The sequence below is a fragment of the Camelus bactrianus genome, chromosome 13 (genome assembly GCF_048773025.1).
Source record: "Camelus bactrianus isolate YW-2024 breed Bactrian camel chromosome 13, ASM4877302v1, whole genome shotgun sequence".
Lineage (NCBI taxonomy): Eukaryota > Metazoa > Chordata > Mammalia > Artiodactyla > Camelidae > Camelus > Camelus bactrianus.
In genome coordinates, this window is record NC_133551.1 from 57,176,512 (window position 1) to 57,248,600 (window position 72,089).

The 72,089-nt window shown below is 42.4% G+C and overlaps 1 protein-coding gene and 1 long non-coding RNA gene across 3 annotated transcripts in view; one reads left to right on the top strand and one right to left on the bottom strand.

The window, feature by feature from the left end:
* Positions 1 to 6,457: 6,457 nt before the first annotated feature.
* Positions 6,458 to 39,630, bottom strand: KHDRBS1 (KH RNA binding domain containing, signal transduction associated 1). 2 transcript variants are annotated; one of them, XR_012511356.1, is made up of 11 exons: positions 38,962 to 39,630; positions 28,430 to 28,554; positions 27,491 to 27,607; positions 26,114 to 26,260; positions 23,329 to 23,462; positions 22,630 to 22,831; positions 22,043 to 22,110; positions 21,203 to 21,261; positions 18,613 to 18,805; positions 15,946 to 16,005; positions 6,458 to 7,141 (listed from the first exon to the last, which is right to left on the bottom strand). XR_012511356.1 is itself a non-coding variant. In XM_074376953.1 (9 exons), exons 1-9 carry the CDS (start codon positions 39,341 to 39,343, stop codon positions 18,708 to 18,710), a joined length of 1,332 nt encoding a protein of 443 aa, XP_074233054.1. In that variant the 5' UTR covers positions 39,344 to 39,630; the 3' UTR covers positions 17,459 to 18,707. The 2 variants fall into 2 exon arrangements, 1 of the variants encoding a protein (XP_074233054.1); XM_074376953.1 differs by lacking the exons at positions 6,458 to 7,141; positions 15,946 to 16,005 and having other exon boundaries at positions 17,459 to 18,805.
* Positions 39,631 to 68,637: 29,007 nt separating this feature from the next.
* Positions 68,638 to 72,089, top strand: part of LOC141579713 (uncharacterized) — a 6,574-nt gene continuing 3,122 nt past the window's right edge. Inside the window, exon 1 of the long non-coding RNA XR_012511562.1 lies at positions 68,638 to 69,966. This is a non-coding gene — a long non-coding RNA (uncharacterized LOC141579713). The remainder of the gene's footprint in view (positions 69,967 to 72,089) is intronic.

The following is a 72,089-nucleotide window of genomic DNA, read 5'->3' on the forward strand; positions in this document are numbered from 1 at the left end:
TCTGAATGAGATGGGGAGCTACTGGAAGGTTTTGAACTTCCATTTTTTACAGAATCACTTTAGCTGTCCCGTGAGAATAGACTGTGGGGGTACAAGGGTGGAATCAGGGAGACCAGGGTGCTATGGCAATGATCTTTGCAAGAGATGTTAATGCTTTGTACCAGACTGGGTGAGGTGATGAGACACAGTTGGATTCTGGATTGGAAGGTAAAGTCAACAAGATTTGTTGACAGATTGGGTAGGTGTATGCAAGAAAGAGAAGATCAGAATTACTCCCAGATTTTTAGCCCAGGCAAATGGAAATACGGAGTTTAATTCAACACATATATATCTATTAATATATAGATTTTACACCAAGTCAGGCCTTCTCTTCTTGGGAAAAAAGAGGCCCAGGGAGGGAGAATGCCCAGGTCACAAAACAGAATAGAAACCAGGGCTGAGATTTCTTTTTCAGGCCAAAGAAACTCTGGTTAGAAGAGCTGGTTCTGAACTCTTTAAGAGTATCGAATTTGAAGTGTATCTTTTTAATTATTGGATCCCCAAAGCCTAACACTACCTGGCACATGATAGGCATTCAGTTAGGATTAGTTCAGTTCAACTGAAGTAGTGGCAAAGTGGCTCTTGAAAAGGCGGCCAGTTGGGAAGGGAAACTAAAAGGTTTCAGGAATATTCCATCGAAGACTGAAGCTTGGTCATTCCTGGGAACTCACTGTAACTCAGGTCAACAAACACTTCTGAGCCTCTATTACATCTTAGGCACTGGGGATACAGAGGTGCCACTCATTACTGGGGGAGTAAGAGAAAAGACTCAACAAATTATGGCACAGTGTGATAAAAGTAGCAGTCTGTACCAAGTTCTGGGTTGGATGGAAGGTGACTAATCCTGACAGGGGAGTTAGTCAAGAGAAGGCTTCATGGAAGAAGCTGGTTTCTGAGATGAAAAGGAGTTTGGTTGTTGCACTCCTAGAGGAGGAAGCGGTAGCTTAAGCCTGGTAATTGCCTCACGGGGGCTGGTGGCCGGGGAATGTCTTGCTGTGCATTTATCATGCAGGAGGTACTGGATCTTGTACTTGGCAAATATTCAGGAAGTGTTTGCTGAATTGATTTGAGAGCATTTGTACAACCCAGGGTAAGAGGGTAAGGCCACCGAAATGGACCACTATGCATGTAACCCATTACCTGTGGCTCCTGCCCACCTTGTACAGGTTGACTACTGGCAGCATTCATTCTTCTTTCTTCTGGGAAGAACACTGATTTTCCCTCGGGGACCTACCCTTCCTCCCACTCTCTCAGTCCACATGGTTTAGTGGGGCTGTCTTACTCTGCAGTTCCAGTGTGTGCAGATGACCCTGGCTTGACGAATTAAAGCATTCCATCCCTGCCACTTCAGGCTACTGTGACTGGTTGGGGTGGGGGTGGGGCTGTGTTAGTGACCCAAGTCAAACCAAATGAGATACAATCCTAGGATCTTTGCTAGAACTATCGGGAAATAGCCCCCTCCCCTCCTGGCACACACCGGGATGGCTAAGGAAATAAAATACAAACTTGAAGTTCTTCGTGGCCATCTTGCCACCTTTGGGGGAGAACTTAGCTGACAATGAAAGAGACACAGAAAAGTCGAGAAATCAGGAGATACTTTCTCAATGGTATCATTTGATCCACTTATACCTGAAGCCTTTATGGACTTTTCTGTCATAAAAAGCCAGTTTGTGTTTAGTGTCTGACAATTGCTACTAAAAGTATCTAGAACAATACAGCAGTATCTACCAGAAACATCTAGGGCCTTAGTCCTTTTACATCTGCCTCCTACAGTCTCCCTGCGGAAAAGAATCGTAAGATGGCAGGATGTTGGTTAGGTTCTTGTCCTCCAGATCTGTGGCCACACATCTCAGCTGTTTTGTGACCTTGAAGCCCTCACTTCCCGCCTATGCGTCTTCATTTCCTGATAAATTTGTTCTGTATTGGCTCTTCCAGGAGTCTTGAATTTTGAGGAAATGCCACTGGCTCCAGGCCAGTCCTGTGTCATTGGGTGTCAGGAGTTGGGATCTCTTCCTTGGTCCTGTTATTCTGAGGCCACAGCTGGCAAGTCTGTCCTCTGATCAGTAGTTTCTAGCCTGGATTATGCAGATTTCTGGTGGTACACAGCTGGGGTCCTGAAACCATAGGAAAAAAACACAATACTGCTTCCTAGAGTGTCAGTTTTATTCATGAAAGTGTTTTCAAGATTGAAGTGTAGTTATTCAGAGCACCTTCTCTGAGCCAGACTTACATGGAATCAAATCCCAGTTCCACCACTTACTAGCTACATGACCTTAAGAAATTACTTAACTCTGTGTGCCTCAGTTTCCTCAGTGTAAAGTGAGGGTAGTAAAACTCACAGATATAGAGAACAAACTAGTGGTAACCAGTGGGGAGAGGGAAGAGGAGAGAAGTGAGATGGGGTAGGGGATTAAGAGGTACAAACTACTATGTATAAAATAAATAAACTACAACGATGTATTATACAGAACAGGGATTATAGACAATATCTTATACCTTTAAATGGAGTATTATATATAAAAATTTTGAACCACCATGCTGAATACCTGAAACTAATATAGTATTAAAAACCAACTATACCTCAATTGAAAAAAAATAGTGAGGGTAGAATTAGTGCCTCTTATGAGATTATGGTGAAGTTTAAGTTAGTCTGTGTAAAGTACTTAGAACATACCTGGTGCATGTTGTACTATTTATTACCTATTGTTATTATTTTTACTTGACTCTAAACATTTTATTTATTTTTAGGTTTCTCTTTAAATTCTTTTTTTGTGTATATATATTTATTGAAGTATATAGTCAGTTTACAATGTTGTGTCAACTTCTGGTGTACAGCACAATGCTTCAGTCATACATGAACATATATATATTTGTTTTCATATTCTTTTTCACCATGTTACTACAAGATATCGAATACAGTTCCCTGCGCTATACAGATGAACTTATCTATTCTATTTAGATATATGTATCAGTTAGTGTCCGCAAATCTCCAACTCTCAATTTGCTCCCTCTCACCTCCCCCTACCATAACCACAAGTTTGTTCTCTATGTCTGAGAGGCTGTTTTTGTTTTGCAAATAAGTTTGTTTGTATTATTAAAACTTGGATATATTATGAAGTGCAAAGAAAACTAATGTGAATTTAAGATCAAAGACTTTGAAGAAATGTCACCTAAAGCTCTATCTCAGCTTCCCAGAGATTTGCTTTCTTCTGCCACTAAGAATACTTACATCTTTTTTTTTTTAACTACAAGAACCTGTAAGAGAATCCAGATGTTGCGTTCTTCTAATTTTCTGGGCCATTTTCACTTCCAGGTATGTTAGTCTCCCCATCCAACCTTCCACATTTCAGGGACACCCACCTACCTGTTCTCATTTAGACATTTGTCTTCCCATGTTTTATAAAATTTGATTATTACAAAGATAATATATGCAAGCTTGAAAAAATACTGTATTTCTTTAGTTTTTCAAACTTGGATAGGATTTTGGCAGGTAAGGTACTTGGGGTGGGCGGGGTGGGGGGAAGAACAAAGATAGAGAAAACAGTATGAGCAAAGGTCTAGATGCAAGCTGTGTTCCAGAAGAGCAAATTATTTTGGCTTGAGAGTAACCGATTATGAGGCTGGAAAAACAGGTTAAGTTCTTATCACTTGAGGGTCTTAAATGCTACATACAACATACAGTGAAGTCTAGATTTGATTTCATCTAACCATGTTTCATCTGTAAAACTAGGGTAATTATGTCAATGAATTCTAAGGATTAATGACAGAGATGCAAACATATGGGAGTTATCCTGTATAGGAAATGGAATGACTGTCATTAGTTGAGATCAAGGATTCTTCTTGGTATAGCGCAAACCATCCCACCCTTTCAGGGTGGCCTGCAATTTGGTCTCTTTTGGTATCTTACCTCCCTGCAATGCACATCTCAACCACCAGAGGGAGCTTGACACAAAGGAACCAGACCTCCAGCTCCACAGGAAAACTGGTGGGCAGGGCTGGGCAGGGGATGTAGAATTCTGGATACAGATGCAGAGGTTCACAATAGTAGGGGTTGGGCATAGATCCACGTGCCCCCTCTCTGGCCCTCTTGTTTCTTAGACCCATTCCAAGGAGAGGGGTGGGGCATGTTGCCAGAAGGTAGAGCTTAGCAGCTAGCCAGATTTAAGATCTCTAGGATGAGGGGTAGAGCGAGGGCCAGATCCAGTTTGGGGGCCCAAGTTTCTGTATCTCAAGCAAAAAGGCTTTCATTAGCTCTGCTCATAAAGGCCAAATTCCTTCTCAGAATACCCCATGCCAGGCCAGGAGTCTAGCTAGGCCTGGGAACCTTGGAAAAGGAGCTGAGGCTATGAGCATGAGGAATGGGGAAGGAGAATGGGAGGCAGTGCCATACCCGACAACTGGCCTTTAGAGCAGCATCCACATTGCCCTGAGACCCCAGCCTGTAGGTCTATCAGAAAGGACTAGGGAGTCAAGCTTCTCCAATCATGGCTTACAAACCAACCTAGGGTTTCCTAAAATTTCTACAAAACCTTTACCTTTTCTTCTCCACTTACTCACACTAAGGAGCTTTTCCATTACAAATATTAAAATGAAGGCCCAGAGATATTTAGCAATTTACCCAAGATCAAGTAGCACTCAAGAGGCTGGGGCTGGAAGCAGCAAGAACAGCTCGTAGGGGCCCAGGAAAGGGAAGGCAGGCAGACAGAGCAACAATCCTCAGAACTGCTGCAAGCACTGGCTCTTGGCCAGGCTTCACACCCGCCCCTCCAGGGCCAGCTCTGCTGCTAGGCCTCAGGTTGCTGAACCCCGCCTGCACACTCCCACTCCGGTCCCCTGAGAGTCCATCACCCTGGCAACAGCCAGAGAAAGGCCCAGCTAAAATATTTATGGCTCAAAACAGTCCAGAGGCTTCCCATAGGGGGAGGAGGGGAAAAGCTGATGTCATCCCTTCTCTGCTTGCAGGGGAGGTGACTGACAGGTAGGGCAGCTGGGTGGGTGGGCCAAGCCCACTAGGTCAGGGCTCTCAAAGGAAAATCCCTAGGGCTGCAAGTGGTAAGGAGAGGAGGCAGTATGTGACAGACGTGACAGGTGACAGGGCTGGGTAAGAAACACAAGCTGGAAAAGAGGAGGAAGGAAACAAGTGTCGAGCAGTATTACGCACAGACCCTGTGCTAGGCATTTCATACACACTGAAGTTGCTCCTCAGATCCCATACAGTAGATTGGGATTACAATTCTACTTTTACAGAGTAAACAGGCCCAGAAAAATACACAGCAAGTGAGGGGCTAGGATTTGAATCCAGATCTGTTTGGCTCTGGCCCAGGGAGCTTTCTTGTAATTCCATGGCTGCCAAGTAGATACCCTGCATCTACGGATTGTGGGCAAAGCTTCCTAGGATCCTAGCAATGGCTTCTCAAATAATGACCCAGGCTTTGTACCTCCATCTTTCTATGAACAGGATACCATCTGATTCTGACTCCCCACCCCAAACTCCTCCTCTGCCTGCTGGACTGAAGCAGGTCCAATTGCTAGGTAAAGAATATGGCCACAAGATGAGGCCTAGGAGACCAAGAAGCTGGGGAAAATGAAACCCCAGTGGCCAATCCTGTACCGAGTCTCACTGCAAACATAGATTGACAAACACATCTCAGTTTGCCTGGGACTTTCCTGTTTTAGGACTGAAAAGTCCAACATCCCAGGAACCTCCTCAGTCCTGGGTAAACCTGGATGGCTTGTCACCCTAAGTAAGTCTCTCAAACACAGTGCTTTACTGTTTCAAAGTACTTGTGGCTGTTAAGAGGTACAAACAGGTCAAACACAGGGACTATGAAGCATGATAGCATCCTTTCTAAACCGTAGGCAAGTTATCCTCCTTGAGCCTCTGTTTCTTCATCTCTAAAATGAGTGTAATGGATTGAAGTTATTAAAGTGAAATAGTACATGCAATGCTTGACATTGTGCCTGGTACAACTGAGCATTCAATAAATTATTAGCTGTTATTTAATCAATAATGAAGATAAAAATGGGCTTAGAGGTTAAACAACTTGCCCAAAGTAAATCAACTGATTTCAAGGTCCCTTTCTTGCTAAGAATGAATCCGAAGCTCATTAGAATGCCTCAGGCACAGTTAAAATGCAGGCATGCTCTCTCCAAACTCAGCCCTTCCCCTCGTTCCTGTTAGGATAACTAACAAGAAGGCAGTGAAGGAAGAGTGCAGCATTCCTCTCGGAAGCTCAGGGTTAAAATCAGACTATGGCATAGGTCATAGGAAACCAGAAGTCTAGCAAAGGCTGACTTTCCAATTCTCTAAAAGAAAATGTTACAACAAATAGCCCAGTTTAGCTGGAAGCAGAGGGGAGCTAGACAGGGGAACTCTGGCTCTCTCCCAAAGCTGACAGAAGCTACCAGTGTGGGGCCATTCATCACTTGGCTGCTTTTATTGAGCTCCTTAGTGCCAGATGTTTGTTGGGGAAGGGATATAGTCCAGAGGTGAAGTGGAAAAAGCCCTACCCTACTCTTCAGGAGCTTTCTTGGACAAGGTTAGTAATCAACGACAGAGAGAACAGGCTCCGAGGTTAAACAACTTGCCCAAGTGCTGGGACCTTCTCACCTGGCTCTCAGCCTGTCACAGAGGCGGGGAGCAGCCTGTCTCTGGGAGCCCTCTGGACGTGTCCAAGGCTGGCACCACAACACACGTGTGGCAGGGTGGAAAACAGGAGGTGGCAGCAGCATGTTCCAGACAGTTCTGCTGGGGACTAAGGGGAAGCAGGCAAACTGGGACTGACATGGTAGGAGTTGCCAGTTTATTCACATCTAGGAGGCCACGCTGAGGATACTGTTAGTCCCCTTCAATTCTTTGAAGTCCTGAGCAAGTTTAACTGTTAGCATCACAGTCCCCTGCATCCCTAAGGACTCCATTCTGGGCCTAGAGCCTCTTTTAGGGGATCCTGGCTGGCTTTCTGTGGGTAAATCAGACAGATGGAGAGGTGGGGTGGGAAAGACTGCTGGTCTCCTCTCCAGGGTTTCTCTGTGCTCAGCAAATGCCCTCGGGCCAGCCTTGACACAGCAGGCAGCTCTCCTGGTTTCCGGAGTCCTCTGACGGCTGCAAAGACACAGGTAGAAAATTAAGAAGCATGAAGTCACCATATCAGGGGGGCATTCCAGCCTCCCATCTGGCCAGTCTGCCTCCCTTACAGTCTCCCCACCCCACAGCACCACTCCAGTTGTTTCATTCAGGATAGGGTTTCTAGGTACACAGAGGGGTAGAAAATAGAAGTCCACAGCCGATGGGCTCTCTTTTTGCTGCCAGTCAGGCAATGAAAATGGAGCCTCGCACCTCATACCTCTCATCCTTGGCCATGCCTGAGCTGAGTGGTAACGGCAGAATCAGCCAGGTCTTTGGGGCCTTTGGCTATATATAAGCTTTGGTGCCTCCAGCTACATCAAGGGAAAAATGACTTCTTCTCTCTCAGAGATGTGAAAAAGAGAAAGAGCTTTAAAAGCCTTTGGAAGAAAGGGAATGGGGAAATAGGCATCTTCTCATAGCTATTATTAGTACCTTAATCCTAGGCTCAGGGGTCCACCTCTTCTGGCCTTATGAGGGGTTCTCAGGGTTATCCACTGGAGAGACATATCCTAAGCATGGGGCACAGGCCAGGGCCCTAAATGGCACGATCATTCCCCGAATTGTTCAAGCCAGTAACTTGGGGCCTTTCCTTAGTATATCCCTCTTCTCCCACATCTAATCAATCACCAAATTAACAGTATAAGGTTCAGATTCCTACCTCACCTTGGACCTGCCCCAGTCCTATCCCCTGCCTAGAATGTGCCTCATGTCTTTTCCCTAAACCATCTCCCAAACCTTCTGCCTCAAGGAAAACCCAAGAGCTAGGGAAGCTCCTGTGGTATGCCTTCATCTATTCTTTTCTTTCATAGCACTTACCACAACTGAGATGATTTATACTATTTATGAGATTAATATGTTTAGTGTGTCTCCCCAAATACAATATAAGCTCCATGAGGTCAGGGACTGATTTTATCTTGTTCACTTGCCACTGACTCACCAGTGTCTAGCACATAGTAGATGTTTCAATTTATAACAATGAAAAAAAAAATACATATATGGGGTCATTTATACTGATCTCTAGAGAGATGCTTATGAAGAATCTTATCAAAACATAAGGTATTTCTCCTTCTCAAAGGCAAGATGCAGAATTTGTTTCCTACATTCCAACCCCAGGGAATCTAAGGGATGGAGAGCAGCCATTTTGTACCTAAAGCTGTGCCATAAACAAAAAGCATGAAGGTGGCAGGAACCAGAAGACTGCAGAGAATTAGCTTGGTATCTAACCCCAAACTCTTCTATCCCAAAATCTTTATGTGCCTGCTGAAGAGACTGGTTATCTCGAGGTGGGCCAAGGTAGGCTCCAGAGGTTGACATGTAACACCTAATTCAGGCATCTTAATGCAGTATTAACATAAACTACCCAGATTTCCAGCAATGTGTTCTACTTTGGTGATTAACCTGGGCTGACAGTGTGAGGCTGTACCTCACACTGCCTGGAAACATCTCAAACGGGCTGTGTTCAGAAGTCCCCACAACCTTTCCCAATTTGATGTGGAAATGACAAGGTCTCCTTGAAGCAAAAAGCTCCCCAGGTCTAGGTGGGGAGAAGCACTATGATAGCTTGTGTACATGTCTGAGAACTCCTACCTGCCCACTTCCTGCCTAAGATGCAGTCAAAGACAATCAGCACAGCCTAAAGCTAAGGAGGAGTTGTACATCTACCGCTGAGAAGCTGCTATATTTGTAGTCAAGCAATGTCAAGAAGCTAACCTCCAGCAGCACAGTTATGAAACTCAAATCCCTTCCAAATACAAGGCTCCTTTCCTTTAGAAAAGAGAGCTACAGTTCGCAGAACACTGGGTAAGAACATATAACCAACCCCAGAGCTGTAACAGCTACTGAGTAGAAGACCTCCAGCCCAGGGGTTAGAAAATTGATTTTAGAGGCCAGTGAACATATCTGCTCCTCATCACCCACCCCATCCCCCAAGGGTTTGGTCTACTGCTTAAATGCAGCCTCCTTGGGAGCCCAGGGCCACAAAAGGACCAGGGTGCAGTGTCCACCATAAGTCTTTGCTCCTAAGGGGCTTACAAGGGAAGAAAAGAGCAAGTAGTCAGGCAGCGCACTGTACTTCCTCCCTTCCCCCCAAGCAGCTGCTGTCAGACAGCTGTACGCAGCATGTCTGCTCAAGGCTATTAAATATTCATGAGATGCTTGCTAGCTTTAAACATGCAATGACAATTCATCTGGAGAGCAAGAGGTACATGAGGGTCCAGAGAGAGAGAGAGGGAGGGCACAGAAGGATCCAGTTCTTTTAACTTCTGGAATCCAGAAACGAAGCCAGGGGCACCCATCCTGAATATCAAAGACAGGACATGACTTTCAGTGTCAGCTGATCTACTGGTGGCTGCTGTAGGTACACAGGAAAGACCAGGAGGCAGCTAAATGGGAGCAGAAAGACTTGGGTCTAAACTCCAGCTCGTGGACCCTGTGGTCATCTTAACCTGTGCATATCAGTTTTCCAGGATAATCCTTACTTCACAGAGTTGTTTATGAGAATTACGTGGGATGCTGCAATATGATACTCCTTGGAGAGTTAGCACAGAATTAAGAGCTTAAAATGGAGGCAGAGACTTCATTCATTCCAGACTGAGAGGGGTGAAGCAAAGCCTTGCTTAGTAATTCCTTATGAGCCAAGTTTCCATCAGTGGAGACTCACAGAGTTTTGGTCTCTAATTCACAGGGTAGGGGGAAGGGACAGGATATAGGAAGACACCCTCAACATATGGTGAAGGCCTAATATCCCACCCTCAAGTAGCCCAAATATCTCGGAGGAGAGATGCTTATTCTTTCTGAAAAAGGTTAAGAACCAAAAAGCCTTCAGGTAAGAGGGAGCAGAAGTCAGGCACAGGGTGGGGAAAACACCCCCTTCGCTCTTCCACAAAGAAGTAGTGCCACTTTATGGAAGGTGCATATCTCCTATGGCCCTTACTTCCCTAACTCCCCAGCACAAGGGCAACCCAAGTGTGTTCAAGTTGCTCCCCTGTTTAAGTCCTTAAGGCCAAATTCCTTGACTAACATTTAGCTTTTCAAAACTGGCACTAACATACGCTTCTTGCCTCTATTTATAGCTAACAAGTACTGGGTGCTTACTACATGTCATGGTGAATGTTTCACATGCATTAATTCACCCAATCTTCACAATGATGCTGTAAAATAAGTTATTATCCTCCCATTTTACAGATGATGGAACTGAGACTTGGAGAGGATAACTCACCTAAGGTTCCAAAGCTAGTTACACTACATAAAAATGTGTGCTAAACTGTGTAAAAAGGAATAGTAATAGCTACTTTACAGGTGGAGGACATAGTGCATGGAATATAGTAAAGAATAAATGTTAGAATTGATAAAAATGCAATAGTAGCTAAGTGACATTTTTTTCAGATTTTAACACTTCTGAAATCAGGATGCATCTTACATTCATATGAAAACAAACCATTGTGTTGGTTTAACTGGCAGTACTTTTTCTTCCATTGCAGTATTTAATGATGCATCTTAGAATAAACGGCCTCAATGTCAATGAAATATGGTGTTTTATCTTATAGAGGCAGCATGCTTTCAAAATAAACAATGGACTTCACTATACAAAAATGTCGACGTGCACTTCCTCCGCAACTTGCTATGCAACTCTGGTAAATCACTTCACTTCTCCTAGTATCAGCTGCTCATTTACAAAAACAGAGACACACCGTAGGCATTCAAATTAAGTTCTCTTCTCCCTTAGAGAGGCAAAGCTGCCTATTTTCTCTACGTCACTTTTTCTTTTTAAAAAAATGGGATCAAGCTCAATTAATGGGAATAGATAGAGAAGTGATAAAATGAGGGAAAATTAAAATGACTGCTTAATAGTAACTCTGCCAACAAACAGCAGCCTGTATAGGCTGGCACAAAAGATGAGAACACATCAAGAAAGAGGGAGCCCATGTGCTGCCTTAATGCGTTCTAACTCAAATGACCTTTGGGTGACACAGAGCTCCAGGGGTTTGAGGCCAGGGAAGGATTACTTAATTTTCATATACCTGGGCAAAACATCCACCACCACCACCTTTTTCCACCTTGTTCACTTGGCTGGGGAGCACTCTGCATATGTGTACGCAAGAAGCCTTATGGGTCCTAACTCTCAGGCTGCTGTTCCTGAAACAAAACATTGTGTGAGTCTGTTTCATCCTTGGTGGCTAGAAAGCCCTAGCAGCTGCTGGGAGAGAAAGCAAGAGCGGACAAACCCTAAGGCTATGTGAGTAACTGTCAAATCCCTAGGTAAGGAAGGGAGCTGGAGAGAGGACCAAAAGAGGCTGATGGTGCGAGAAGGGCGTGGGGGCGGGGCCCAGCCTCTGAGCATCTGGAGAACTATGTATGGCCAGGCATGACAGCTCCAACAGCCTCATTACCACTTTAGCAGCCTGCACTATAATACACAGGGTACAGACATGATTTGGAGTCACCCATATCTCTTAGTGATACCAAAATAATCCAATCAGCTATTATTTATTATTGAGTAGCTACTATATGCCAAAAATTATACTGATCACTTTAAGTAATACCAACTTCAAAGGGCAATAGATCTATACATCTATGGTCAAATGACTTTCAACCAGGGTGCCAAGGTCATTCAATGGGAAAGAACAGTCTTTGCAATAAATGGTGCTGAGACAATTGGATATGCACATGCATAAGAATGAATATGAACGCCTCACCTCATACCATATGCAAAAGTTAATGCAAAATGGATCAAATACCTACACATAAGAATTAAAAGTTTGGAAGGAAAAAGGTATAAAGCTCAGGACCTTGAATGAGACAATGACTTCTTATGAGACTATGACATCAAAAGCACAAACAACAAAAGAAAATAAGAGTTAAATTGGACTTCATCTAAATGAAAAACTTGTGTTTCAAAGAAAATAAAGACATCTCACAAAATGGGAGAAAATATCTGCAAATTACATCTGATAAGGGCCAAGCATCAAAACATATAAAGAACTCATAATTCAGTAATAAAAAGACAAATCTGATTTAAAAATTGACAAAAGATTTAAACAAATTTTTCTCTAAAGAAAATATACAAATGGTGGATAAGCACAAGAAAAGATGCTCAAAAGTGCTAGTCATTAGGGAAATGCAAATCAAAACCACAACGGGATACCAATTCACACACAGGATGGCTATAATAAACAAAAAGAAAGTAACAAGTGCTGGAGAGGATATGGAGAAATTAAAAACCACATACATTGCTGGTGGGAACTGTGCATCCTCTGTGTAAAACAGTTCGGCAGTCCCTCAAAAAATTAAACACAGTTACTGCATAACCTAGCAATTCCTCTCCTAGGTATATATCCAAGATGTCCACACAAACACATGCACATGAATGTTCATAGCAGTATTATTCACATTAGCCAAAAGTTGGAAACAACTCAAATGTCTGTCAGGGGGTAAATGGCTAAATAAAATGTGGTATATGCATACAATGAGATAGTATTTGACAATAAAAGGGATACTGACAACATGCTACAATGTGGATGAAGCTCAAAAACATTATGCTAAGTGAAAGAAGCCAGTCATAAAAGATTATAATTGTATAATTCCATTTAATGAAGTGTCCAGAATAGGCAAGTTGGTAAGAGACAGAAAGCAGATTCATAGTTGCTTAGAGCTGGAAAGGATAAGTGGATTGTGGGGAGATGGCTTAATGGGTATGGGATTTCCTTCTGGGGTGAAAAAGACGTTCTAAAATTGACTGTGGTGATGACTACACAATTCTACATATTGAAAACCAGTGAGCTGTGCACTTTAAATGGGTGAGCAGTATGGTGTATGAATTGTATCTCAATAATCCTAACATGTCTTTTAATTTGTATTAATAGAAGCTAACCAGAAGCTGCAAACGGGCAGGCTATGGGCAGCATTTGGCTTGCAGCAGATGTTTTACAGGGAATGACACAAATCTGAGCAAACATTCAAGAACGGGTAGTATACAAAATCCAAATTTCTAGTTCTTCTTGAAAATCAGCTCTAGCAAGTCTAACTAGTAACATGTAGAGCTGGGAAAGAAACATGAATGAAAACAATTTTCACAAGGACCTACTATATACAGGGAACTATTCAGTATATTGTAACAACCTATAATGGAAAAGAATCTGAAAAAATATACACAGACATACACACACATATACATATTAAAAACTGAATAACTTTGCTGTATACTTGAAACTAACACAACATTGGAAATCAACTATATTACAATTAAGAAAAAAAAAAAGACCTTCAAATACTTGAAAGGATACTCCTTCAGGGGTCCAAAGTAGAATCAGTATAAGTTACTAAAGTGACCTGTTCAAAATGAGGGAAAACTTCTAATACTTGGAGCTGTCTTAAATGAAATGGGCTGCTCTGGGAAGTAGCATGTTTCCTATCACTAGTATGAAGTACTGATACATACTATATAACATGCATGAACCTTGAAAATATTATGCAAAGTCAAAGAAGCCAACCACAAAAGGCACATATTATACAATTCCATTTATATGGGATGTCCAGAATAGGGAAATCCATAGAAACAGAAAGATTAGTGGGAGAGAGGAGAACTGGGAGTGACTACTACATAAGAAATTCCGTTTGGAGTAATGGAAATTTTCTGGAATTGAATAGTGATAATGGTCACACAGCATTGTGAACATTCTAATAACCACTGAACTGTGTACTTTAAAATGATTAAAATGGTAAACTTTGTTACATGAATTTTATCTCAGTTAAAAAAGAAAAAAGGAGGGGAGGGTATAGCTCAAGCGGTAGAGTGCATACTTAGCATGCATGAGGTCCTGGGTCCAATCTCCAGTACCTCCTCGAAGAATAAATCAATGAATAAACCTAAATACCTCCCCCAACCTAAGAGAGGACCAAACGAGATACTCTTTATTAACTGCTTAGGATTTTATGGTGCACATGGTGATAAATGTGAGCTATTATCATCAACTCTATTTGATGATAAAGAAATGAGATACAGAGAGAGGGTAAGGATTTTGTCAAAACAAAGACAAAGGTTATGATGACGCAGAGCCAGGACAGGTCCCCAATCTTGCCTGGCTCTAAAGCTTATAGAACTGTTAAAAAAAAAAACAAAAAACACCTCATAGGTAGTGACAGAAAGCTATAGAAAACATTGGGACCAACTGACTAAGCTACACACCCAGAATAGGGATGTGGGTCTGCCAACAGTGGAACCTGCCTTTTTAAGCACTAATTACAGGCCAAATGAAGAAAGAAGTTTCTCCCAAATTCTGCTCTTAAGACTACCCTAGGAAGAGTGGAGACTAAATTCTTTGCCTTCAGGGACTTTCCCCTAAAATTTCCTAGGCATTCGTGTGACCAGTATCAAACTTAGGACTTCTTGGATGCCCAGGACCATGCTCAATACCATGGCCCTCCTTAAAGGCTCCAGATCTCAGAGGCTCCTGGCTGAGAGGCAGGTTTGGAAGAAATGATCTCCAAGAAGGCAAATTTCACTGTCAAAGGCTACCATACCTTTGACCTACTTAGTTGGATCCTTTCTCCTCACTGCCCTCACATCCCTGACAACTTACTAAGGGGCAGAAGAAAAATCATCCAATTAGTTCCTTGATGGTTTCAAGCAACAGGAAGATTCACTCAGTTGTCAGAACCCCCAAATACCTAAACAGGGAGCTAAACTTTCTTAGGGAAAGAACACTAATATTTACTACATATAGGGCATGGACTTGGTTGGCTTTATATATATTTGAACTCCTTCAGTTCCCCAACCACTGTAAGGTATACATTGTCACTATCTTCCTTCCCAGATGTGGAAATAAGTAATGTTTTAGGTCACTGAACAAAAGCTCATAGATTCAACTCCAGGTTTGTTAGGTTCCACGTTCTTCTACTATACCACAGTGTCCCTAACCAGGGGTCTCTTCAGTGTGAGAAATACCCCTTTCTCAGATTAAAAGAAGTATAGTATGAGAGTTAAGATGTTAAATTCTGGCAACACATAAATTTGGGCCTGATTACTAGCCATACTAATTATGTGACCCTGGGAAGTCACTTAACCTCATTAAGTCTCAGTTACCTCTGTAAAATATGAGCATTAGTGAATAATTATTTTTTGGTTGTTCAGTATCTGTTTCCCTTTCCTAACAACACCCTGACTTCCTTTTGAGGAATTAGTTTTTTCTTACTGCATACTGGTAAAGTACAGACATGTGACTCAGGCTATTCCAGTCTGACACTGTCTGCCTCCCTAGAACTTGAATCTTGAGTAGAGGGAGAAAGAAACCAAACATGGCTAGAGTTCACTTATTTTAGCAATGAACCCAAGCAATGAATCCCAACTTAAGGACCATTCCTGTGGTCTACCACTGCTGTCCCACTTCACTGCACCCACTCCAGTTTCCCAAGCCAGATTTTTTAGCCTTCACACTAAATCTGTGGGCCCCTAACATCTTTCTGACAAACTCCCTTTTATTTACATTAGCCAGTCACTTTGGTGCTTATAACCAAGGAACTCCAAATGCAACACCACCTTATCAGGTTATTGACAGAACAAAATTGAATTTAATACATGTTAAGTTGACATTATCTGGTCATTACAAGTAAATTCAATATGGACTGCAAACTAACATAAAAGCACGGTCATGTTGTAAATATGGTACAAAGTGCAAACAAGCAAGATTTGCCCACTGATCACCTTCCAGGCCAGCTCCTGCCAAAACCATTTTACAACTAGGATAAAAGTTCCATATCCTTAATAGAAAGCCACCTTAACATACCTGACAGGGGTCTTCACTACCCATTCTACTCCAGGAAATGCCTCAGGAGTTTTCAATCACCTGAAAATGGAGAAGTAAGAGATCAGTCTTTTGAAGAGGAAGTTTTAAAGACATACAAAATAAAAGGTAGAGATCCTGCATGCAGTTTACACATTACAGGAGAGAAACATGCAACTTTAAAGAAATTTTAAGTAACATTTCATTGTGAATATCAATATGGGGACCTATAGGGGCTCATCCTTATACATTTTAAAACAGCTGAGCAGAAAGCTTTACTTTGGGGAGCAGCAGGTCTAAACTACAGTCATTGAAATTTTACAATGTGTCATTTAAGATGTCAGACTTTGTGCCCAGGTTACATTACAGTTCACTTGTGATGGGCAGGATTATTAAGAGTTATGGCTAATTTATGTGGCAGCATATGGTTTTTCTTTTTACAGCTATTTTTATTAAACAAGTTTTGCAAAGTTTTAACATTAAAATTAACAGCTAAAGAATTGTTTATGCAAGTTGCTGTCACAGTTTATGTAAAAGAGAAATATGTGCTATTAAAATCAGACATTTAGGTTACCTTTGGTTTTTTGCGATGCATGTTAGCTTTACACATCCTGATTCTCTTGCGATAATTTTCCTTTAAAAAGGGGGGTATAGAGTGATCTCTTTTCATCAAAACAAGACATAATGCCCTGAAAGCTGACTTCAAACCATGGTTGAAAATTCAGTTATTTACACTTTATCACAATCTACAAATACATTTTTTTGTTGGTGTGTTTTAAAAAGAAAAAAAAAAATGTCCATCATGCACTGCTGCAGGCAGCTTGGCATTTCATACAAGAGGATTTTTCACCCCCGAGCAGTTTAGGTGGCTCCCTTAGGGAAGGCATGAGAACCCTGATAATTAACATAGAGGAGTGGAAACAGGGTCAACCAATTCCATCATTTCCTCTCTTGGTCTCTCAGGAGGGAGGTTCAGAGCCAGGCTATCATGCCAGATCCTGCCCCAGCCCAGCTGATTGATTAAAAGCATTTCTGGGATTGGAAGGGAAACCCTTAAAGGCACCCAGGGTCTGCTGAATTGTCATATCTAAAGGCAAGTGCTATCCCTTTCCAAACTCACAGAGATTATTTGGTGTCACTCTTAGGGCCACCTAGGGACTCTACAGAAGGTGCAAACTAGGGTGGCTGGTACTTTAAATATTAAGGCCTGTATGGAAACCAATTCAAGTTTCAGCTTAGTTAGATTTTTCTCTCCAGAAATTAGAACTTGTGATAAGAACTGGATAAAACTGCTTTAACAACTTCCAGGGGGTGAAAAAGCTTTGGTTATTTTTAAACTAAAACTTAACAACTCATAAACTTTTTTTTGGTAAACTTAAAATAAAATCCCCCCCACCACTTTTAAGAATGTCTCCAACTTTTAACAAGCCCATTAACTTTAGAGTTAATTTAAGTTTATTTGAAAGAGAAAACTATTTTATTGTCCACCCAAAAAAAAAAATGACAATTCATCACATTTACTTTGATTAAAAAAGGACTAAACTTTATTGACAAACTGCTGCAGACATTTTGACATAGGTTTAAGCTACCTATTTAGGCAGACTTAACACATGTAGCATTTAATCTTCCAAGAACAAAATGGGAGGACGGTACAAATCCAACTAGGACTTTAACTTATGTACAAAGTGGATTTTGATTCCTTTTTCATTCAGCTGCAGTGTCCCTTTTTATATCATGCTAGTGTTGAGACATACTTGACTAACTACCTTGGGAACAGTTCAATATTGACAACTGTCAACTTAGGAACATCATCAGCTTTTGGCCCCAGTGTCCAACGAGCTTTTCATGGAGTGTAGAATCTCAGATGGACAAAATACTTTGTCTTTTTAAATACTGAAATTTTAATTATTAGTACTATTGCTGAAAGGTTGTTTGTGACTAAAAAGTTCTGCATCAAATTCAATTCAGGTGGCCAGCCCCTCTCCCCAAATCAACCTGTTCAAAACCTACTTCCCACTAAGTATCTCTCAACACTGTATGTCTGGGGCTAGATTTCAAAACCCACATAATGAAAAAGTCAGTTTTACAAACCTAATTTTGTTGTTGTTTTTTATATCAATTAACGTTAAAAATTGCATCAACTATTTAATTCATGAGGATCTTTCATATTAAAATTTAACCTTAAGATTCAACCGCCATGTGCTTTTAAAGGAAATGTTTTTAGAGACGTCTGAGCTCACTTTTACATGATGGCACCTACTGCCGTTAACATTTGTGATTTTAAATCTTATACAGCCCTGAATTTTGAAATGTAGCCTAGTTTGGGATTCTGCAACTACAACTTTACGGGATGCCTCAAATCAAAACTAAGAGAAAGTTAACAAGCCTTAAGTTCAGAACCTTTAAGCAAGCAATGTCACTTTTGAAACTAACAGGTTTTGTGGTTTTTTTTTTTTTACTCAACTTTTTTTATTATAAAAGGTACATTTCTGTTTATATTTAAACAACAAAGAAAAAAAGCATCTACACACTTAAAAAATTAATTCGATATTCCTAAATCTATTTTAACTCATTTTAAAATACTACATACAGAAGCCAGAATGCAGAGTTAAGAATGGAGTAAGGTGGGGAGAAGAAAGGGACCACGAAGAAAAACACTTAGACAATTACTTGTCTGTTGTGGGTAAAGCAACAGGAATCCTGGGAGATACAAGAAATCAGTAACAACTTTGCTCATAACTGATATTTTCCCCTCATGTTTGTTTTTAATAACGTCCATATGGGTGTTCTCTGTATGCTCCCTTCACTGGCCTAGCTGGAGGGGCCTTCAGCGACGGCCTGGTCCCATTCCAGTCATCTTGGCCTGTGGGGAAAGCAAGAACAGTTTATAAACCTTGTGCCAAGAGCATTTTGGGGTGGGCAGGAGTAGGTCACCTGGTAAAGATTACCAAAAAAACCTGCTTTGCTTCCAATGTCTTGCCACCTTTCACTCTGCTTGGCCTCTCTAAGCAGCTTAGGCAATTTCCCAACTGTGGGGCAGTTTTGGGTGGACAGACAGAAGGATACAGTTCAGGAAGGGCTTGGAGTGATGTGCAGGAAAGACGTTCTCCACAGGCAACATGATCTATACATCAGCCCCCAAACCTGGATAAACACCTTGCTTGAGACAGTGAGGAAAATCAATCTTTTTGGGTCTGCGATGCCCTTTCCTGTTTCCAAAGCAATTTGGCAGTGACAACTTCTGAAAGTCTTTCAGATTGGAAGCAGGCAGCTCCCTTTTCATGCAACAGCAAGTCAGATTTCCCTGTGGAGAAGTGTCCTCTGGCTCCCTGGGAAGAGCAAGCAAGGGCAGTATTTCAAGAGCCTTCCACCAACAGAGCTGATCCACCACTCTGGCAGTGGGAAGTATAATCAAATGCGTTAACAGCACTCATTAGGAGAATTCATGATCTCCTCTTTTACATCAATAGTCCAGGGAAGTCAGACAACATGAGTGACATCCTCAAATGATTTTTCTTTTTAACAGAGAAAAGCCTACAGGAGACGAACACTTACTCCTAGAGCTGATGTCTCATGAACACGAGTTGTGTTTAGAAGCCTTCTCGTCCCACTCACCCCTAGCCTTTACCCAAGCCAGTACTGCTTTAGCTACTTGCATTCACACGGGGGAGGATATAGCTCAAGTGGTAGAGCACATGCTTAGCATACACTAGGTTCTGGGTTCAATCCCCAGCGCCTCCTCTAAAAATAAATAAATATGTAAACCTAATTTACCTCCCCTCCCCGCCAAAAACCAAACAATACTTGCATTCACAAACATCTGCTTCCACCACTACAGGTCTAAAACCCCTACATGGATGTAAAGTTGCACAAAAGCCAATCTAAGCCTGTTTATACCGCTAGTATAATAGATATGTCCATCACTTTCCAAGTGGCTTCTGGGTACCAACAAGACAGTTTACTTTTCTAATTCTGTTTATAAAGGCAGAAATCAGAACAGATTAACCATGGCAACATCATACCAAGAACATGAGGAGCAGCCTGCCTGTTTCAGTGCAGTCTCTTCTCCAGCAAAACAGAAATGTAATTTAGTCAAACACATACAGAGGACCCATTGTGCTGCCTCACTGACGGAGGGAAATAACCCAGGGCAATCATACTACCCTTCTAAATAGTGGCATATGAGCAGAGCAGTGCGGTGTTACTGATGGGAACTGTCCAGTACTATTTAGCTAGAGCTGGTAAAAACTGTTTCCCTGGGCAAGCAGCTGACTGGCTACTATATACTATGCTGAGGAGTTCTGTGGGAAGCCCTAAGAGGCTTCTCCTTTTCAGTTAGGGGTAAGGGGGACTGTCAACTAGTAACTAGTATCTTAAGATAAATTTTCAACTGCTAGGCCCTTGTCAAGGACTGGGGACTTCCCTCAGGTATGCTAGAAACACCTCACATTAAAAAGGCTGCTCTCTCTGTGTCTACCGCCACATGGCACTCCCTCTGGGGCCCATTAACACGGGGCCGTAACTGGCTCTTGTAATACTCTTGAGCAATGTGTTTTCAACCAAATCTCAGGGAAGGCAGCTTGGTTGTGTTGCCACTCTGGCATCTATAGTTCTCCTGGGGTCAAGGACTGAGTTGAGATGTCTCCATGACAATAAGGAGCCTGGTGCCAGTACTGCCCTGAATTGGCTCCAGCCCCCATAGTTTCTAATCTAACCAGCACTGTTCTTGACCCCAACCTGCTCTTGCCATCTAGGTCTCTTTCAGCTAGCATTTCCTCTACTCTGAGATTCTTTATGATGAGATCCAAAATTGTTTTTAAAAAAGAGGTTGGGCAGAAGTGCTGGATGATTAAATTCTTAGTATCCAACAATGTGGCCTAGGTATCAGTAGCAAAGGCCCAGCAACATAACCCAGGCCTAGTTACCTTCCAGCCTAAAGTAGGAAAAAATCAAAATCAGCTTAAAAGCTTACTGCTCCAAGCAGGCCAAGATGGACCTGAGCCCTAGATTAGGACATCTGCTTAGCCTTCCAAGAGCAATAGCACACCTATCTTATTTCAACAGTCCCTCTTTCTACTGCACACCACACAATTTAAGTAAGAGCAGGACTCCTACTGTGACATCTATCAACACACTGGCCTTCTTCTATCAGAGGTTTCTCTTTGGATGTGTGACTATCTGATCCCCAATAATCCAGTCACCAGCATTCTCCTTGGCACATACTTGCATATTTTGTCCCACCACAGAAATAAAGACATACCATATGCTTCATAAGAATCTTGAACCTCCCCATGTCCATAGTCATAATATTCTGAGTCCCTGAAAGCCAAAGACAGAATGTTAGAGCTATACAGTAACTATGTTTCAGTTTCATCTTTCTCCCAAAAACTTTCATATTTTAGTCATTTTACTGTGTGTATAATTTAAAAAAAATGCTCATTTTACCCCATCTCCAAACCACAAAATATTTCCAAAATATGTATACACTAGGTACTCAAAAAAGTTATGACAACTATAGGAAAGAAAAATGCAGAGCATACAATTAAAAGTGAAAAAACTCAATCCAAAATTGACTATCTTAACCACAATGTACATACACATGTATTCACAGGGCTCACTGGAAGAGAATAAACAAACATGAAGACAAATGTTCTGTCCCTGCTGTAGAATTATGAGGCCTTTTCAATCAACCGCAGTTAAGATACATATATACATACACAAAAAAATGTCTTTTAAAAAAGAGCAGAAAAGAACCCGAGTTACAGTTAGAAGAGTCTCGTTTTCTTTTAAACTTTTATGCAACTTTAATGTGGCTGTGATGTTTTTGATAATCAAAATAATTTTAAGGCATTTTCCCTTTATTTCCATATAGCCACAGCTCAGGAATTTTTCATCTGCTAACCCCAGATTCTGTGATTTAAGAGTCACAGTTATCCAAATTTGCAGACCCAAGTTACGTGCCTTACAGATGTCAAAAGCAGAGGAGACACTCTCAAAAGGTGAGCCGTACTGCTCCTTAGATTTGTGCTGCCTGAATATCTCAGTTCCTCCAACTCCCTCATCCATCCCTAGAACATGGAACTTCTATTGCCTGACTCACCCTTGGCTCTGGCTGTAGTAGCCTTCGTAGCCTTCATAACTCTGTTCTGCATATGTATCATCGTATCCCTAGAACAAATAAAATGAAGTAGAAAGTCAGAGTCACAGAAATTAGGTAAGGTAATCATCTTTCATGGGAGTATGGCAGGCTTCTGGATTCACAGAACATGAAATTTCCCTCCAAAATGTTAACCCCCATTGTGGAACAGTCAAGAAAGAGTTATTTTTTAAAAAATGAAACAAAGCAACAAATAAAATGGAAAAAACCCTTCCAGTGTGGGCAGGAAATAAGGTACAAGGCTGAACTTCAGCATTATCAGTAGTAGTAGTGGGAGACCCGTTAGTAAAACACTGTACACCAAGGAAGCAGCACTGCTTACTTCCTGTTTAATCTACACACATTCAGTAAACCATACTTAAAACGGAAAAATATTCTCACAGTTTAACATCCACTGCAAGGGAAGAGGGCAGATTCCAAATCTTACAGCTAGTCCCTGCCATCTACATCAAGGGCCAAGGCCCTGTCCTTCAACTTCCTTTGGCAACCTGCTGGGTATTGGGAAATGGCACATTGTCCAAAATTCTTACATATTCTTCATATGTCTCTGGTGCAGGGGGTGGAGGCAAAGGTATTCTCTGGATGCCTGCTGTCCGTGCTCTTGGTGCTGGAGCACCCCTCACAGTAGGTGGGGGTGGCACTCCTCGAGTCACAGTGGCACCTCTGGTGATGGCTCCTCTCACTGGTGTACCACGCACTAAAGCCCCCCGAGGTGGTCCAACACCACGGCCCCTGCAAAAAGAAAGTTCATTTTAAATGGAGATTTTTATAACTAGGCTACTTTCATGTTCAGATTTATTTACAAATTCTGGAGCTGCATAGGAGATTTTACAATGCGTTAAACACACAATTATTAAAACACAGAAGAATGTATGTGTGGGTAAAGGACCCATACCAGAAGACTCTCCAGGTCCCCTGGTTGACCTGTTAATGACTCACTATTAACTCCCTTGGAGAGTCTGAACAGTCCATAAGGTCAGTCACAAAAGGTAAGATTCTAAAGTCAGAGACCATTTATAAATGCTAACTGTCCAAAAGTAAAAAACCAAAAACTTCAGGACTGCTGCACCTGACTATGACCAAAGTGCCCAAGATCCAGAACTCTCCTCTTGATACCACATACAAATTCTGAGACCCGTTTTGAGCTAGAGATAAGAGCACCAATAGGAGAGAAATGATACTCGCAATCAAATTTACATCCTATTTCAAGTGGTCTCCATTATTTATACCTTGGAACAGGTGGAGGAGGAGGTGCAGCTCCCCGGCCTCTCACTGGCACTCCACGACCGCGAGAGGGCTCTGGTACTCCATTCAAGTAGGAAAGCTCTAGAAACTGTTCCTGGCAAATATCATCCATCATATCCTGCGGATAAAAGATAATGAGGAGTGTTGCGCAACATCTCTATCTTTTGCTGAGAAGTCATCTAGCCCACATGAGGCTTGGGTGCTAGGAACAACTTTGAAAGCCCAGATGCAGTCTCAGGTCATTCATTCTCTGAAGTCAAATGGCACCCCACCTGTCACCTCTTTGAGGGAAGTCTTGATGGTAGACCTCTCATTATTCAGATGAAGCTCCTCATGATGTGGTCCCTGCCTAGATTTCCAGATCATTTCCATCCTCTCTCCATGTATAACCTCCTTTGAAGCCATGCTGAACAAATGAAGTTCAAAACATGGCTACTCTTACACAATCCATTCTTGCAAATAGTTTCCTCTTCCTAGAATAATAAAAGCCACTACCATTAAGTAAGCTCTATGACTGGATAACATATAATAAGCTTTATATAGCGTTTTCAGTTTAATCTTCAAAATAATCCTGAAATAGGTCATTCTGTCTTTGGGAAAACAGATTCAGGGAGTATAAAGCAAGACATCTAAGGACATAGAGCTAGTAAGTGGCAGATTCTACACATGAATTCAGAATTAACTGTCTCCAAAATCTAGGCTTTGAGTCATTAGACTATATTACTGCCTTTTTTGTCCACCTAAGGGACTCTAACTAATTAACAAGACTTAATCTAAAATATTACCTCACCTCTTAAAAAACTTTCTCTTGATGCTGACCCCTCAACTCCCTCCTCTGCTCACAGCACCATGTAATTTTCTCTACCTAAGCACTTACCACATCATTTTAGAATTGTTTGCCTGTCTTTCTCACCAGATTGTGAGCTCTTTAAGAGCCATTTTTGTAACTTTAGACCCAAGCATAGGATTAGGCACCTACCAGATACTTAACAAATGTTTGGGATGAACAAGGAACCTGAGGCTCAGAAAAGTGAAATAATAACTTGTCCAAGATGACGCAGATAAAGCTCCCAGTCCAGTGCTCTTCCTACTGTACCAGAAAGCCTCTCTGGTACAGTTAATGGTTCTAAGGGGGGAAAACGAAGGGCTCTGGTCATGGATGTAAAAATAGGCTTTTTTCTTCACAAGAGGGAAGAATTGAGTCAAATGCCATTTGCAAATCTTTCCACATATTTCCTGATGAGAGTCGTTCAGTCTTAACACTTCACGCATTTGTATATATCCCAGGTGTACATAGCTTCAAGAATAGAAGATTCTAGTCACTACAGAGATGCCCTTCTCAACTCTTCACCTCCTTCTACCTTACATATTACTGCTGCTTGAAACTCAAATTGGAGAATCAAGGGACCAATGACGGGCCGTTGCTCACATTCTTCTAATTGCCACATCAACACTGAGGAAACCCAGATCTCCCTGGCAGGCTTATTTTTTTGAAGATCCACTTACATGGAAGCCTGTAAAACTACCCCTTCTGAACGGTATGTTGAGACTAATGATAAAGAGGAGATGGGTATTCCCCTGCAGTCCTTCAGAAAATGGATGGCTCAGGATGCTTCAATACACAACTCAAAGAGTAAAAAGAATCTCAAGGGAAATTTACCAGCTTTCAGTTTTCCTCTAGGATATTTTAAATGGGCTGTTTCATGTCGAACATTCTAATGACAACGAGGTACTTAGATGCAAAGCAGCTGCTGAGACATTTAAGACAGTGTTGGAATCCTTAGAGTGCAGCATTATAGGTAGACGCTGCCTATAAATTTTTGCTTTACCAATTCTCACATCCTCTGACACAGTTCCAAGCCCTCATTTTACATATACAAGAGAACCAAGAACTATGTATCACCTTTCAGTGATGAGACTATGATGCTCACTTAGTCCTAGCTGAATAGTATTCCGAACGTTTCCTAAGGCTCCAGACTCATTCTTGGTTAGTAAATATTCAACAGTAAGTGGTATGTTAACTGAAAAGTACCAAGCTTTGCTGAAAAGCAAAAATTCACCATTTTTTACTTAGTCAAAGAATGAATCCTCTGACCAGGTAGTAACAAGCAAGACAGGTAACCTGGTCTGTCCCAACTCTTCCTGGGCCTTAGTTACATTCTGAAAGTAGCTATATAACCAATCTGTTTAATATCACCAACAGTTAAGTCTGTGACAATCATGCCTTTTTCAAATCAACTCTACTTGAGTAAACTCCTCCAGGAGAGAAAGTCCTGAATGCATCCAGCTCAGAATTTAATCCATTAACACTGCAGGTTAGAGGCTTCTTGCTGTTACCACCTAGACTCTCTGAAGTCTAGAATATAATCCCCTTACATGCAGGGGGTTATGACCATTTTGATCATTTTCCTATCATAACCTCCTGGTTCCACATTACAACCAAAATACTTAATTTTTGAAGACCTTGTTATATCTTTGTTAACCAGATGTTAGAATGCCTGACACACTGTGGACCCAAGATATTGACAAGAGATACCGGTACGCAACTAAAACCATATTAGACAAGGAGTGGTAGAGTGGCCTTGGGGCACAGTATTTTGAAAACTAGGTACAAGTAATGGACAACCTCAGAAAAAATGAACATAAACACAGAATTTGGTATACAATTTCAGGTTATGCAGAGACCCTGGTTAAGAACCCCTGTCTTAGCAATAGCACAAGATTCTAGTTTTCTCTTGCTCAAAAGATATAGAATATGGATTTCCTTACCGGTACTAGAAACTTCTTGACTTCCTCCATAGCATGGGCCATAAGAGCATAAGCCTCACATGGGGGTCCAAAGACTTCAATGAAGACATGCAGATCCATATTCAAATGGGCGTATTTGGGGTCTCCACCTTTGCGCAGCTCTTCCTCCTGTGGAAAAATGCACAAAAACATCATGTCACTTAGTCTAGGAAGAAAATGACAACTTTACTTCTAGGCCAGAGAGACAGCGAGAAATGACTGCAACACCTAAAAAAAAAAGTAAAGTGTAAGAAAAAAGTAAAACAAACTCTGGAGAATGATAATTTACACAGACTGCTAAACCAGCATTTGGTCTGCTGCTAACAGTTAACTTGTTTTGAATCCATGGTGTATTCACTGAAGCTTTTATTAAGAAGGTATAGGAGACAAACTCAGTCCCAGTCTCCATTCACGTAACACCTGTTTGCCAAGCATTCATCCATCCATTCATTTATTGCCAAACATTTGCTTTTAAATCCCAGGTAGAGCTGTTAATAATCAGCTCTTCTTATCTGCTTACATGGTCTAGAAGTTCTATGGAAGGACAGAAGTCAGGATAGAGAGGAGAAAATTTCACATAAATCTCATTAGCTAGAACAGCCTACTTCAGCCCTAACTGTATTCATCTAGTCAGAAATGTGAGTGGACACAAGAGGGTCTGAGAAAACAATGTTCATCAAGTAGGCTGCATAAAAGGAGGCCTGAGAGAGTAAGGTTTTAGGCTGTAGCAGGTATGTTTCATCTAAAAAGCTGACCCTAGAAAGCCTAAGACTATTCTGTTTTGGTGGGAAGTTTCTTAGCACTTACAAAGAGTACAAAGAATGTGGGGCTATGGCATGGAAAAAATAAGCATTAGGTTCTGTTGTTAGGATTACTCATGGTTCCTTTTGTAATACTTTCTTTTAGCGGGCCTCACATTCCAGTGGCTATACAACAAACCAGCCAACTAAACCTCAGAATCACCTGTACTTACAACACTACTGCTCTCACTTTTTCACATTACTGGAAAGAGAATGTGCTATTTACATTTTAGTGCCTTTAGTCTGTGTGAGTTTTCATACATCCAGCTTCCCTTTCAAGCTTTCAGAGATAAGCAGCTTACTTACGCTGAAGTTGCTAGTGCCATTTCCATTACTGTGCAAAGTCAGAAAGAAAACAATTACCAGGGCACACCTAGTTCTTCTAGGGTTGCCAAACAAGTAAATTAACTGGTTTATAATCTCTTATATCCAATGTAAATTTAAAGGAGTCACATTCTGTATATATATGTAAGTGCTAGCTTCCATAAGGCATCCATACCAGATTCTGGGCTACTGGAAGGCATCAGGATGTCTTCCTGCCTCACTAATGTGAGCTTACCTTGGCTTTGTCTCTCATTGAGCCCTTGCCCAAAACAGAAATTTTTGCACCAGTCTCTTCTTGCAGTCTTTTGATTGTATTCCCTTGTGGTCCAAGGATCTTCCCCACAAAATTGAACTAACAGAAAATAAAGAAAGATTTTTAAATATGTATGTTCCAGTAAAACATTTCCACATTATCTCATTTATCTTCAATAATCCTGTACAGTAGGGAGAGTGTTATCATTCCCACCTTACTGAGGATATACTAAGGCTGTACTGATAAGTGATAAGCCTACGGTTATACAACTGGAAAGTGGCAGTTCTTAGACTTGAATTTGGGTTTCCTGATGTAGTTTGGTGCTTTTTCCATAATATCACACTGCAACCGTCTGTACTTTAACACACATAAACATTTTTAAGGCAGTTAGTTCAGAACAGAACAGACACATGGTACCCTTTGGTAGTAATGGTTTGATAAACTAAATACAACCAGTTGCTTTCTAAAAAAAAAAAGAAAGAAAAAAGGAGGATCAGAAGAAAGCATTTATTTAAAAGTAAAACTTTGAGTGAAAAATAAAATTAACTTATTTGTGTCACAAGGATTTATGTCATATTTCCTTTATTTAGATTTCAGGTTAATCTTTTGGCAGAAAGCAACTCTTTTAAGGTTCAATTTTTTTCTCTGAACTTGGAGCCAGAACAAACATTTGAGAAAGAAATGTTTTTTGATAATAAAAAGATGACTATATCTCCTTTCTGGCTACAGCTATTTTACTAGTTGTGGACTTGTATGTTTCAACTGCCAGATACAGGTACTAAAGTATGGGACAGAAGATTCACCAGCTTAAGTTTCTGATGCATCACAATCTCCATAAGTCTTCGCCATAGCCCATACTACAAACTACATACTCTCCTACTACAAACACAACTCAAAGAAGTGAGGCACTCTTTGCTTTACCTTGGGATACTGCTTGACAGGTATCAGCACCCGCTCCTTCAGCTTCATGTTCTTGTGAGAAAATAAATCCAAGTAATTCTCCTCATCGTCCTTTTTTGAATCTCCTTTCTGAATCTTCTCAATTTCTGAATAGGACAAACAGGATTTAATTTAGTTTTGTTCTTGTAAATACAAGGCAAAATTTTGAGTCTGCTTGAAGCAGTAACATGGAGGACTGTGTAACAAGACCAAGTAGTTCAGATCAGTGTGCTAATTTCAGATGGAGATGGGATGAAAGAACCAAAGCTACATGAGGTTGACTAGGAAACCCAAAGCCTGCTTCTAATAAGAGCACTTTGCTCTTCCACTTCCAGCTGAAGCCTCTACAGAGACATTCAAATGTTCTTAAAAATAAATGGATTTAGGTGAGATGGGGAAAAGAGGATAGATGAACTAAAAAAATTAAAATCTGCATCAAGAAAAAGTACCAGGTCATATCTTAACAAAGAGACAAAGTCAATAATTTAAATATACCATGGAGAATCCCATTAAAATTCTGTGATTAGAGTGGGAGGGTATAGCTCAGTGGTAGAACGCATGTTTGGCATGCACAAGGTCCTGTGTTCAATCCCCAGTGCCTCCGTTAAGGAAAATATAATAATAATTTTGTGACAGCAGTGCCTTTAAGAGTTAGAAAGACCTGGTTTTTAAACTCTGCCACTCAGTAGTTGTGTGAACTCTGAAACATTTTTTAATTGCTCTGAATTTTGGTTTCTTCATTTGTAAAATGAAGGCAATATCCACATGAGGTTGCTATAAAGACAGAATAAAATAACATACACAAGCATGCTAACTTAAGCCCATTTCTTAGAAGGTGTTTAATATATGTCACTCAATGTCCTAAAGGAAAAAAAAGCATCAAGGTAATTTCAATTCACAAGTTAAGACAAATTCATCAGCAAGAATCTTAGCATCCAAAAAGATCCCCCCCTCAAAAGACTTCCTATCACTAGGGAACTTCATTTATTTAGTGATCGCAAGGGTTTGAGTGCTTCCTATGGAGAGGCAGATGAAGGAACAGATAAAGTATGACCACTAACCACTATGGGAGACTTACTAAAGGCCAGGCACCTTGTCCTGTAAAGTGTAGGAGATACAACAGAACAAGATGGACATAGTCCCGATCTTCACTATGTTTATATAATAGTTTCCAGTTAGCACTGAAGTATAGTTAAGTGTATAACAGAAGTACTAACAGAGATGGGAGCAGAGTGTGGAGGCAATGAATAGCAACTAAAAGGTTATATGGTCCACTGAGAACAATAAAAAAAAAAAAAAGAAATTAATGTTCCTTAAAGTATACTTCCACAGTGTTTCTATCTTCTATAATTTTAAGGCAAGGGTTCTCAAACTTCACTGTGTCTAAGAATCACCTGGAAGGCTTGCTAAACTAGACTGCTGGGTCCCACCCCGAATCTGGGATTTCTGTTAAGGAATTTTCATTTATAACAAGTTACTAGTGATGCTGATATTGCTGGTCTAGGGATCACATTTTGAAAACCACTGGTTCAATGTATAAAGATACACTACTTCAAACACATTCCACAGATCTATACCTTTAATAGTTCTTAAAAGTAACTGTTTAGACTAAGTCCAGCTGTGAAGTACACAGATGAAGGAAAGTTACTGAGACTGACGGACTTCACAGAGTTCAGAATTTCAAACTGAAGGCTTCTGTTTATTAACAAGCCTAATTTCAGATGTTACAGTATACTCCTATAAGAACTATAAAAGACAGTGCTCTTTGCACTTCTATTTTTCATTGCTTGGAATAGAAAACAAATTTGACCTTACAATCAACAGACTAAATGCTTCATTCAACACCCTGTTTGTTGTTTCACTGGTGGTGTATCCTGACCTCCATTCCTTCCCACTTACTGCTAATATTAACTTTTTGTAGTTTTGAGCCTACATCTCTGAACACACATCCTCTTGAGTTTCCAAGATGTAAAACTGGGTACTCAATCCTCAAAATTTCTATAGAAACAAAGATGCCACATTTCTAATCTGAAAACTTCACTGAGGAGTTTCTGAAAATATGGAGCAAACTACATACTTCATTTTATGTATGTTCCCTCTGTGTGCCCTCATTGCTGCCATCTAGTTAGGTCCTTCAGCTGTATTTTATACCACTTCCCAGAAACTTTACTTGGCCAGTGCAAGAAAATAAGAGTCTGCTAAGCTGTTGTACTCCCATAGGAAATAGGGCTGCAAAAATGGAACCAAGTAGAACAGTTTAATATCAATATAATGTGCTCTGTGAATTTAAGGCCTTTCTATAACATGGATCCTTCTGCTGTATTTTGAACTAGTGAGATGTTAATTAGGATCCCTTTGATCAATTTATCTCACAATTAAAAAATATTAAAGGGTTTTCAGACAATTCAGAGAACAATGATTTAAATAAAACAGGATTTGAAAGATAAAAGAAATCAGGGGAGTTCAGCCTAGAATGCTTAAGAGTAAGAAGCACCTTGAGTCTTTACGAAGGGTCATATTCCATGTTTGGAAGGGAAAGACCAAATATTTATTCAATGCCTACTACGATGTATCAAATCCTATACAAATATTACCTCATTTATACTAAAAAGTAACTCAGTGAAATATCTGGTACAATCCCCATTTTGTAACTGAGGAAACTGAAACTCAGAGAAATTAAATCTCTAAATCACAAAGCTGTTATAGTAGTACTAGAATAAGGATTAAAACTCAGGCTTTCTCTAACATCAAACCTCATGCTTTTATTATTGCCTCTCAATGAGGGGGTTAGTGGGGGGTAGGGGCAGAGACTTTAAACAATAAAGTGCTGATTTTGTAAAGTTTTGGAAAGTATAGCTTATACCACCAGACACTGTCATGCAGCTAAAGGCAACAAAGGGGAGCCGTGGGAACCTAAGATGCTCAGCTGCTGGCTCTTTCTTTTCTTTTTGCACTTTTGTATTTTCCTCCTTGGCCTCATTTCTTGTGGAGAGCTACGAGCAGGCTGTAACGGGAAGGAGAAAAAAAAAAAATCAAGGAGAAGCTTCCTAAAAATGGCTTACCCTCAGGCAGAAGTACTTTCTAGACAACCATTTTGAAACTGACTCCTTTAAACAATCTTTGCCTGGGCCTCTGGAGACCTTATATGTCCCAGGAGTCAAACAAACAAAAACTAAGGTGTAAACAACGCAGAGAGGTGACCCATTTGCTTCAAAGCCAGATGTTGGCAATAATCATATCTTATCTACTGCCTTCTATGTGTCAGGAATTTTGTATTTATTGTTTCCCTCTGTCTTTATAACCAGGATTATCCTCATTTAACAGGTGAAGAAATCTTGTCCAAGATTACAAAATTAGTGACAGAGTAGGTATTTAAACCCAGGTTATTCTCTATGTCAGAGCAAATTCAACTAATCTTGTGGGATTTCTTCTACTCCATCTTTTACTGTAACAATCTTTCCTTTTTTGGTTGGTCTTATCAAAACCAGACTGTAAGCTCCAAAGGATGAGAACTGTTTCTTAAATGTATGTCTGAGAAGAAAGAATCTTGAGTTTTGAGGCTAGACAGAACTGGGTTTGATTCCCAGCTCTGCCACATGCTTGGTGTGTGACCTTGGGGAAGTTATTAAACCTCATTTAGCCTTCCTTCTTACTTTTAAAAAGGAAAAAAAATTTTAATGGAAAAAAGAGATTTAATGAACACAAGAATGTTAATACTAGAGAAGTTTGGAAAACTTATGTAAACTTTATCAACTAGACTGGCTTAACTAAGAAAGACATAAATGCATTTCATTACCTGAACATTTGATAAAGGCTGCATAAGGAGCAAGACAATGGTCATTATTTTCTGACGAAGGCATCCAGAGACAGTGTTTCTAGGAGGGCAAGATTCATATGATATATGCTTCAAAATGTCAGGGGTCATGCCCTTCTCCAGACTATCAATGTATTTGGTTCATACATCTAATGACAGCACTCCTTCCCCCACTGGGAACAATTTCTGGCCCCTTTCTATCACTAAACTAAGTATTCGCCATTTGTAGCATGATGTCTAATACACAACAGGCATCTATAAATTTTACCGAATGTAAGAAATGTACCATTAACACCCTCAACTTCCCTTAATGATTCATGTAACTCTATCAACCCCAAATTTATAATTCTCTGCCCTGTATCTGTTAGTAAATCCTTTGAGCCAATTCCAATAAGTTTACTTTGTATAAAACCACTCCATTCTTTTCATTTTTCAAATTATCTATTATTTAAATCAAGAGCACAGAGCAACAGGTTCTTAATCTTGTTGAAAGTAATGAGCCCCTGCAGACTAGCTCCCCATAAAAAGATACAAACAACAATATTTCACATTCATTGTTCACTAAGGGTGGGTATTGTTAGAAAAAAAAAAAAATCCTCCAAAGCCTGAGTTAAGAGCCCCTTTTTAAAGGGCTCAATGCTCGAATTCCAGGACAGTGGCAAACCCTATTATGGCATATTGACCATGGTCTCCCAAATCTCTTTCTTAGGGTACAATTTAGTTTCAGGCTTTTTTCTCTTAAAAAAAAAAAAAAAAAAACAACCAAACCAAAACAAAGGAAACCAAAAAACCCTACGTTATTTTGAAATAACTGTGGACTTACATGTGGTTGTAAGAAATGAGATCTCATATATCCTTCACCCATTTTTCTCCATGAAAACATTTTACTTACCTATAATACAATATCATAATCAGAAAACTCACATTAATACAATCTACCAACATTATTCAGATTTCACCAGTTTTACATGTACATGTTTGTGTGTGTAATTAGTTCTATGCATTTAATTGGATTCATCTGATCACCACCAAAGCCTAGATATGGGACAGTTCACCACAAAGATCCCTCACGCTACCCTTTTGTAGCTAGTCAATGACTTCCCATCTCTGCCTCACACTGACAACCACTAATGTTCTCCATCTCTATTATTCTGTCTTTCCAAGAATGTTAATTAATGGACACATATGATGTAACCTTTTGAGATTAGCTTTTTCACTCAGTATAATTCTATTGAGATCCATTTAAGTTGCTGCATTTATCAAGTTTACCTTTTTAACAATCTACGCAGTTCTTTCTAATGGGGGTACTAGGGATTGAGCCCAGCACCTCCTGCTTGCTAAGCATGCGCTCTACCACTGAGCTATACCCACCCCTACTTTTTATTGTTGAGTAGTATTCCATAGTATGGATGTACCATAGCTGAACTCTTCATCAACTGGAGACATATGATTTATTTCTAGTTTTTGGCTATTACAAATAAAGCTGCCATGAACATTCATGGACAACCTAAGTTTTAATTTTTCTGTGATAAATGCCCAAGAGCACAACTGATGAGTCATATGGTAAACACATTTAATTTTGTAAAAACTGCTTTATCAGAGACCTATGCATGCTGGCAATATTTTACTTCATCTTGCCAGTATTATGTTCCATAAAAACAGTATTGTACCAGATGTATGTAGCCTCATAGGACTTACTCTTTCACGTAACATTAGATTTCCAAGATTTCGCCATGTTGTGGCATGTAGCTGTAGTTTTCATTTTCACTGCTGTATAAATCTTTCCTTTTGAAAAATCTCAGTATCCAAAAATGATGAAAAAAGCTGCATCATTTTGTGAACAAAGTGTGCCATTTTATGAGTGAGGCATTCATGTGCAAAAGTTTCTTTGGGTATATTCCTTGTTGAATTTTAAGGAATCTGAATGTTCAGCCTTCAGATGAAATGCCAAACCGTTATCCAAAGTAGTTGTACCAATTCACAATTATACCAGCACTTTTTTAAGAGTTCCTTTTAATTCATATCCCAAGCAGTGTCTTGCCTCCATCTTTGTCAATGTAGCAGGTTTTCATTATTATCCTGTCTCCAAAATTTTTTTTTCTCATTTACCTTCATTTACTCTCCTAGCTACTTTTTTATTCAACACGTCAAGTTGAAAAAAATAAATCTAGTTGGAATTAGGGAAAATGCAAAAAGCCAACATCCTAATTTAAAAGTTGTCATCTTTAGAAAACTAGTTCCTCCCCCCACCAGACCATGGTATTTTTTTCTTTTTGTTCAGATCTTCCTTTATCACCTCTAGTAAAATTTTACGTTGACAGTATGTGATCACAATCTTCCTCATCTGTAATAAAGATAAAAATTTTTCCTGCTTTATAGAATTGCCACAAGATGGAATTAATGAGTAGCACACCTCATGGCACACATTATATTCTCTATAAAAGTTATATGCTCTACATTGTTTGCTATGATTTCTCATATACATTTTTAAGGAATTTTTTTTGTGTGGGGGAACGTTACTGATTGATTGATTGAGGCAGTACTGGAGATTGAACCTAGGACCTCATGCATGCTACGCATCAGCTTTACCACTTGAGCTATACCCTCCCCCACCTTTTTAGTGTTTTAATTCACATACATTTTGAACTGATTTCATTGCCTATCCCAAAGCTTCTGATACTCTAAAAATGAGATCATTTTGTCAATTCTTTTCTAATTGGCTACTGCTCCTCTATTAGAAATCTACTGATTTATACATCTTTCCCCTATAATTATCCATACCATGCACTACTTTCCTAGGTAAACAAATGACACTGTTGCAAATGATGATAAATTTTGCCTTTCTTTCCTAATATTTATACTCATACCTATACAGTTATCCCTCGGTACCCGAGGGAAGATTGGTCCCAGGACCATCCCCCCCCATAGCAAAATTCAAGGATACTCAAATATCTTTGAGTATATCCATATATAAAATGACATAGCACTTGCATACAACCTATGCACAGCCTCCTGTATACTTTAAATCATCTCTGGATTACTTATAATAGCTAATACAATGTAAATGCTATGTAAATAGTTGCCAGTGCAAGGCTAATTCAAGTTCTGCTTTTTGGAAATTTCTGGAATCCCCCCACCCCAAATATTTTTGATTTGCCATTAGCTGAATCCACAGATACAGAGAACCCGTGGATATGGAGGGCTGACCATATTTGGTCTATAGTTCTTCAGCAACTCCACTTTCTGCTTTTAATAGGTTTAGCTAGCCCTGTAGAATGAAATGGGAATGTCTAGATGTATTTCTATAGTATATTGTAAATAAAATAATTAACTATTTTGAAGTTTCAATAGATTGTTTGTAAATATTCTCCACTGAGTGCTTCTGGGAATTTCTCAGTATCCTTTCAAGATTATCTGAGGATTGTTAATCTATTCAAAATGTTTCCTTATTCCTGTCTCACTTATATTAATTACTTTCCCAGTTGCAAAGAGTAGAAAAAAACACATATACATAAAAGCACTTTGTTTATTTAACATAAGTAATAAATCATTTTTGTTTTAGAAAACAAGCATGGGTACCCCGATCCTTGTATGTCTGCAAACATATTTAATTATCATCATGGTTGAATACCAATTTGGCTAATATAGCCTATATTCAAAGAAACAAACAAAAAAAGAAGACTATATTCAAAATCAAAATTCCTCAGAATTGTGTTGATATTTTTCCATCATGCAATGAAGATGAATATTCATTCATCAAATATTTAGTAAGAGGCCACTCTGCCGCACTCTTCAAGGAACAGAAGATACAGCAGGGAACAAGGCAGACAAAAGATCCCTGCTTTGGTGGAGCTGACATTCTAGCCATAAATAAGGGGCAGCCAACAAACACACACATTAACTACAACATATGGTACATCAGATGCAGATAAGTGCAAAATAAAGTAAAGCTGGGAAAAGGACAGGGAGGGCTGTGTGGCCGGTAAAGGAAGAGTGGTCTGGGTCTTGCAGCACCTCTTGGGAAGTGGGCAGAGGTGCCTGAAGGAGTTGCAGTCCCGAATGCTAGGGTCTGCTCTCTGGGTTTCCTCCTTCTGTGTCTACCTTGTCATCTTAACTGCACTGTCAGCTAGCATTTTTATATGTTCAAAGAGATTTTCTTGCAATATTTTGTCCAATATTTTAGCACAAAATACTTTTTAAAGTACTATTTGTTGCAGGTACTATAGAGGGAGGTTGGGGGTGGAGGGCAAAAAGGGTTAGGTGTGAGGATCCAAACTCAGACTAACTTCAAATCCTAGTTAAGCTGTTTACTAATTTTGTTACCTTAAGCAAATTAATCTCTGTGTGCCTCGGTTTCCTCATACATAAAAGTGAAGATAATAAGAGTAACTTCCTCACAGTATTGTCGTGAAGGCTAAATATTTGATGTAAAGTGCTGAGACCAGTACCCAGCATCTACCATAGTGTTAGCTATACTTATCTTACACAATCCTTATCCGAGCTCAAATACTACTATTGTCCTCTCAGTCTCACTTCCTCACAGCTGGTTGACTTTACTACAATCCCTTTTCCAGATCATTCAAAAGTACCTCAAAAGCCAGGTCCAACATATATTGAGACTTACCCATGGCTCAGTATTCATACATCCTACGTCAGTTCTCTCAATGAGCCAGCATTACCTCAATCCTATTTCTCCAATTAAAATTCAATTTGGTTAAAGAAAAAAAATTTACAAACTCAAATTAAAAAAATGAAAGAGCACTTTCTTGCAACAGAAGTAAAGCAGTGAGAGAAGGATAAAAATTGTAAGTAACTTTTAAGGATCAATAGTTTTTGATGGCCATACTGAGAAGCAATCTTTTACTTTAAAAGATGAGTACCACACTGGACACTTGATGTGCTCAGGAAGGCCAAAAAAACCTTGAATTCTCAAACCTTACCCAGTACCACAGATTTACAACTAGAAGAAAACTGGTGACAAGTTATTATCTAATGATTACAGGTCAAAAGGAACCGTTCTATTGCTTTTTACACAACATTTAATCCTCACCACTCACCACCTCACTTTACAGATGAGGTTACTGAGGTTTAGAAAGTTTCCCAAGTGCAGGTAACTAGTCAAGAGTTAGAATTTAAAACCCAAGCCAACACCTTAAAGTTCTCAAGTTTGTTATTTTATTCCCACACATTTAATCTGGACTGATTAAAGATGTGAGGAAATAAAAATAAGACCCATTCAGCCTTTATTTAGCATTTAGTCTGGCATTACTGAATATGCATGTACTTGCTTTCAGATTCAAACACCTCGTGTTTGCTACATGCAAGAGAATATGAAAAACATAAAGGTTAAACAGCATTCCTTGTCCTCAAAGAGCTTGCCAGAAGAACACAATGAACAGTAACGTTTCAAACAATCTGACTGTGTTACAGAACAGCAAAGCACTGAGTTGAAAATATAAGTAGTTTATCTAAATGTTCTTACTCTTGACCACCGCGGGCTTTGTTTATTGTGTTTAAAAGTAAAGTCCTCTTACCAATGGTGGGAGATAGAGAACAAAGAAAGGGAAACGACATTTTCATAACGGATCTGTCCATTATATGGAACTTGCAGAAGAGTCTAACTACTCATTCGGTGTTGAACGTGAATTTTTATTTGCTAAATGAAATTTAGGTATCATAAGATACACTTATTAAAACGTTTTAACTAGAAGAGAGCAAAACAGACGGCTTTAGGGAGAAATCAGAGCGACTAGGTGATGGCCAGTGCTAAGCAGGAAAGGAGCGCTAGTCTAAAAACAGAACAAAGACAACTTATTCCTAACCTATTTCACTACTAAAGCGAAAAAAAAAAAAAAGGGAGGGGGGGAGACCAAACCTTTCAGACACAAGCATCTTGCAACTTCTCTCAATTTTTTCCCATCATACTAGGAATGTGACGCAAACTATCCTTCACTTGCCTCTATCATCCCCTTTCACTGTCTCTAGGGTTATTTCCCCTCTTCTTGAATGACAGACGCACGTTGTAAAATAAAAGGGTCTAGCCGTCCGGCTCTGTAGCAACGACCATTTTATCGGCTGAAGTCGGAAATCTGATTCGGAAAACCTCAAGCTCCGATTCCCACAGGTTGCTCCTGCCTCCGAGCAACTTAAGTTCCGGTTACCGCTAAGTCCAACTCGGCCCCGGCGGCCGCGGCGCTGTGGACAGGGCACTCCAGCCTCACCCCATCTCACTTCGGCCCTCTCTCCCACGATCCCTCCCGGCTCAGGCTGTCTTCACCTCCTACACCCTCAGTTGAGGCGCCGACCGCCACCTGCGATCAAAAAAGCTTTCCCTTTGGGGAAAGGGGAAGATAAAGCTTCATTTCTGGAAGAATCTGAGCACTCGAAGCGCGGGGCAGCTGCAAGAGGTGGGAGGGGGAAGGGTCGGCAAGGGGGCGGGGAGCGCGGCACTATCCATCAAGATCTTTGCGCTAAGAGATCGTCAAGTCCCCTTCGGGCCTCCACTGCAGCCTAGAAATTCTCCCTCGCACCCTGGGCCGAGATGGGAACGTTGAATCCAGGATCCTGAAGATGAGGAAGAGAGAAAGGCAGTCCACGACAGCCTGGGTCCCGAGGAGGCGGGAAGCGAGAGGAACAAAGCCGCTGCCACCAATGCCCCCGGTGGCCGGGCGACCCAGAGGGACCCCAGAGGCCCGCTTACCTGCCGTCAGCAACTGCATGGCGTGAGTGAAGGACGGGTCGAGCGAGTCCTTCTCGGCCATGAGTTCGGGAAGGTACTTGTTCTCCGGCTCCATCTTGACGGAGGCAGTTGCTGAGGGGGGCAGCAGCGGGGTCGGCGCTGGACCGCCCACTGTCGCGTCGGGACCCGTGGCCGAGGGAGGCAGCAGCGGTGGCGGCTGCGTGGCGGGCGAGGCCCGGGCGCCCCCCCGGGACCCCCCTCCGCCACCCCGGGACCGGTGAGGCAGGGGTGGCTGCCGAGACGGTGCCTGACGCACTGAGGGGTGGGCACCTGAGGGGTCCATGGTGCCGCTGCGGCCCGAGGACCGGCTCATGCGTGCGGCGGGGTCGTCCCGGCGCTGCATTGGGGAGGATGTGCGATCGAAGGGATCGAGGAAGCGACGCGGCAGCGGCAAAGGCCCGAGCGGCGGTTGGCGGGGGTGGGAGAGCGGGAGCGACGGCGACCGAAGCCGACCCGAGCGACCCAGCGAAAGAGACCACCGGAAATGAGGCGGCGCGCGTGCGCAGCTAGCCACCGGCACCGCCCTTGGGTCTCTCCGCGGAGAACAAAGTCCCCAGTCGGGCCACGGCGCCTGCGCACCTCCGCGGAGCACGCAGAAGTCGCCTCCCCGCTCGCCTTTTCCCTCCGAGCCCGCCAGGCCGAAGCCTTGTGCGCGTGCGCAGGTGGCCGCGGGCTCCGTTCGTTTTCTTTTCCACGTGACTCGGCGCTAGCGGGACACGTGTCTCCTCCCCCTTCTGGCCGAGTGCGCGGAGGGGGCGGGGGCTGTGGAATGTCTTTGTCTGCGCGCGGGCCCGCGGCGTGTGGGGCGGGAGACCTGTTACTCGCGGGGCCACGCCCCTTCCAACGGCTTTGCCGCCGAGGATTGGGGGGCGGTCACTGAAGGATAGAAATGAAAGGAGACCCGCTTGGGGCATGCGGGAAGAGGAGAGCGAGTTGGGCCTGTCTGGGCAGGGAGAGGGGAGGGAGAGAGACTGCCTGAACAGGGAGGAGAAAGAGGGCGCAGGGGAGAACAGGGGTGAAGAATAGGGGAGACATTGAGGAAGGACGGGTTAGTGGAAAGACTGAAGGCTATTGGAGGAGTTGAACTAAGAGGGAGGGTTCAGATTGGAGACCTGATATCTAGCGAGGGAAAGGGCTCCAGACCAAAGCAGCGAATACAGAAGTCGTACCCGTGGTTTCCAACGTAATAGATTCTAAAACGTTAGCCATTGTTGGTCAGAGAAGTCATCGTAAAGCATTTTAACTCTACATGCTTCTGCAGACGTTGCTTCTTACGGAAAAAAGTGGGTTAGAGGCCAGCTCCTAAATCTGTGATTGTTACATCACTAGAGTGGCTCCTTCTACTAATGTGAGTGCAAATCCTCCTGCCCTTCACAATGAATCATTCCACACTTGCTCAAGGAAACAGACCTTTATCACTACTCTCAAGGCCAAGGTATATAGTGGACAGCCTCCCATAGCGTTCTCCTCGTCGTGGGGTGCTGTATGTAAATGAAGACTAGGTCTCTACTCTCCTATAAACTCTCAGAAACCTGGTACCTTTTCTAACCCTTTCTTTCCCTCCACAAATTTTTGCTTCAAGCCCTGGCTCCCATCCCTTTTCTTTCTGGGTCAGTTCCCCTAATAAACCCACGCTTTTCAAAAGCCATTCTAGAAATTGTTTTCTAGGTGCCTGGAAACTTGGTTTTTAGATCTAAAACGTAGAAGCCTTCAGCTAGGGAATATTAAGGCCTGGCGACCTTCTTGGGCGTGGGAAGAGAAATCACTGGCAGAAATGAGACCAAAATACAAATTGCTCCACAAATTGTCACATATATATTATACATAGGTATCTCCAGTGTCTAGTGCAGTCGTTTACTTTGAGGTCACACAGGTAGTTTACAGTCAAGTCAAAAAAAGAATGTTTTTGAGTAACTGTAATGATGAATGTAATCTGACAATACCCAAAGATAAATGACTATTATGTGGGTTTGGAGTTCAAAGCAGAAATAGATTTCAGCCAGAGGAAAATGAGTTCCAGGCAAAGGGAAGTGTGAATAAATGAGCAGAGATGAGAATGTCACAGATGCGTTTAAGGGACAGGAGTAAGGGAAGAAATGGGTGGGTTGAGAGAGCAAATGCGCGGAGGAGGGGGAAGAGGGCGAGAAGGATTTATAGCTCCCTTGCGACTCATTTCTGCTGCTGTCCTCGAAACTCCTGCTTGGATGGTGGTGTTACAAATGGCTGGAGTGTCCTTGCTCTGTAATGAGATGCCCAGATGGAGGTACCTTGAGCTGAGGCTAATAAAACTTTGATAAAGAAGTGTCTGAGAGGCTCTGGGTAGTAGTATCTATGAGGTTCTAGACTAGAATCAAACATTTTTTCTGGGAGGCTGCCAAATCTTTACTTAATTTGTCTGAGGGTGGGGTTAAGGAGAAGTTTGAGCTCTTCTTCCAAGTAAGACATACAAAAGGTAATCTCTGAGGTGATGGGTTGTGAGGCTGCAGTGTATTTACCAAGTAGGTGAAGCAACAGCCTCCTATTTGGGGAAGGGGGACCTCCCCTGTGGTCAGGGAAGAGTAATTCCTGTCCAGAAAGCCTGGAGGTCTGGATTTCATTTTGTGTTGATCACAGTATGCTGCCCCAGGTTCACCTGAAGGTATTAATAGCATGGGCTTGTGAAAAGACAGACTTTGGGGGTGAGGCTGATACATTTAAAGCTAGCTTGTCCTCGTTGTGTGTCATTAGGAAAACCAGAGCCTTAGTTTCCTCCTCTATAAAGTGGCAATAATGATATCTACCTTGCAGAACTGTTGTGAACATTAACAAATACCAGTGTAAACCTCCTGATGGTAGAGTCTATGAGCAGAAGTAATAATTATTATTATGCAATTTTTATGAAGATTTTTGGGTGCTTCATGTTAGCTGTGGATTTGAAAGGCCCTTTCTCTAATCTTTCTTGTTTTCACTGACTATAGATACTTTGTTTTGGAGTGGGAAGGGAGAAATTTCTCCTACCCTATTTACTCCCTCAATCCAGTTACTATGGTGTAAGATACAGGAGCAGTTGAGAGTATAGTGATTCACATAGAGTTAGGTCCCAATGCTGGCTCTTCCTTTTACCAGCTGGATGACTGAGCACTTTACTAAAACTTAGCCTCTGCTTTCTCCTCCTTGATAAAACAGGGATCATAGCAATACCTACCTCAGGGCTGTTAGGATAAAGAGATAGCATTTGTGAAACAAAGAAGCTGGCAATTAGTAGGTGCTTGGTAAGTGATAGTGGCCATTGTTATTACTACACACGTTTATTGAGTACCTTATTGCATACTTTCACTTTCCTGTGAGTCCTTAACAGAGGGGCTGGGAGGATTTTGTGTGTGTGTGCATGTGCCTGTGGCTGTGTGACCTCCACCAGTGGAGGATCTGCAGGCCCTGTCTGCCTCCCCTGCTTTGCAGCCAGGTCCCAGGAGAAGGAGGGCTCCAGCTCTGGGCAGGAGAGTTTCTCTTCTAAGAATGCAGTTCATCTGTTCAATCTCAAACCCCTACCTGGTACCAAATATGTGGAGGGTGGGGAAGGAGAAAGGGAGACTGAAATTCAACATTTAACTTTTTTCCTAAGATTTTTAAATTATAAAAATATATGATTTGATTATTTAACATCTCTGTGCTTCATTTCCTCTTCTATAAAATGGAGATAAACAACTACCTACTTCATAGGGCTGTTATGAAAGCTCAAAGAGTGCTGATACAAAGTCATTAGAGGAATGCCTAGCAGATTATGTTAAATAAATAGTGCATTTGAATATAAAAATACGCTTCTAGTTTTAAGAAAAATCTAACCATAAGATAGGCATAAAGTGAAAAGTAAAATTCCTCTTAAAACCTTGCCCATTCATTTGACTGCCCTTCTCTAAAAGGCATTATTCAAGGGTTGATTGTGTAGCTTTCCAGACATTTTTATGCATCTCTATGCAAGTCTATTTTTTTTGTTTTATATACAAACTATAGCATACTATACGAACAGCTTTTGACTTGTTCTTAAATAAAATATTCTAGTGACCTTCTCTTGTCAGTATATATAAATCTACTTCATTAAAATTTTTTAATATTTTATTTTATTGTATTTTTTCTCCTTAATGGAGCACTGAAGATTGAACCCAAGACCTCATGCATGCCAAGCACGTACTCTACCACTGACCTATACCCAACCCCACTTCATTTTTGGTGGTAGCATATTATTCCACCAAGTACTTCTTAGACGGTTCCCTTCTAATAGAAGTATATAGCGTGATCCCAGTTTTTCAGTATTGCAAATGATACTGCAATGAGTATCGGCATACAGAACATCTTTGTGCACTAATATCAATATATCTATGGGATAAATTCCTAGGAATGACACAAAAGGACTGTGCCAAGCAGCAGGGTAAGCAGCATCCTCCTCTCCCACCTCCTCCATCAATTCTGGGTACTCTCTTCCTATAGTTTTAGTCTTTGCCACTGTGGTAGATGAAAACAGCATGAGATTCAACTTTAAATTAGAGTCCATGCCCTCAAGTAGCTCACTACTGAGTGAAGGAGACCAATATGTAAACCAAGAGTTACCATGTAGTTTTAAAAGTGTTATCGTAGAGAGCTGTACGAAGAGCTGAAGGAGTGCACAGGCAGGAGTGACTGGCCAACTGCCAACATAAATTAGGGAAGTTGGATTTGGGGAAAGTTGCCAGGTAGAGTTGGGGCAGGGCATTTAAATGTTGGCAGTTCAGCTTGGTCCCGTGCCTGTTCTCCGTCCTCCGTGTTCTGGAATTTAGATCTCTAACCCAAACTTCTGAGTCCCAGATCCAGATAGCCAGTTGCATCCCTGCTACATCCACATTTGGGTGTCGTAGAGACCCATCCAACTCAGCATGTCCCCATTAGAACTCACTGCTGCCACTAAGCAGTGCTGCTTCAGGGCTTAGATGACTTGAGAAAGTCCTCCTTCAGGACCCAGGTCTGCTCCAGTGCTTCAAGTGCGCCAGGGCCAGTGACATTTTAAGAGGCATCCACTTTCAGGGCCATGCTCCTTGCTGGCCTCACTCTGCTCCATTCCCACAGGAGGCACCCTTGGTGGGGGCTGTGGGCAGGGACAGAAGGGGTCAGAGCAGGGCTGATGTGCCCAATGACTTGGCCTCACTGCTTAGTCTGATAGTCACATGTGAAAAGTCCCTAGAAGTGTCCCAAAAATACTTGAAGGGGACTTTGCAGTGGCAACAACAGGAACCCAGAATGCTTAGTGTTTATGTGGCTTTGCTGGAGTCCACAGGCTTATGAGGCCTGCATGATTTATGAATTATAATAATCTTTTTCTGCCTGTCCCCGCAACCAGAAAGTGAGTGGCTTGTGTGCAGGAACCATTTCTGTCTGTACAAACAGAGGCTGGGATGAAGCAGGCATGTGATGAATGTATGTTGACCAAGTAAATACCTGCAGAATAATTAAACTCTCAATTCTCCCCGTTGCCTTCACCACTGACCTGCTTCTCCTCCAGTGTTCCCTGTCTTAGGGAACAACACCCCCAACTCACTACACAGCTGGAAATTTGGAAGTCATCCTTAACTTCTCTCTATGGCCTTACTGCTCTACACCTGCTATATGCGATCCGTGCCTAAATCCTATTGTTGTTGGCGTCATAAACATTGCCCATCTATGTTTGTCTCCTACCTGTGCCTCCATCTGAGGTATCATAGTGCCTCACCTGAACTTCTGCAGCCTCCAAACTGGTCCCTGACTTCTCTTTCTGCACCTCTTCTCTGTTCTCTACTGAAAAGCCAGCATGTTTTGAAAAAGCAAATCTGACCAGATCTGTCTGTCTCTCGCATACACACAAAAACACACACCCTTTGTTAAACCTCTTCAGTGGCTTCCCATGGCCCTTAGGATTAAGGCCTGAACCCTTACCATGTCTGACCCAGGCCTGCCTGCACGGTGAGCCCCGCCTGGCCTTCCTGCCTCATCTCATGCCATCTTCCTCAATTCCTGTGCTCGGCAGACGTAGCCTTTTTCAGTTCCTCAAACCAGCAAGACTCCTGCCTCCCCTGGACTGCAACACACGTTCCTGTTTCTTTGCCTAAAACTCCAATCACGGCTCCCCTCCCACCTACTTCATCCCTCCCAGCTTCACTGCCTCTTTTCGTTAGATACTGTAATTCCTACACATCCTTCAGACTTATGAAAGCACTTCTTTAAGGAAGGCTTCCCAGATCCTCAGGGCAAGTCAGCTTAACTCGTTTTTCTATGCTCTCTGGGCTCATTCCTAACACTTACCACATTTTAAATTTGCTTTTTGTGTCTGATTATTTGAGTAACATCTACCTCTGCCACTTGAATGTAAGCCCCATGAGGGCAGGAACTTTGCCTGTGGTGCTTAAGATGATGTCCCCAATACCCAGCAATATTGGATTGGCTGATCAACAGAGAGTTGTTGGCTCAATGGATGGAAATAGGAACAGCACATGCGGAGGCATGAAAACATTACAAAGCTTGGCATGGGGCCCTGGAATGTCAAGTCATGTGGTATGATCTGGACTGGGGGTAGGGGAGGTGCATGGAGGGCAGGAGATTTTTCAGGCCCAAAAGGTAGTCTGTGTCTCAGGCTCTAGTAAGGAAATCGAATGCCTGTGGGGGTCATCAAGATCACAAGGTCAGAGATGTAGAGCAGAGAAGGAAACCAGTGGCTCACAGGCCATATTTGGCCTGTGCTATGTTTTAATTTGCCTGCCTAATTTAAAAAAATTGAAATAGTTGCCAGTACTTAGACATTGGGATATTTCACATTTTTTTTAAGATTCTGGATTTCTAGCTTTTCTCAAAATATCAGCTATTCTAAGAAGATTGGGTTTGTACTCCTGCAAGTAATAATTATCTTCCACCTTAAGAGGGCACTGCCTCTAAATCCCCAGGCAGTTTTTCTACCAGCCCGACACTCTAAGCATTTGAGTTAGTGACCCAGTTCTAGAGGGATCATTCTGGCGGGAGAATGGAAGAGACTGGAGAGGGTGGAGCAGGTGGGGGAAGGGCAGTGGCAGCCAGAGGAACCCAGGAAGCGAAGGGAGTTCATATTCAACTTGGAGACACCTAGACCCAAGGGACACTAATCTAGACTCAGTTGAGCTCAGGCTTTGGGTGGGGGAGGGGAATAAGCTCCAGAAACTAGGGACCTTCTTTAGCCCATGTTTGGACTAAAGAAAAGATAAAAACAAAACAGGAAATCCACTGTGATCCTGGCTGATCTGAAGTAAATGAAGGGAAACTTTGGAGTTTTAGCAAGATAAATGCTACCTTCTCCCGGGCCCGCCCTTGCCCTCCCCAGGGTCTCAGAGATACAAGATAAATAAGACCAGAGTCCTTACTACAGAGGAAATTGACAGTCTTGTTGGGGAGGAAGACATTTAAATAACTAGATAGTGCTAGATAGTAGAACTGAGAAGCAGCCATTCATTCAATAAATACATTTTGAGTCCCTACCACGTGCCAGATACTGTGCAAGTACTGGCGATATAGACATGAAAGAGACAGACATGACCTTTGTCCTCATACCATTTATACCTAGGTGGTTTGGGAGATCACAGGATGATGGAGTTAATTCTGAAGGAGGTTTATATGGGATGGGGGCTCTGGACGGCAAACATTTGAGCTGGAAGAATAAAATTTGCTACAACTTGGGTTGGAGTATAGAGAGTTAATTCTAGTCAGAAGAAAGGAGAACCGGTGAGAATGTGTGAGATGTGTGAGATGTTTGAGGAAGAGAGAAGTGTTAGGTTAGAGTGACTTTCACAGAAGAGAAGAAAGCAAATTGTTTAGACTCCAAGTTGCCTTTTAATGTAAGTACTGTTGGATTGTTTTCTAGAAACTGAATTCTTTAAAAAATTATTTATTTCATTATTATTTTTAATAGAGGTGCTGGGGATTGAACCCACGACCTCGTGCATGCTAAGCATGCGCTCTACCACTGAGCTATACCCTCCCCCCTGAAACTGAATTCTTTAAAACGGAATTATTTCAAAATAACTAAAACAAGAAACCAGTCCAGAGGTGAAAATACCACTGTCCCAGTGTATGAGGTTTTACCGTAAAATAAGGTAATTGTTTTAAATCAGTGCAACACTCCAGAACCTACACATTGAAATGAGAGAATTTTGAATTCCTCTATTCAAATTGCCTTTAGAGCCTAAACCCATTCTTCAGACTATTACCAAAATGGACAATTTTTTTGGTTGGTTCTTATGTATTTATAGTTCAATCTTTGAATCAATACATGTTCAATTTGTGCGGTAACATGAATAGCATTTAACATTAAAGCTGACAAATTTTTATCCTTGAGGGTGAATTTAGTTTGGGGAAACAGATAATTCAGAGCCCAAGTTAGTAAATAGGGTAGAAATCAAGTTGGGAGAAGGATTTTGAGTTAAAAAGAAATTAAGTGTGACTACAGGGAAGTGAATCTGATTTTCTTGTGTAACTTTTAAAGTGGTCCCCAAATACTTTTGAGCGATGATGGTGCTGTCAGAACAAGGGTAGAGACACCCACCCAAAGCATCTACTTCAAGAACAGCACTTGTTTTATTCACACATGTATGTCTGCATTCAGTAAGTATTCATATTCTACACGAATACCTATCTAACAGATGCCAAGCATTGTTCTGGATGTTGAGGTAAGTGGTAAACAAGATACACAGGGTCCCAGTTTTGGATGTTTCCTAAATAGGGGAGATGAAGAATCGCCAAGTGAACTAACAGGGTTGAAATAAGCTTTAGAAAGACAATAAAGCGAGCTACTGTAATAGAGCGACTGAGCAGGGGAAGTTTGGAGACTTTAGGTGGGATAGACCCAGAAGGTCTCTAAGAGTGGGTCCTGATGAGGGAGATGAAGCCAGTCAGGGCAGGTGCTGAAGGAAGTGCACTCTGGAAAAAAGGAACAGCAAGTGCAGGGGCCCTGAGGCAGGAACTGGTTGAATTCTAGGAACAGAAGTAAGGCCACATGACTGGAGAATAAGTGAACACAGTGGGTAGCTATAGAAGTGAGGGCTGAGGTAGGTAGGGTCAAAATCCAGCATGGCAGTGTAGGCTGCAGTGAGGCGTTGAGGTGGGAAGCCCCATAAAAAGACCAGCAGGACCCTTAGGCAGGGCTGCTGCTCTCCTCCCAGAACCGTCAGGTTCTCTGGCCCAGAGGCTCTATCTCACTTTCTGCCTTTAAAGTGGCGAACTTACACCTAAAATTCTATTGGTTCCCTGAGCTCATTTCTGATTGGTTATTTCCTTCACTCCTGATTGGGTATTTCTATCACTTCTGATTGGTTGTCTCCTTCACTCCTGATTATTACTCTCATTTCTTATTGGTCCATTTCCCTAACTTCTGATTGGTCCATTTATAGTACTTCATTTGCATGGAGCTCACTCCTGATTAGTTATTTCTCTCACTCCTGATTGGTCTATTTCTACAAAGCTTGTTCCTGGTTGGTCAACTTCTGTTGTACTTTATTTGCATATGATGTTGCAAAGTGTAAAACTGGTAGCCTATATAAAAGGCCTGTGTAAACCTACCGACGGCGTCCAGAGGTTGAAGTGTTAACTCTGCTGGGCCCGCTGGCATAATAAACCTGAGTTCTCCAACTCTGCGAGTGCTGCTTGGTCTCTCACCCAGATCCAGGTTGCTGTAAACACTGAGCTGTAACACCAGCTGTAACAGTAACACATTTTTCCACAACAGCGTTTTCTCTGGCTCTTGTGTAGAAATTGGGGGAAGAGCAGAACAACAAAGACCAACAAGAAGGCTGTTACCATAAATATCCAACAAATATTTAGTTGGTACAGAAATTAACTTGTGTTTTATTGTTATTCATTCTTTTCTTCCAGTTTTACTGAGTGTAGATGACATATAACACCAAGTTTAAAGTGTACAGCATAACAATTTGATTTATATCCATTAAGAAGTAATTATCATAGTAAGTTCAGTGAACATCATCTCATACAGATATGAAATTAAATAGAAAAAAATTTTTCCTTGAGACGAGAACTTAGGATTTACTCTCTTAACTTTCATATATGACATACAGCAGTGTTAATCATTTTTATCATGTTGTACATTATACCCCTGGTGCTTATTTAGCTTATAACTGGAAGTTTGTACATTTTGACTACCTGCATCCAACTCCCCCTCCCCCAGCCCCCACTTTGGGTAACCACAAATCTGTTCTCTTTCTCTGTGACTTTGATTTTGAAGTATAATTGACTGACAACACTACTAGTTCCTGTAACACAACACAATGATTTGATATTTCTATATATTTGAAAATGATTACCATTAGTCTAGTTATGATGTGTCACCATACAAAGATATTACATAGTTACTGACTGTACTCCCCACAGGGTACATTTCATACCCATGACACATTTATTTTGCAAATCGAACTTTGTTACCTCCTAATCTTCCTCACCTATTTCCTTCCTCCCCCTCAGCCCCTTTCCCCTCTGGCAACCATCTGTTCTCTGTATCTGTATCTGTAACTCTATTTCTGTTTTGTTATGTTCATTTGGTTTTTTAGATTCCACATATAAGTGAAATCATATAGTATCTGTCTGACTTATTTCACTTAGCATAATACCCTCTAGATCTATCCATGTTGAAATAACAAGATTTCATTCTTTTTTGTGGTTAATATTCCATTGTGTATATATACTATGTCTTCTTTGTCCTTTCATCCATTGATGGGCACTTAGGTTGCTTCCATATCTTGGCTATTGTAAATAATGCTGCAGTGAACATAGGGGTGCATTTATCTTTTCTAGTTAGATAAATATCTAGGAGTGCAATTGCTGGATGATATGGTAGTTCAAATTTTAATTTCTTGAAGAATCTCCATACTGTTTTCTATAACGGCTCCATCAGCTTACATCCCCATCAACAGCATGAAGTTTCCCTTTTCTCCATATCCTAACACTTGTTATATGTTACCTTTTTGATGATAGCCATTTTGACAGGTGTAATGTGATAGCTCATTGTGGTTTTAATTTGAATTTCCCTGATTAGTGATGTTGAGCATCTTTTCATATGCCTGTTGACCATCTGTATGTCTTCTTTGGGAAAATGTCTATTCAGATCCTCTGCCCACTTTTTAACTGGGGTTTTTTTGATGTTGAGTTGTATGAATTCTTTATGTATTTCAGATATTAACCCCTTTTTGGTGCAGGTGACTTTTTCATTTTGTTGATAGTTTCCTTCACTGTGCAAAAGCTTTTTAGTTTGACATAGTCCAATTTGTTTATTTTTGCTTTTGTTTCCCTTGCCTGAGGAGACGTATCAAAAAAAAAAATTGCTAAAACTATGTTTTCTTCTAGAAGTTTTATGGCTTCAGGTCTTGCATTCAAATACTTAGTGCATTTTGAATTTATTTTTGTGCATGGTGTGAGAGTAGTCCAGTTTGATTCTTTTGCATGTAGCTTTCCAGTTTTCCCAACACCGTTTATTGAAGAGGTTGTCTTTTCCCCATTGTATATTCTTGCCTTCTTTTCCATAAATGAATTGCCCATATAAGTGTGGGTTCATTTCTGGGCGCTCTGTTCTGTTCCATTGATTTATGTGTCTTTTTTTTTTTGTTCCAGTACCATACTGTTTCTGATTACTATAGCTTTGTAGTATAGTTTGAAATCAGGGTCAACAAATATTTCTTGAGCATCTACTATGTGCTAGGAACTGTACATAATGCTAGAGATATAATAGTGAATAAGATGTGGGTTCCTATCATCAGGTTGCTGACAACAGTGGGGGACACAAAGTAAACTGGCAATTGCATATCAGTGTAGTAAATGCTAGAATGGGGATAAGTACAAGCTGTGAGAGTACAGAGGAGGATCACCAGTCTGAGGGGGTTAAGGAATGCTTCCTGGGGAAGGTCATCATTTAAGCTGAACTTGAAGGGCCTCAAGAATTAGCTACATGAAGGGCTGGAGAAAGTCATCCCAGGCTCTGAGGCAGCTCAGAGAGCAAGAATTTGGTGAATTTGAAGATGCACAAGGAGTTTAGTATATATCCTATGAAAAAGAAATCGGTCTTATGGGGAGGGTATAGCTCAGTGGTAGAGTGCATACTTAGCATGCAGGAGGTCCTGGGTTCAATCCCCAGTATCTCAATTTAAAAAATTAGTTAGATAAACAAATAAACCAAATCCCCCCACCAAAAAAAGAAATAAGTCTTAAGTTTTGTGTTTTTTAAAAAATAGAAGTCTTTCGAATTAGCATAAGAAAGGCTTTCAAAGGTTTTTCAGCAGCAGAATGACATGGCTTAGGGGCCTGTCCAACCCTCAACTGCCTCTCTCCCTAATTTCCTAAAATCAGTCTTAATAATAATCTATTGAGTTGTGGCTTTGAACCTGATATTATACTCAGTGTTGAAAAATACAAATCATGCTGGTTGAACACCTGTTTTCCTCTAACTAGATGAAAATGAACAGAGGAGGGAAAAGTCATTACTTTCTGAGAAATGGAAGAGGCCTACCTGGGAAACTGCCTGAGACTACATAAATCTTACCATCTGTGTGAGGCCATAGCCCAGGGGTGCAGTGTTGCAAAGAGACTTGTGGCCTGCTTTATGCATTTTAATGGATTCTTGACAATCCAGTTTATCAAAGGATGGGACCAGTCAATTGATTCTGTGCTCCAGTAAACTGACTTATTAGGTTTGTCCCTAACCTTGAGGGTATTTTTTTGTGCATAAAATGGATTCCTTATGGCACAGTTGGTCTGCATTTCTTGGGATAGTGGTTCTCTGCCTATGTAATCAGACTTTTTCCTGAGACAAGCTTACTAGAGCACTTTCAGATTCCTTTTTTGATTGGGCAGGCTATTCTTTACTAGGAACAAGGATCTTGGAATCACAGAAATAATAAGTAATAATAGTCAACATCCACATGTGTTCAGCTTATTTAATTCTCACAATAGTCCTGTGAGGCTGGTAGTGTTATTCCTATTTGATAGTTGAAAGAATAAAAGCACAGGGAGGTTAACCTTGCTCAAGGATACCAGGAATTTGAATCCAGGTAGTCTGACTCCAGAGCCCAAATTTTTAAGTGACCAATTTAGGGATTTAAAGACAATGATTCAACCATAAACTCCTAACATTATGTAAATTGGTAAAATCTGGCTTCCAGTTCTATAAAATCGGGTGTAATTATACTGAAGTTGGTGATTATACGACGGCATCAATACAACGGCTGCAAAAAACATTCACAACCCATAAAAACAATTTCTTTGTACCATTAAGTTGGCCTAAACGAATTAATTTGTTCTCAAACTATTATAATATTAAGTTACTATGATAAAGTTCATGTTAAGCAATTAAGTTTGCTTTCTTAAAGTTTATCAAGTCTTTTCGGGAGGGGCAGAGGGAAGAGAGAATGATCGTCCCTTCTGAAAAACCAATCTAAAGGAAGCTTAAGTTGGAGTGTTTGCCTTTTGGTAAATTTACCTATTACAAATGGAGACTTCCAAAATCCTTCATTCATCTTAGAGCCCAACACCTATAATGCCTAGGACATAATTACTGCAAATCATAATTAACATTTTTAAAGAACTTAGTATATGCCAGGCTCTGTGTAAGCCTTTAAGCCTAGAAGAAAGGACTATAGTTATGCTGACTTTAGAGAGAGGAAGAAACTGAGGCTCAGAGAGTTTAAATAATTTGCCCAGATCACGTAAATAGTGAATTAGGTTTGGATCGCAGGGTTATCTGATTTCTGAGTCCAAGCTCTTAAACTACAAATAGTTGTAGAAATTTGCTTTAAGAAATAGAGACTTATTTAAATATGTGAGGATGATTATTATGATGAGGATGTTTGTCCTACAATTTTGAACAAGTCAGATTCCCTTTCATCCCAAACTGCTCCTTAGTTTAATCTAAGTAATCAGATCCAAGTATGAAATTAGATGGCTTTAGGGGCCATTATCTTTTTTTCTTGATGTCAGCACAGGGCCCACTTGACACTTTGTTGATGTGCTATAGAGCATGTCACATTTTATGCGCCACATAATTATGAGATTGTCATCAGCAGTGGTTCTTAATAAGAGATCTAAAGCATCTCTGTGAAAAGACTGATATGGGCCTAGCAGACATGTTCTCCTCTCCGCTAGGTGGGGTGAGGCAATGAGAGCTGAGATATGAGTGATAATCAGGCATCAAAGAGGATGGCGAAAGCAGGGGTCTGTCTGTATATCATAAAAAATCATTATGGAACAAAAGAGTTTCTTATTTTCTTGGTTTTGTTTGTTTTGGTGATGAAAATATAAAGTGTTCTCAAATAACCAAAATATCCCTTTCATAGGAAGATGGTAAAGACACCAGCAAAAAAATTCAAATACAGATATCACACCTTAAGACAAATTCTAATGGCATAGAAATAGCTTAGTAAAACAAAGCCCTGTGATTCCTGGGAATGCTATCTCGGAGGCAGCAACCTGCAGAGTTGGGGTAATGTCAAAGGATGTGGAATATGCCAGAAATTAGCAACTAATATAGTGTCATCTTCTCCATGGCCAAATGCAAGGGTCCAGGGTGAAGGTGAGCATGGCCCTTCTCACATATATACTTAATAATGCAGTCACTGAAGTTTTGCTTTTTGTTCCTGCAACTCTGGGTTTATCGGGTTTAGAGGTCCTGTTTCCCAAGGAATGCTTCCACCAGGAAACACAGACATTAAACTGGTTCCATTAAATTGGAAGCCAAGACTTCCCTCTGATCATTTTGGGCTCCTTAAGCTATTGAACCAATGGCAGAAAAGGGGTTTACCACATGGGGTAGGGTGATTGATCCTGATTGTCAAGTGGAAATTAGGATGCTGTTATCAACAGCGGCAAGAATTCATCTGTTCCCGGTGGATTCACCATGGTACCTCTTAGTATTCCCATACCCAATAACCATCCGTGTAAAACTATAGCAAAGCAATAAGGACAGGGCCATGAAGGGCATGAATCCTGTGGAAATGAAGGTTTGGGTCATCCCACCAAGCAAAGAATCCCCTCCAGCCAGTGTGCTGGCAGAAGATGGGGAGCATGGACTAGGTTGCGGAAGAAGGCAGCTGTGAGTACCAGCTTAACTTCCTGACCACCTGCTGAGGCAGGGTCTGTAGCTACTGTGTGTATCTTACATTCATTGATTATTTCTCCTTCTTCCCCATTTCCTTACTATCTGGCATGAAAAACACTGGTGGTGCTAACTTTAAAAATTAGGTTCCATATGGAAGACTAACAGCTGACATCACTGGGCAACACTGTGGTTGGTGACTGATGGACTTTGTGCCTCCCCTGGGTACCTACCCTCATCCATTCTTTGCCCTTGTTTGCCCTGCACCCTGGGAAGCTAAGCTCTGTGGACTGTATCACCTGGGCTCATTGCTCACTTGAGTTCCACCAGTGGGAGACACTGGCAAGAGATTGGTGTGTAGGAAAAGAAAGAATTTGGGTTTTCCCCAGCTGTGTCACATTTTCTTATTTTCTGGAAGTGGCTGCTTCCTTCTAAGACAGCAGCTCCTGTCAGCAGCCCCTCTTCCATGGCTCAGAGCCTCACTGGGTTCAGGAGACTCAGTTTCCTTCCTCTTGCCTTTTCAAGCAGGTGTGGTGATAACGTCCTCCTATTCCTGGCCTCTGGCTACCTCAGCCTCCCTTTATGGATGCCTATGCCTCTTGCATGGTCCCTTCATCAAAGTTTCTTGAATTATTTAATTTTAGTTCAGTTTCCTGCTGAGGCTCTGACTGACAGATCATTTAAAGGTGAGATGCAAGATTCTCAAAGTAAATCTGTTTATTATTTAAAAATAAATCAAGCCATAAATCATTTTTAAAAGGATAGGAGATGAAAGTTAAGTCATTCTTTACTAAACATTTGAGTACTATGTGCAAATTAGGTGTTGGGAATATCAAAATTAATGTCAGTTGCCGCTCTAGTATACAAGCTAGTGGGGGGCAGAGGTGCACACAAACTATAGTGTGGTAGCTGTTCTCTAACAGAATTTCAAAGTTCTATGGAACAGATTTAAAGTTTACTTTTATTTCACAACTTGAATTTATTTTAATCTCCCTCCCCTTGGCCTGGAAAATGGCCAATTGAGGGCACGTAAAATCTCAGAGAAATAGAATTATTTTTAAAAGGTTACTTTTATATTCTTAGTATGATGTTAATTATCAATGCAACAGAAAAAGATCTGGAGAGATACCCACCAAAGTGTCCCCAGTTGTTACCTATGAGAAGAGAGACTAAGACTTTATACCTTTCTATATCATTTTCATTTTTTTCCACGTTGAATTAAAAAACTTGTTAAAACTCTCTGTAATTAAATATATAGTATAAGTGAAAGCAAGCAAGCAAATGTTTATGGCAGACCTCAGAGGAGGATATTGATTTGGGCCTTAAAGGATGAGTAGGAGGAATTGATGGAGTGGAGAAGAGGGGTGAGGAATATATAATCACAGAATACCTTATCCTTGTTTCAAATTGTTTACAGGGGCAGGTATGAAGGAGGTACTAAATTAATATGTTGACAGCATCTTGTCAGAAAACAAATACGTACTGAGTTCCTGCTCTATGCCAGTGTAAAGGATACCGAGGCAGTGTAAGTCAAGAGTTCCTGTTCTCAAATCATTTACAGTCCCGAGGGGAGTTAAGACGTTCTCAGAACAGTTAGAGACAGCCCATGGTTAAGTACCAACAAGTTTGGCCCATGAAAGAGTAGGAAAAGCTGAGAACACTGCCAAGGTTTGAGCCTGGGAGCCTTGGAACAGTGGTGCCATTTATAGAAATGGAAAGTTGGAAAAAGAGAGCTGTTTTGAAAGCAGATATACCTATAGTGAAATATCATAGCCTATGTAAATTACTATTTGGCTATGCAAATGAGCAGGGCTCTATAAGTAATGCAGGGTGCCAGGAAGTATAATAATCGCTACCTTTTATTGAATGTATACTGGGTGCCAGGCACAGTGCAGGGTTGTTTGCATACATTATCACTTAATCTTTGCAACAAATCTATGAGGCCATTAAGACCCGTTTTTCAGATGAGGAAATTGACTTGGTCAGTTGCTAGGGCCTTGCAACCAGTGGGAAAGTGATAGATTAGGAATTGAACACAAGTCTGTTCAACTCCGAATCACTGTGACATTATGCTGTGTCGTCCAGAAGAATGTATGAGCTACCAACTCTGCCCTTGGGTGTAAGTTGAAGGTGTAGGCAGGTGTGCCAACAGGCATTACCAGCTCCTCAGACAGGGAGCTTTCCATCACCACCACCACACCAACATCATCAAAGGAAACTTGGAGAAAGTGATAACTGTGCCCTGGAGTGGGCAAGAAAGGCTTCAGGAAGGAGGTGAGGTTTGAGCCAGGCCTTCAAGAATAGATCATATTTGAATAGGGGAGGAAATGGCCCTCCAAAGAGAGGAGGCTACAGATGCAGAGGAGAGGAGATGGACATGGGGAAGGCATGCATGGAAGCACAAATCTGGATTGGGGCCTGATGGAGAGTCAAATCTAGAAAATCGGATATGAAAGGCCTTGAATGCCCTTGGATCTACTATGGGAAGGAAAAAGCCTTGATAGGAATTTGAGTGGAGACGAGAGGGTGGTGGAAGGAAAGTATCTGGTGTGTTCAAAGTGATCTTTTCAGGTAGCTGGCGATGTTCAGGTACCTGGCGATGTTCAGGATGGATTAGAATTAGCCATTTAAAGTGGATCAGACCTGGGCTGATCCTTGTCTAGAGGGGCAAGAGAGACAATGGAAAAGAAGGAGGTAGATGTGAGACATGTTTTGAAAGGAATGGAGATGTTTGGCAATTGATTGGATTCAAAAAGAGAAGAAAATAGACAGAAATCTAGAATTTGTTGTGTCCTCAGCCAGAAAAATGGTACCTCTGAGGTCAGGATTAAGAACAGACGGAGCTTGCTTTTGGTGACTTGTGTTGTGGCCTTTCTCTGAGGGTGAGCAGGGAGGATGAAGAGCCTGGGAAGGAGAGGGAGGGAAGGAGAGAGGGAGGGAGAGAGAGGGGGTTGGGGAATCAGCATCAAGAAAACCAAGGGGAACAGGGAGGAGGTCTCAGAAAATTCAGAGGTTACCGCAAGGGTCAAATTGTTGTGGAAAAACGTGTTACAGCTCAGTGTTACAGCTCAGTTGTGATAGCAACTTGGATCCAGGTGAAACCAAGCAGCACTGGAAAGTTGGAGAACTCAGGTTTATTACGCCAGTGGGCCCAGAGAAGTTAACACTTCAAGCTCTGGACCCCATCTGTAGGTTTACACAGGCCTTTTATAAGCTGCCAGTTTCATACCTTGCATCATATGCAAATAAAATACAACAGAAGTTGACCAACCAGGAACAAGCTTTGTAGAAATAGACCAATCAGGAGTGAGCTCCATGCAAATGAAGTACTACAAATGGACCAATCAGAAGTGAGAGTAATAACCAATCAGGAGTAAAGGAAATAACCAATCAGAAGTGAGCTCAGGGAACCAATAGAATTTTAGATGTAAATTAGCCACTTTAGAGGCAAAAAGTGAGATAGAGCTTCTGGGCCAGGGAACTGCACAGCTGGGAGGAGAGCAGTGGCCCTGCCAGGGGTCCTGCTGGTCTTTTTATGTGGCTTCCCGCCTCATCCCCCCCCCCCCTTTGATGCTCTTTAACATCTGTAGTGAGCATCAGCCTTAGAGTGTGTCCCTTATTTATCACTGGGTTTTTCCTGGTCCAGGGGCCTGTACTGAGTAATTAGTAGCTATAGTTTTGGTGACTATTTGTAAGCTAAAGAAATGGATAATGGATTAAGGATGTAGGGACCAAACAGCAGGGCTAGGAGGAGGAGCCAGGAGGCCCAACTCCAGTTGCCCAGTGAGTAGTGGCATTAATTGGGTGGTCCTTTTTGATCAAGTATGGGCCTTTAGGGGTATGGTTTCTATAGCAAAAACTGACTGACCATTAGGCTTTCTATTGTAGAGGGATAGAGTACAACTGGTATTAGTTTCTGGCCTATGTTTTAATCCTGGGGTGAAGTGGCTATCAGTCTTAAAACTAGTAATAAAGTAACAATACTCAATAATAAAATAAAGTAAGGGCCGTAGTTTTTTTTTACATCTTGCTTGGTGGTTCCTCAGGTTTCTGCCGTGCGTTGACTAGCCAGCTCCCGGGTGTGGCTAGAGCAAGGCTTGGTGCTCTCTTGGCAGGTGAGGTGGGCGTCTCTGGCTCCTATTTCAAGTGGCTTCTCGAGGTCCTGGTTGATTCACCAGACGTCCTTGTCTCACAGTGGTGCTTCTCTCTTTGATGTGATGAATCCACAGGGCGATACCTGCAACTTTAAGAGCTGTTGGGATGGTTAGTTTAACTGTGTAGGGGCCCCTCCAAGTGGGTTCGAGGGGCTCCTTTTTCCAATCTTTTATCTGGACTTGATTCTCCCAGCTCGTATGGGTGTAACATTGTTCCCAGTGAGACTGGGATCTTGTCAGCTACCCACCTATGGACTTTCCACATAGATTTTTTGAGACCCTTCATTTGTTTATGACATTTTAAGCTTCCCACCTCTCTTTTTTTCCTAGTAACATCAGGGGAGGGGGTTTCCCATATAAGATTTTAAAAGGGGAGAATCCCGTCTTAGACCAAGGGGCATAGAGTATCCACTGGAGAGCCATGGGCAGAGTGTCAGTTTAAGGTAGGTTAGTTTTTCGACCGAGCTTTATCATCTCCTATTTTAGGGTCTGGCCCATGTGCTCTTTTTTTTTCCTGAATGCTGTGGCCTGGAGGCTTCATGTAGATTCCAGCAGATGTTTACTTTTTTTTTGCCACTTCTTGTACTATTTTTGCTATGAATACAAGTCTGTTGTCTGACCCTATGGTTAATGGCATACCGAATCTGGGAATAATTTCCCTGAGTAAGGCCTTTGTTACTTCTCATTTTCTCAGTCCGTGCTCGGTATGCTTTTACCCATCCTGAAAAGGTGTAGATAAAAACCAACAAGTAGTTGTATCCTCTGCTGGGCCCCATTTCTGCAAAACCCATTTCCATATCTTTGAAAGGAGCCTGGCCATAGCACTGGATTTCTCTTCGTCCAGTTGACCCGCATTGTGCATTATTCTGAGCACATATGAGGCAGCGCTCTGAGACTGAGGCACAGAGGGATGGAAGTTGAGGGATCAGACAGTACCGTTCTAGCAGGGCCTCTAATGCAGTCTTTCCCAGGTGCATGAGCTCATGTTGTTAAGGACCACCTAGTGGGCTAATTGTTCAGGTATATATACTTGTTTGTCAGGCATCACCCACCATCCTTCCTTTCCGCTGGATCCTCCTTTAGTTTTTGCCTTTGAGTGTTCCTCATAGCTGTATGCTGGAGATGTTGGCAGCAGTTTGGGTTTGGGTCCTGGTCGAACCTTTGGGATGGCCCCAAGATCTCTGGCATGGCCCGATTTACTTGCCACTTTGTGTGTAGCTTGATCTGCTATTTTTTTTGTTTATGGGGTCATTTTCCTTTATGGTGTCCTTTATAGTGGTTGATTGACATGTCTCTGGGCTCCCAAATTGCCTCTCACCATAGTATATGGGGGACTTGTCTGGCTTTTGCATCATGGTGGTCATAGACATGTTGGTTGGTTTCTTTGCTGCGGTTTGCAACCCATGTAGGAGGGCTCTCCGATATGTCTGCAGAGCCTCCCGCTCAGCTTGGGTGTTAGAGTTCCATTCTGGTCTTGTGTCTGGGGCTGCATTCTGGGCCCATTCCTCCACATTGATGGTTTCCTCTGAGGCTTCCTCTTGTAGCCATTTTCTAGTTTCTGTTATGATCTGTTCTTTTTTCTTTAGAATTGAAGAGTGTCAGGAGCAGCTGTTGAATGTCATCCCGTCGGCCGGTAGGACTGGAAGATGGATTCTAGGAGGTCAGTCATGGCCTGGGGTTTTTCCGAATGCGGCAGTGTGGTGTCGCCAGTTTAGGAGATCCATTGTACTGAAAGGCTGGCAGTACAGGATGGAATGGCCAGGCTGTATGGGGCCACCACTGTTAACTTGTTTGGGCTCTTGGGTCTCCTGGAAAGGCATCCGGAGGGTGGCCGCTGGCTGGGCGACCTGCAGGACCAAATGGAGTTTCCTCCCCTTGCACTCTTGGTCGTTAACATGTTGGGGACCTTGGGTTTCCCAGACAGGCCTCCAGAGAGTGGCCACTGGCTGGGCGGCCCGTGGGGCTGAACGGCGTTTCCACCACTTGGTCTCTCGGCTAAGAGCCCAGGGCCACCATGGTGGTACAGGCGGTGGTGGACTGTCCGGTAGAGGCAGCTGTAGTGGAGCTGCAGAAGCAGAAAGAACATTTGGCAGGGGGTAGCATTGGCAGTTCTTCAGGGTTGCCCCGAAGGACTGGCCTCATTCTGTCTTTTTTAATTTTTAACGTCGGGACCACGAGAATCTTATATTGTCCCTATCCATTCGCATAGACCCGGACCCACGGAGGCAAGGTTTGGGTGATTGTTAGCCAAGAATCAACATATGGGAATTGGTTGCAGTGCCCTGGGGGGCGTGGTGATTATCCAGTGTATGCCCCTGACAGCTGACAGGCCTAGTGTACCTTCCGGGGGCCATCCCACTCCAAAGGTGGGCCACTCTGACTCACACAACGTGTGCAATTTTTGTGGTGTCAATTCCACAGTTTCCTGAGAAACCCTTTTTGAAATTTTTAATCATGCAGTCCAGAACTGTCGGCTTTGATTTTGAGGATTTCATTACTATTTGTTGACAGCTTTTATGGTCTATAGGTGTGGGTCTGCTTTTGGCACTGAGGACTGTGACCCCAGAATCTTTGTCCCACTCCTCAAAACAGAGAAGTTCTCAAAAAGCTAGCTGCCTCACTGGGCCTAACATCTATCTTCTTGGCTGCAAGTGCTGCCAATGAGTTGGGTTTTCCACATTAGGCAGGTAACCCTGAGATTCCCTCAGGCCTGGATGAGCTCTAGGAGTCCCTGTATAGTCTTTTTATAGCCTGAATTGACAAAATATGAGGCCAGGATGGCTGGCTGGTGGTAGAATAAATGAACCAAAATAAGGGGGGCCACAGAAGAGAGTTCCAGCCAGTCCTGGGTTGGCTCCCTCTGGCTCAGGTCTTGTGGTCTTAACTTTAGACAGAGAAGTATATTGAGACTGATTAATCACAACAGGATATTCTGGGGGACTGGTGACAAGGTTGTGTCAACCTCTTTAACATAGTCTCATCTTAGTCCCTAAGAGTACAGGAGTCGTTTACTCATAAGCTGTTTTATGTCCCTTTCCCTCCCTGTATAGCCACCCTGTGCCGGTGTCGTGAACGAGACAAAGGGAGGGTTTTCCCTGCGTCCACCTGGCCGCTCCCCTCACGGGGACGAAGGTGCCTCCTAACTTTGGTGGGTCAGTATAAACTGCTGACTCCAATTGATACCCCAAGGGGCCAATACTGCCATGAGCCATATGAGGTCACCACGGAACCATAGGTTGAGACTCACTCGAACTCTGTAGCAGAATGCCATAGAACTACAAACTCGAACCTGATCACATGCTTTTCAGGACACACACACACACACACAGATTATTTGCACACTCCCTATCACCGGGGCGTCTCTTACCTAAACCAGACCTCCCCGTCAGACTACCATCGGGCAGGGAGCATAACCAGATCTTCCCGCTCAGGCAGGGAGCATAACCAGATCTCCCTGTCGGACTACCGTCAGGTGGGGAGCCTGGAGAAGGTGATCAGTCTCCTCTCCTGTCCACTTGGACAGAACCTGATTACCTTAACCTAACTATAGACGCTTCCGGGAACTCCTACCTCATTCGACCGTGTTGCTTGATGAGGTGGTCCTTCCCTCCACTGAGTCCGGTTGGGGCACAGCCGCCCAGAGAACTGAATCACTTCCGTGAAGAAGGGCCTGGAATATCGTTGGGTGGTACGCCTCCTCGTTCGCTTTCAGAGCCCCTGACCTCCAGTCGGTTGCTCCACCATCCCGGTGGCTCAAGGGGCCGGAGTGGTTGGAGTCTTGCTGAGACCTCCAGAAATGTTGCAGAAAAATATGTTAGAGCTCCGTGTTGCAGCTCAGTTGTGACAACAACCTGGAGCCAGGCCAGAAACCAAGTAGCACTCAAAGAGTTCGAGAACTCAGATTTATTACACCAGCACGCCAAGAAAAATTAACACTTCGTGCTCTGAACCCCCTTTGTAGGGTTACACAGGCCTTTTGTAGGCTGCCAGTTTTACACTTTACAACATCATATGCAAATAAAGTACAACAGAAGTTGACCAACCAGGAACAAACTTTGCAGAAATAGGCCAATCAGGAGTGAGCTCCATGCAAATGAAGTACTACAAATGGGCCAATCAGAAGTTAGGCAAGTGGACCAATCAGGAGTGAGAGTAATAACCAATCAGAAGTGAGAGTAGTAACCAATCAGGAGTGAAGGAAATAACCAATCAGGAGTGAAGGAAATAACCAATCAGAAGTGAGCTCAGGGAACCAGTAGAATTTTAGATGTAAGTTAGTCGCTTTAGAGGCAAAAAGTGAAATAGAGGCTCTGGGCTAGGGAACCGGACAGTGCTGGGAGGAGAGCAGTGGCCCTGCCCAGGGGTCTTGCCGGTCTTTTTATAGGGCTTCCCGCCTCAAAATAGTATAGAGAGAGCTAGAAGAATCATAGCAAGCAGGAAAGAACACTGGCTTTGACAAAATCAATATGCTACCCCAAAGGAAGTCACTTTGAGCAGGAGGATGCTGGAAAGAGTGTGATGATTTTGTACCTATACAGCTAACATGTCCTGAGCACCTTTTAGGTGCTCAGGCTCAGGTGATGGCTGGACTCTACTTATCATATTGACAAGATCACTGTTATTAATGTTTTCTTAGAGAGGGAGACTGAAGCTCAAAGAAGAATTAACTACCCCTGGGCCACACAATGGAAGTAATGGAACTAGGATTCCAAACCAGGTCTGCGTAATCCTAAAGGCCTCCCCACTTTCCACCTTAGCAGTGTCTGTGCTGGAGTGTGCACTGATGGCTCTGTAACAATAATATGAACATCTGCCATATTGTGAGCACTTTCTGGGCACTAAATACTGTGCTAAATGGTTTATGTATGTAAATTTCATATTATGACACCCTTTTAATTGATTAATTCATTTTTAATTCAAGTATTGTCCATTACAATGTGTCAGTTTCTGGTGTTTTATGACACCCTTTTAAGTGGGTAAGATTAATCCTATTTTACAGATGGGAAAATTGAAGCTCAGAGAGGTTAAGCGACATGCCCAAAGTCACACAGCTAGAAAATGGTTTAAGTGGCCTATATATGAAGCTGGGGATTTCTCTTGCCTCTCAGGAATTTCTTAAAAGAAATTTCTACTTGGAACCCAATAGGTGACCAGCTAGTGCTCCAAAGCTTTATGACATTAACTGGATCACATACAGTACTACATACTTCCTGGGTGATTTTCAGCAGCTCAAATGCCAAGCTTCTGGTGGCAGACTCCCTGTATAGCATCAGTGTCGCTTCAAGGCTGCTCTATTCCATCACAGCTCTTTCTCTTTATCACATTCCTTGTTTCACTCCAGGGGTTGAGGACAGTGTGGCTTTTGAACTTGCTTTTCGTCAGAGATAGAGAAAGCCTTTGCCTTCATTGTTTGAAGAACTGGGCACTTGGGGTTAGCCAGCGCCGCTCCCTGGCAGTGCTGGTGGCCAGCATCCCTTTTCCTGTCTGAACTCGGTGGGAAGAGGCTGACTGGGTCAATAGAGGCATCCACCAGGCTGTCAGGGGCTGCGAGACAGCTCTAATTCTCTCTCAGAACCTTTGCTGTGGTCTGGGCAAGACCTAGTGAGGGCATGATCTTGGTGACAGCAGCCTGGGTGGGGAGGGGGCAGACATGGAGATTTCCCTGCAGGGTTCTGGGCAGAAATGGGGGCGGCTGGGTAGGGGGAGGAGATGGGCTGACACTGTGATTGGTCGGCCCCAGCAAGGAGGGCGCAGAAGGCCAAGTATCTCTCTCTCCCCCTTAGTCGTCAGTCAGAGGGCCTCAGGGGAAATGTCAGCCTTCCTGATTTGATATCATTTCGAGCCCCTGCTGTATAATTGAGCGATTCTCTCTACACATGGTCAGCAGCAGATTTTTCTCAAGGTGAATGCAATTAGGCCTTCAACCCCTTCTCCCCCTACCGCTGGAAAGAAAAAGAAGATGGAAGGGAAGCATCTCTGCTTCTGCCAAGGTCGGCCAGGGTGCCCTGGCCTGTCCTGGTAATTGGCTCCCCCACCTGCTCACACCTTTCACAGGTTGTCCCCATCTTAGGCATTTTGGTGTCCCTGAGGACTGAGGCAGTGAAGAGGGGTAGGAGCTGCTGCCTTTACACTTCTCTCCAGAACAAGAAAGAGGGCATCTCACCCTGCCCTGGGCAGAGCATTCATTAGATGGAATGCTGAGAGCCAGGCCTGAGCAGCACGCACAGGTGGGGCTCAGCTGCTCCCTCCTCTCTCTGGAAGAGTCAAAACCAGGCAGGAGAAAACTCTTTGGAAGGTGGAAGAATTTGTTAGGTTAATAGCTATGCCGAGCACTCTGCTAGGGGTTCTTAGTCCCTGTCATCTTGGAGCTAAGGAGAGCACAGTGGGTGCAGGAGGTAGAGGGGTGGAAGAAGTAGGGAGCAGGAAATTACAAAGGTCTGAATGTCATTAACAGAGGAAGGCAGGATACCGTGGGGACCTGATCTACCATAGAAGTCTGGGAAGGCTGCTTGGAGGAAGAGTCTTTTGGAAAAGGGATAAAATCTCATGATAAACCATTTAAAGGTAAAAACGGTAAAAATTGCAAACAGAATCTTCTGATTATCGCCCCCTGCCCAGGAGTAACAGCTGTTAATATAGCGTTTGTAACTTTCCAGGAATTTTCCATACGTAGCCAAGTGTAAATACGTATATATGGCACCCTTTTAAAAAATGGGATTCTATTAAGCACCTATTCTGCCGGTTACTTTTTTCACTACACAATATATCCAGTGCCTCTCTCCATATCAGCAGAGAGAGCTTCACCTCATTCCTTTTGAAAGCTGTGTGTGGTATGAGGAAGTGATTTTTTGAAAGGTAAAACCTGAAGAATGAGTGAGAGTAGGAAGGCAAAGGGGTAGTGCTCTAAGGAACAGTCTGGGAAAACAAAAACAACATAGATCTCCCTAACTATACCTTCTAACGTCTTCCTCCTGTTTTCAGACCTCCCTCCCTCTCCCTGCTGCCACATTTTTTTCCCACTCTAATTTGCCAAGCAATTCGGCTCCTTCCTTTTGTCTAGCCTAGCCCCAGGGAGCTTCATTCTTCATGCCAAAGCAATTATTAAGTATTTTCCTAAACAAAGATCCCTGTACGCAGAGAAAAATTATGCCACTCCCCTAACAGACAAAAGTAGCTGCAGGCAGTTGTGGTTTTAAATAGCAATTAAGGGGGGAAAAGTTTGTTACATGAAGCACCTGGCAGTTCAGAAATGATGGTTGTTTGTTACTATTATTAGTTTGCATGTGCTGATGGATGAGTTGGCTGCTGCAAGAATGCTTCCTTCATCCTGGAGGACTCACCTCTTGGTTGGCAGCTTTTAAGGACAAAGATGGTGTTTTGGCTTCAAACTCCCAGCTCTCAGCACAGGGCCTGGCACAGAGCAGACATGCAGGAAATGAGTGTTAAGTTGAACACTCAGGGGCTGGAGTGTGCTGCTATGAACAGATGCTGAGTCGTGGATGCTGTGGGCCGACTGAGATCTGAACCCCAATGTAGATGCTTTGGAACAGTAGAGATAAAAATCAAAAAAGGACTTCCGGCCCTGGGGGACTTTACCATAAAGCTGGATCTTGTGAAATGTCATATTCTATAACAAATGTCAAAATATTGATAGTCCCTGGATCAGTGCTATAGCTTCTTTTGTCTTTTGGAGGCGGGGCTAAGCTTCCCTCTCCACTTTTAGGTATAAAGTAGATACAGTAATGAGCACAAATCTTCAATGAACAACTGGATGAATTTTTAGACATGTATACACCTTTATAACGACCATCCAGGTCCAGATACAAAACATTTTCAGCACCCTGGCAGGCCTCCTGTGGCCCCCTTTCAGGTGCATCCCCTCCCACGATAGAAACAACTGTTTCTAATCTCTGTTACTATCAACTAGTTATACCTGTTTTTGAGCTTTTTAATAAATGAAATCACAGTCTGGCTTCTTTACTCAACATTATACCTGAAGGGTTTATCCATGCTAGTACTTAGCTCTTTTTCCTGTGTGTGGTATAGTATTGTATTGAGTGAACATATAACAGTGGATGTTTGGTTTGTTTCCAGCTTTTGGCTCTTCAGAATAATGCTGTTAATGAACATTCTTTCACACATCTCTTGGGGGAGTTTTCAGCACTTATTTCTCTTGGCTGTATGTTTGCCAGTAGGATTGCTGGGTCACATAGGATACATATGTTTCACTTCAATAAATACTGCCAGTTTCCTAACCTGGTTGTGCCAATTTACACCCCTCTTAGTGGTGGATGGGAGTTCTGTTTGTTCTACATCCTTGCTAATACCTGACATTTTCAGTCCTTTTAATTTCAGCCATTCTGGTAGATATATAGTGGTAGCTCATTGTGTTTACCCTAATAAGTAATGATGTTTTCATATGCTTATTTTCTGTGCTTATTGGCCATGTGGTTGTCCTTTTCAAAGAGTCTGTTCATGTATGATTACACACACACACACACACACACACACACACCCCTGTGCTGACCACATCCTTATGCTGCCCCAAGAGATTCTGCTCCTAAACTCCACACCACATATCGCGGGCTCTTTGATCTTCCTAACAGCATGACCCTCATGCGCCTCAAAATCAACATCCCAAACTGAAACCGTCTCCTCTGAGCCCCAAATCCACTTCCCTGTTTTTCTGCTCAGGCTCAGTTCATGATCCGGTCCATCATCTTCATTCTCATGGTCCTGTCCCTCTTAATGTTCAGGCCACAACCTCATATATCTCAAACTTGTGCAACCTGTTTCCTCCTTTCCCCACCCCATGCCCCTCCTTGTCCTGAGATCTCCAGTTTCGGCTCACAGTCACTTCCTCTGGGTGAGGTATTTCCCATGCTCTTCCCCAGCTAGTCCCCTCCTCCATGTCATTTATCACACTGTGTCATAATTAACAGGATCATTGTCTGGATCCCTGGATCGGACATCTGTTGTTTTTGCCTGCTCAGCATTCACTCCCCGCTTCTAAAATAGTACTCCAATTTCCCCTGGGAACCATCCCTCCATTCTCAATCTGTGTGGTCTGGTAGGGCTGCGTTGGAGGGTGTGCCTATCACCCAGGCCTGGCTAGTCAGCATATTCCACCCTTCAGCCCATAACTGGGTCAATATTAAGCCTGGTATCAAGGTAGCTGATACCAGAGCCAATCTTAGGATTTTTATTAGAACAACCAGGAAAGAAATATTCTTTTTCTAGGGGATGGGGTGAGGGGGTTTACTGGCACGCTAAGGAGAAAGCCTGGAACCTCCTCATGCCACCACAGAGAGAAAGCTGCCTGAGAATGGAGGGAACCCAGAAGAGAGCAAGGTCAAAGTAGGAAGAGACTGACTTTTTAAAACAAATTTTTAAAATGGAAGTATTGGGGATTGAACCTAGACCTTGTACATGCTAAGCATGTGCTCTCCCACTGAGCTATGCCCTCCCCCCTCACTGACATTTTTGAGCCCCTCGGTCAACCAAGCCTGAAGCGCATCCTACCAATCAACTTTTCAATTAGGTGAGTCAATAAATTCCCCTTCGCTTAAGCCAGTTTGAATTGGTTTCAGTCACTTGCAACCAAAAATGTGCCAATACACTCCCTGACTATGCTGCAAACTCTGTGAAGGCAGCAGTGCCTGGCAGAGAACAGGAATTTAGCAAGTAGGGGGTTTAAGGAAGGAAAAGAAGAAGGACTTCTCTTCACTTTGCTAGGTCCTTCCTCTGGACTTCCCCTGCCAGTTGATGCTCCAGAGCCATCCTCAAGTTTACCATTGCTGGTCTGAGGGTCTCTCACTCGTTCCTGGCCATGGATCTTTGTTCTCTGATTCCTCGTTAAACTTACCTGCCTGTCTCATTAGACACGCTGATGGCTGTTCCTCAGCTGTCCAGGTTTTCTTTGCTGGTCAGTCCAACCAGCCACACATTCTAGGTGGGAGATCTCTCCTCCACATTACTGGAGCACATAAATTCTACCAAAAAGGCACTTTGCCACAGCATTTTTTTCATTTTTAGTGATTTGGTGGATCTTCTAATAATCTTCACTCAGCTTTATTGTCAAACTACAGAGTAGCCATTGTTAAATGCAAAAGTTTGAATCCCAGCACAACCTCTTACCAGCTGTGTGACTTTGAGGAAGTTTCTTAACCTCTCTGTGCCTCAGTTTCCCCATCTATAAAATGGAGATTCTAACAGTACTTATTACTTATTTGTTTTTTTGTGAGAATTACATGAGTAGAGTTGATTAATGTAAAAAGACTTCTTTACACTGTGGGAAAAATACCCCATGGGATAGTTCACAAAGGAAGTGAAAACAAGGCCAGTTTTCCAAGTGGCTAAAGATGGTTTTGTTGGCAGTGAGAAATGCAGCAAGCTAATAGCCTGAGAGTTTTACCAGTAACTCCCAGTGAGTTCCTTTGTTTTCTCTATTCTATCTGTAATGTGTTCTTAATCTCACACTGACATCACTAATGAAATTATTTTCAAGTGTTTGGCATTTCATCAGGGTATGAGAATCGGAGTGATGACAAAGTGGGTTTAACCACAAAGGGACGATGGTAGTGTTTGCTGCAAACGCTTGGGATATAGCATTGCTTACACTGTACAGAGTATGTCTTACATTTGCATTATAAATAAGGTTCACTGACTGTGTTTCCAGCACATGTAAATCCAGGTTAGAGAGAAGATTCGGGAGCTCCTCCAGCCACTACCTAATTCTGGGACTGCACATAGCTAGGTTGCAGTAAAACATTCCAATTTTAAGAGCATGGGTTTTAGAGTTGGTCGTATGTAATTTTAGGTCTCGTCTATCTGCCTGTTGCTTGAGTGTGTGAACTTAAACTAGTAATTTATCCTCTTTGAGCCTCAGTTTTCTCCTCATTAGAAATGGATAAAGTAATTGCTCCTAAGGTTGCTTCATGGCACAATCCAAGGGGTGCCAATCACAACAGATTCTATATATTGATAGCACCTACTTTACAAGGTGGTTGTCAGGATTTAGTGAGATGGTTTCTGCAAAGCAATTAGCTCAGTGGTGTGCACATGGAAAACACTCAGTAAATACGAGTTGCTATTATTAGTTGTTTTGCATGCAGAAGTACTTCTGGTAATAATCATCATAATAGCAGGAGAGTGTAGAGTCAGGCGAGTTAATGAGGAAGGATTTCTGAGGAGATGCTAAGGTTTAAACTGGATTTGAAAGGTAGGGACGAAACAATTTTGGCAAACAAGATTAGGGTGAGTGTTTTGTAAAGGAAGAAGAGGGAACAGGTGTCTGGGTGACCGAATTGAGATACTTGGATGCAGCTCAGCCCTGTCCTCAGGACACTGTTGGGCCCCTGCCAGGAGTGGGGAATCCCAGAAGCTTCTCCGGCTTGGCTGCAGAAGGAAACAGACATCTCCTATGGGGAGAAAGGGAAGTCACAGAGCTGCTGCCTAGTGGTGCCTGCGACTGGGGCCAAACCGGCCAGCAGAGAGATTTCTGTGGGGGCAAGGGAGCTGGCAGGGGGAGGACTGCGGGTCAGCCGGGGACTGTTTGGCCATGTGGGCAGCTGGGCTGGAGGCTTCTTTCTCCCTGCAGGGTCAGCTGGGCCAGTTCAGTGGCTTCTTTCCAGATGTTCAGAATCCCTATTTCCTGTGTGCCAACCTCTGGGCTCTTCTCTAGGGAAGGAGAGTGAGCGCTGTCCAGGGAAGACCAAAACTGTGAGTTTTAAAACTCTGCTCTGAGCTTCCAGAAGAGCTGCATGGGCCTGCGGGAGAGACAGCCAGACCAGGCTGTTGGGCTAGCTATTTCCTGTCTGCCCCTCCAGATCCATCCTTCACCCAGTTCTGGGTCTGACTTGTTTTGCTACACCTGCAGGCTCCTTTGCCTTCTGGCTTCTTGCTGGGCTCGTTCAGTGGGGAGTCTGTGGATGAGAGGCAAGAGGATAGAGAGGAATTTATGCCCCTGGCTCCCTCCACAGGCAGGCAGGTGCTGTGACAGACCATCACTCTGCCTCTTCCCTCAAACTCCCTCCCTCTGGATTCAGGTGACTATCTCTCCTCTGTCCCTTCAGGCCTAGGGATGGTGACGGCTCCTTAGTTGTTACTAGCCCCAGGTCACCACGCTATCCCTTGTGGTTCTCCTACACCACCTAGACTGTAGTAAATAAACCCTCTTCCAAAGATTCTAATCTGAATGTGCTTTCATTTGGGAGATCCTGACTGATGCATTTGCCAAATAAGGATTCTTTTGGTTGTCTTAAGGAAGAGAGAGAGTGTGAATTCTTGTCTTGTTATTGCCTCATGTACTTGAATCTGAGGTACAGACTTCAGACGTATCTGCTCATGTGGTTAGGCAAGAGCTCAAAGTTTGCAGACTCTAGTCTTTTCCCAACTTTTAGCTCAATTTCCTTTGTATTTGCTTGGCACTCCCTCCACCTAGCAACCTCCAGCCATGCCAGGCTTATATCCTCCCAAGGTCAAGTCCTAAAACAGGTTCATCTCTCTTTCCCAGGGGATTCAACAAAGGTCCAGCATTCTCACTCGCTCCACCTTGGTCACAAGACCATTCTCAAACCAGTGGCTGTGGCCAGGGAGATAGAATAAGCAATTGGCCAGAACTGGGTCATGTACTCTCCCCTGGAGCTTGAAATAGAGGTGTCAACCCCACCTAAATCACATGGCCTAAGAGTGGGGGAGGGTGCTTTCCCAAGGAGAGTGAGGATATTCTAACCAGAAGCGGAGACATGGATGCTCAGTAGGGCAAAACCACGTGTCTGCTCTACTTGGCTGTGTGAATTTGGATAAGTAACCAAACCTCTGCAACTTCTGTGTCCTCTCCTCCAAGAGTACTAAGGGATTATTGAGCTGTTCCTGGGTGCCAGCCCCTACACTAAGGGTTTTCGATGAATCTTAGTTTAGTAGGTGCCGTTACTTCCCCCTCTTTCCTGAAAGGTGAAATAGCTGCCTCTGGGTGACAAAAGCCTAGATGGGGCAGAGATGGAATTTGAGCCCCAATTTGTCTGACACAAGACTCTACCAAACTGCCTCTTAGTTTGGAGCCCAGCTTGCAGGGTTGTTGTGAGGATTTAAAGATAATAATAGTGGGGGAGGGTACAGCTCAATGGTAGAGTGCGTGCCTAGCGTGCATGAGGTCCCAGGTTCAATCGCTGGTACCTCCACCAAAAGTAATAAATAGATAAATCTAATCACCCCCCAACAAAAAAAGAGATATAATAAAAATAAGGCCAATGTCTATTGTGCACTATGTGCCAGGCTCTGGACTCAATGCTCTAAAATAGATTCATATTTAATACCGGCCACAACTCTCTCAACTCTGAAAACACCTAACACAGCCCCTGGCTCAGTACGAATTCCCTGATACCTTCTCTTCCCTTATGCTCCCTGGCTTTCCCCTTCATGTGGTTCAGGCATCTCCCTAGTGTCCTAGGTTCTTCAGTGTTGCACAGGGTCTCTGAACTATTTTCTGTCCTGCCTTCAATCTGAGAAAAGCCAGGCTCAGGGCCCCCAGGAGACTGGAAAAGTCCTCATGGGGGACAGTGCTCAATTAGAGGAAAGCATGTGGAAAAACAGGCTGGGGGAAGTGATGTGATTAGCGTCACAGTGTCTGTGTTTTGCCCCTGAGCAACTTTGGTCACTTTTAAACATCTCGGGGAGGTTGGGGTTTACCCCAACAGGATAAATATTGGGGGAAGTGAGAGGCCGAGGGTTGATAAGTCCAAGGCTCCCTAGTAAGATGCTGTGACGACCAGATATACCTTCTGGTTTCCTCTCTAATCCCCTGGACTACTTCCATCCTGAGGCTGGTTGTCCTTTATCTTTGA

What these genes read in the sequence shown, in the direction of transcription:
- KHDRBS1 (XM_074376953.1), bottom strand. Translation starts at nt 39,343, where the DNA reads ATGCAGCGCCGGGACGACCCCGCCGCACGCATGAGCCGGTCCTCGGGC. An exon ending in CTGTCAAGCAGTATCCCAAG is followed by an intron (nt 27,608 to 28,429) that starts GTAAAGCAAAGA and finishes ATTTTCTGTTAG; the next exon opens with TTCAATTTTGTGGGGAAGAT. An exon ending in TACTACAGCCAGAGCCAAGG is followed by an intron (nt 21,262 to 22,042) that starts GTGAGTCAGGCA and finishes TTTGGCTTTCAG; the next exon opens with GGACTCAGAATATTATGACT.